Source organism: Ixodes scapularis, unplaced genomic scaffold (genome assembly GCF_016920785.2).
Source record: "Ixodes scapularis isolate PalLabHiFi unplaced genomic scaffold, ASM1692078v2 ptg001568l_1__unscaffolded, whole genome shotgun sequence".
NCBI lineage: Eukaryota > Metazoa > Arthropoda > Arachnida > Ixodida > Ixodidae > Ixodes > Ixodes scapularis.
In genome coordinates, this window is record NW_024610167.1 from 1,806,401 (window position 1) to 1,867,348 (window position 60,948).

General features: G+C 44.5%; 1 pseudogene; it reads right to left on the minus strand.

Moving 5' to 3' along the window:
• Positions 1 to 37,810: 37,810 nt before the first annotated feature.
• LOC120844775 lies at positions 37,811 to 46,074 on the minus strand (annotated as a pseudogene).
• Positions 46,075 to 60,948: the final 14,874 nt, after the last annotated feature.

The following is a 60,948-nucleotide window of genomic DNA, read 5'->3' on the forward strand; positions in this document are numbered from 1 at the left end:
GGCGGTGTCGCCGAGGTAGAACACGACGTTAGCGAGTTTAAACGAGTCGTCCCAGGCATTATGGAGGCTTGCCCTTTCGAATGTGCGAAGCCACTCCACGCCGTCGTCTGTCCCGAAGCCGGCAAAGCTGGGGGGGTCTCTGTGACGACATAGGATGGATCCCGTGCGAAGTGGAGCGGCTTGCTGCTCACCTTGGGCCATTCCGGCCGGTGGTAGTCCGCGGTTGCTGCGAAGTAACGTTATGGCAGCAGAGGTGCCAGGAAGGACCGACCTCCACCAAGTATGTTGCGTTGTTCTGGGACCAAGCGAGGAGACGACCGTGTGCGGTTCGGCTTTTTAATTCCAAACTGACCGCCACCGGCGCGAGCCCCTCGCTCGTGTCCGTGGCGCCGAGACAGCACTTCGTCTTCTTCCAAGTAGCAAGATATATATATATATATATATATATATATATATATATATATATATATATAACGTAAGGACAGAACGAGCGGGTTGGTAGGGATAATTAAACTTAAGGAACAAAACGAGAAGGGACGGAGAAACACATACTTCTAACTGGCAACACCATTTATTGAGACCAGGAATTCGCTTATATAGAGGAAAAGGAAAAGGGGTGAAAAATGTTGGAAAGGAGGAGCACTATGCAGTCAAGGGTATGTCGCTGTCGGGAACGGGAAGGGGGGGGGGAGAGAAAGCTCTGAACTAAGAAATCTTATCTCTTTCCCCGAAAGGGCAATGGAGGTGGAAGCGATGTTGTCCTTGGATCGACACATGGCGAAGGCTTCTAGTATCTCCCGACCATACCTCGAGGTGTAACCCCCGATTCTTGTAGTAGAGGGAAGGATGGTTGAGCAGGAAGTACGTTCCGACGCGTGTTTGGCGATAGTGTGGTGAATAAAGCGCGAAACGCATGTACGACGAAACCGTCCGATCCGACGTGCGGACTGCCAGAATGACCTTGGGGGGCGAGGGTTTTCGTAGCACCGGAGAGCGTTGAAAACCCTCGCCTCCGACCGTCGTATTGCCTGACCGGACGTCGGATCGGATGGTTTCGTCGTACACGTGTTTCTCGCTTAACCTCTGAACCGTTGGAGACTGGTTTTTTAACGTCGTTCGCGTGCTCTCTCAGGAGGTCGTTTAAGCAGCGCCCCGTTTGGCCGATGTATAGGGCACCACAGGACATAGGAATTAAGTAAAAGCACTCCGTTTGCGGCAAGGTAGGTAACAGGTTTTGTGGTTCTTTTGGCAAAGGGGCGCCGGTCCGGGGCTGTGGACTTTTTTGAAAATAGATGCCAATTTAAACTTACACAAGAAAACCACGTTGGTGTTGAAGCCCTGCGATATTGATTTCAGTCGATGCTAATGTTATAAATATGGGGGGTGCACGCGAAGCGGGACTTTGGAGGCGGCTTTTTGTATTGAGGCCCTGTGACAAGTCTTTGATGGTAAGCTCGATCAAGTATTCTGGGTAACCTGCCTTGTGAAGGAGGCCCATCTGATTGGACAGACCATTTGCGGAAAGGTAATTACACGACTTGGATGTGGCAGCAGCAACAAGGTTTTGGACAATACCAGTTTTTACGTTTTTTGAGTGCGAGCTGCGGAACAGAACAGGCTTCGCAGACCTCTGCTGCATGGACCAGCAGATCTCGGCACTGGTGGGGACCAATCTCAGATCAAGAAACTGTAATCCCTCAGATGGGGGGTCTCTTTTGTGAACGTGAGTCCGAGGGAGTTCTTCTGGAAAACGGTCTCATTCCCTGCGGTATCTCAATTAGTGGAACGAAGGATACGATAATCATCTACGTAGCGATAAACCCTGGTTCGGGAAATTCCTGCCCAAGGTTTGATTGAGCATTGGTGTCAACGTGAAACATAAAGGTTTCGCTTAGGATGGGCGATAGTCACGACCCTTTGTGCACACCGTTTTTCTGAAGGAACACTTCGCCTTCGTTTTCGACTAGGGTGGATTGAAGATACAGGCGAATCAAGTCAAGAATTGCTGAGAGTGAGATGCCACAGAAATTTTGAACATGCGTAACGCCTCTTAAGTGCACAGCTTGAAAAACGAACCCGGGAAGGGTTTTCACATTGAGACTATAACACAACTCTATTACATCAAGAGAGAATACTCTAAGAGTTCCCGTACAGGCATTCAAATTATCTAACGTTGGTATAAGGTCCTCGGAATTCTTTAGTCGGAAAGGTTGAGGAAGGTACAAGGCTTCGAGATGTTTTTGTAAGAACATCGCTAAAGACCTATGCCAGCAAACTGATTCCGAAATAATGCTAAGGAAAGACACTCCAGGCTTATGTAACCCCTCATCTGAGAGATTACAGTTCCTTGATCTGAGATTGGTCCCCACCAGTGCCGGGATCTTCTAGTCCAATCAGCAGAGGTCTGCGAAGTCTGTTCTGCCGTTCAGCAGCTCGCACTCAAAAAACGTAAAATCTGGTATTGTCCGAAGCCTTCTTACTGCTGCCAAATCCAATTCACGCCATCACCTTCACGCAACTAGTCTGTTCAATCAGATAGGCGGCCTTCTCAAGGCAGGTTACCCAAACGACTTGATCGAGCTTGCCATCAAAAGATTGTCAAAAGAGCTTACCATCAGAAGGAGTCACACCTCGAGGTATGGTCGGCAGATACTAGAAGCCTTCGCCATGTGTCAATTTAAGGACAACATCGGTTCCTTCCCCATTGCTTTTTCGGGGAAATATAGAAGATTTCTTAATTCAGGGCTTTTTTCCCCCAATGTTCCCGACTGCGACGCACCCTTGACGGCAAGATACTCCTCCTTTCCATCTTTTTTCACCCCCCTTCCTTTTTTTTGTATATAAGAAAATTCTTGGTGTCCATAAATGTTGTTGCCAGTTGGAAGTTTGTGTTTCTCCGTCCCTTCTCGTTTTCTTCCTCGAGTTTAAATTTATATTGTGTTTCACGAAAGGTGGACGAATTCGATATTTCGAAAACCACGCGTTGCACCGACATATGGCTTATACCGTTTGATCCTAGGCCATAGGTCATAGGCCAATTAGGAAAATAATTAAAGGTCGGGATAATTAAGTTTTTGATAATTTTCGCGTAATTGCTTTTTTGAATTTTGAGTTGAAGGGCATAGTTTAAATTAGAATCTTGAGGGGATTCATCGAAAGACAGTAAAGGAACAAATAATAAAACGATAGAAGGCACGCGCGGTATTTTACGGCTTTCTGAAAAACCGCAGAACTTCAACGAATTTCTAAGTTTCGGTTTGTAATGGGAGCGCTTCTCGGCATCGACGTTATCACACCCCGTGGAGAAATAGTGCAACCAACCTCTGCTGCGCTGTCCTCGCGCAACGCAGCAGAGACTTGCCGTTGGTGCCGAGAAGCGCTCCGATTGCAAACCGAAACTTAAAAACCGGTCGAAGTTGTGTGGTTTTCAGAAAGCCGCAAATTACCGCACGTACTTTGCATCATGAGACTTTTTCTATCATGCACCGCGCGGTTACGCTGACGGCGACGCCGACGCCGAAGCAGACACTGCTCAAGTCAGAAACGGGCGCCTAAACGCTGCGCTTTTAAAAAAAAGTAAAGAATTTACATAAGTAATGTCAACAAAATGTTACCTCCGATAGTGCAACACATACATCACAGAAACATTTTACAGATACCTTTATTGTTTGATAGACGTAAATGAAGGAAAAACACGAGCAATGTACCTTGAGCAATGCTCGCACGCTAAAACTTCCGGGTAAAAAAATGTCTATCTCTGGCGTGTCCAGTTTATTTCTCGTTTTAAACGCGAACTGAATAATTTCTAAGGTCTCCAGGCATCTTGGCTCATATATAGTCTTGTATCAGTGATGAAATTCAGCGTGTGACGTGTGACGACGCAGTTCTTTCTAGAATGACCTCAATTTAGTGTTTAGAAAAATTTGACGGGCGCACCTCTGTGTCCCATTCAGAGTTCCCTTTTCGCTTCTCTACGGCTGTAACTCTTTTAAATACAAGAAAAAAAGACATAATGCCTATAACGTCTTTTCCCTGATTAGGCGAGGTGAAATTTATTCTTTGGGAGCGCTCCTTTTGTCGATTACACGATGCATTAAGATTTGGCTTTAGGGTCACTGCTGTAAAACCGAATCTCACCACTCGTCACAATTTCGTTTCAAGCAGCTGGCTTTCTTTTTGTCTTGAACATCTGGAGGTACGGGTCGCAAAAGAACACACAGTGTGGGGTCTCGTGCTCTGGTGCCGGCTGGTGAGGGAACCATTTAACTTTTTCTTTTGTTGTTTGCAAACTTTTTTGTCAATTGTTTTCAAGTTATTTTGCATTCATGTTAAGTAAATCCTTAAAATTTCACAACGTAAGTCGGCCATTTTACTCAACCGTCGTTTTCATAGCATGCACTTTTTGATTGGTTGTGTTTTTGAGGACCCTTCATACCAGGCGCCTCCAGAGAAAAGTCTTCACTTATATACATATTAAACCGCCTGAAAATTATCGAGAGGGTTGGGACGTCATTGCCCGTTCCTCGGCACTTTCTGAAGTCCTCTGCAGGTTTATAAGAGACAGGAATTTGCAAACAATGAACGACACCACAAGATCCTTTTTGAATGCCGGTTTAGTTTTATCCAGCCGCATGTTATCGCATTTTACTTTCTCTTCCCTATAACTTCTACTAGTAATACAAAACAACTTATATTAGTTTAATAGGAATGATCGAAATAATACATTTTTTTTTACAAATTTTTATTTGCCTCGAAGCTCGTCTAGAAATCATAAGTGCTCGAGTGAAGGGACTCTTTAAAACTACATCGTATAACCTCCGAGACTAATATCGTCCCCTATTTAAGTCCACAGAGTTCTAATGTTATTTAAAATATAGTTTAAATAGCTATTCCTCCACTTTTTGGTACTAGGTAGCATTAAACTCTAACGTATGAATATTCAATGCCGGATTTCGTAATATATTCCCTATATTTTTACCTTATACTAAACTACACCTTTCGTATACCTACCTCACATTTGTTTACTGCTTCACAACATGCCTTGCGAAAACATTTTTTTAAAAATGTAATTTAAATGCCTGCATGGGAATAATTAACTGATAATTATATTTGATTCATTCTCCGAAAAACCTGAGCGGATACTACACCGCGATGGTCTGACGCCACCAATCATACTCGTCTCCCTGTAATCATTTCTATCACTCAAGAGGTTCGCATCATCTTGATAACTATCTGGTGTCGGAATTTTATTTCCGGGAGCACGGTCGAGAAGATATTTGCTGGCTATGCGAAGTGCACGGGTGAAAAGAATTGAGGCAGAATCATGCAAGTAATGCAGTGGAAACTAATAAACCGGCAACGCATGACTATGAGTAAGGGAGTTTCTAAGTTACAAAAATATACAAAGGATTTTATATATTAGTTTTGGGTGGTAGTCGAACCATTCAGCCGCCGTCACTACCAGCTGGTTGAGCAACAGTCAAAGATTGGTGGATGTCGATCCGTCACAGGTCACTGAGTTATAAATCTTCGCAAACAAGAACATATCATAACTATCCGCGAATTTGAAATGCTATATTCTCTGACTGCCATGCGGGTCGTCTTATAATTTAAGTGTCTCATAGTGATGGTCCTACAAATAGGCAAGTATTTCGTACTCAATTTTACACCTGAAGCAGGAATGTAAATTTTAAAACGCATGATGCAAAACGCTAAACTTTGAGGGTCCAGTATGGTTCTTTGTTCTCAAATGTATCATAGCAGATTTTTTTTTTGTGGGAATTGTTTTGTTTTTAAGTAACATAACGTTTAGTAATAGTTCAAAGATATAAAGTTGAACTAGACCTGTTTCAAAATTTAGCGCTATCGTAACTGCTGCGTTAATTATCCGAGTTCTCCCGTTTCTCATAACATGCTCATAACATTATTCGGCAAGAGGGCTATTATCAGCATACAGTGTGAAGGCGGATGAGGAGGCATTAAGACAGAGTGCTGCGTTCGCGTTAAACGAGACTCGAATCGAAATAAAATTTACGGGCCCTAAAAATAGCGACCATCAATGTCGCTATTTAAGTCTATTAGAAAAACCTATAAGCTTTTTTTATTTAGTAATAAATAATACAAATACGATTTCGTTCTGACGTGAATCTGCGGCATGTAGTGGAAGCTTAACCTTCACTTGGTGCACTCTATTTTGTCTTTACCAGTTCAACACGAAACGTTTTGTGTGATTAACGTGTCCTAACTTCTAAGACACTTTTACGAAGTTTGTGTTGCTTTATTAGTCATACACATGTGAGCAAACCTCAGTTAAAATGAATATAAAATGTCTAATTTTATGTAAAAAAATTATGTACATTATTTATGCGTATTTGGAAACATCAAGGAGCCATCAGTAACTGATAAATTATACGTTTTGTTTTGCATATTGGCGAGGGTCAACTAAAACTAAAGGCTGACTTTTTCGTACCGTCTATCCTGCGCACAGCAAAAGCAGGTAATAGTAAACATACTAAAAAAAAAAAACCCGGACACAGGAGACACAAGAAAGATACGAACAAAACACCGACTCAATTATTGTTTTTAACGATGTTGGGTTTGCCCTGCTTTTTTTTTTTTTTTTCTCCATCGTTTCCGGAGGTTTTACAGTATGATCAACCATCAAATGGCCGGCGCAATAACCATGATTTCGATAAAAAAAATATTGAATAAATATCGTGTACAGTTTGATGACCTAATAATATTTAACAATATTTGATTCCAACGAAACATTTACATCATGAAAAATAGAATGCGTATTAAGGTCAAACATGTAATTGCATGGCGTCCCCCGGTAGCAACGGCGAAGATTACGAATGCGTTAACTTGATGCATAAACGTTCATTGACCCAAATTAGTTCTTCCAAACAAGAATGTAATCTTCTCATTTGCTTCGCGAGTTGAGGCCAAGCGTATCATCAGGATGCCAAATAAAATGGCAGGAATACGATGAAGTCTCATTAGATCGATATCACTACGCGTTCAGCGCATTTGTGACGCCACCTTAACTTAAGTTCATGAGATTCAGACGGCTGAATATGCCAGGACTTCTGCCGTCTCTTGCTCTGCAAGCGCAGAGGTCCAGCGAGGCTGTCGCACGTGCAGAAGTTGAGTTTCCCCGATGTATTGCGGCAAAGGTGGCATCGTCAAACAGGCTGGTATGATCGGTAAATTATGAGTGGTCGTGGATTAAAATGAGTAACTCGAATATTCGCCAACCTTAATTTCATGAATTAATTAATTGACTAATCCTTCTCGCTCACTTCCTTGCGTACTCGTTTTAAACAAATGAAAATTACAATTTTTGCCTGTGCTGAACGTGTGATAAACGCCAAAATGTCGAATGTAGTTGAGAACAGTGAAAAGACACACACATTGACAAGGCAATACTTCAGCCGCAGAGGTCAAGAAGTTCGTCAATATCCTCTGGCAACAGCGAACGTTCTTATCGTTTGCGCTAAACGGACACTCGTACGGCGTTGAATTAACTGGGGCAAATTGTTACGGATGAAGGCAAAGGTACGATACATCATCAACTGAAATAAACGTTCAGTGGGGCGAACTTGTGCCCAAAATAAGGGAACAACTAGAAGGGTGGATGAAGGTAACTACAGATTATCGCTTGCGTCGGAGTCGGCGGAAACGCGGAGTGGAGCGCTGGAAAAAATTGGGTCGTCGTCGGGAGAGTCTGAATATGTATGCCGCGAAACCCACGCTCATCTCCTTACATACTCTACTCGGTATCTCGAATATTTCGACATGGAATGTTCTGAAGTTAGCTAGGGCCAGACTAACCAGGCAGGTTCATTCTGATTTCCTTCTCTCTTACACCCGGGGTAGGCGTAAACAGGATCTATCTAGATGTACAAAGAGGTGGCCCTTCTCAACCATGAATGCGGCGTACTCTCACCTTTAAAACTGCATCGTCCCAATGCAACCTGCAAAAGATTAACAAAAAATTAAATCAAATAGCGGCAAAGCAAAAATGGGGGGATTGACCGAACCATAAATGGTCCTCCGTCCTATATAGCATATTAGGGCTTCAGAAGAACGACGCGCGCTACGTCGGGTCCCGGCTGGCGTCGTCCAAACGGTTGAGCTCCGGCGGGGAGCACCTCTTCGTTCAAGACTCCAATGCGGTTAACAACCTTGTAGGCCCATCCCATGGCGTCATCAACTTTAGAAGGTGGCGAAAGAGCTTCCCACTCAAAACGGAATAGCCTTCTGCGGTGTGGATGAGAGCCGTCGCGACGGTGGCCGTCGATGGTAACGTCGAGGTTATTTCACACAGTCGCAGAAGCGTCGTTTCGACGGATTTCGTCGATAGTGTGTTTCCCTCTTGCGTTTTGCAGAATGTTCGCCTGGGTCGTCTGCGTGAATTCCATCTCTAGGAATAGCTGCGCTTAGTTTTCTTGGCGAGGAAAAGGGAAAGGCTTTCTCGACGGCACCTACTTCGAGGAGATGACGGGGGTCGTGGGGACGGCGAGCTGGATTCGTGGCATGGAACTGGCACCGAAGACGAAAAACAACAAAGGTACTCTTCAATGGCTTGTGGGCGAGGTAGCATTATGGGCTTTTGTCAGACGTCCTCCACACGTCGGTCTTCCTGGGTGCAAGTTCTTCCGGACCGAAGTACAGGAACTGCTCTTGGTGACGTTAGAATTACCGCGGTGCAGGGGCCACCGCGGTACACCCCAGGCGAGCAGACGGCTTTTATCGGCGGGCCGATGCGGCAGGAAAGAATCGGTTTCTCGGGTGATGGAACATCACCCGAGAAACGGATTCTTATTCCTCACCCTCTGGCCACCTTGCGGTACATTGTAGTAGGTGCGGCTGCGTTCCCCTGTTCAATGAGTTGACGATCTTGGCGCGCAACAAAAACAAGACTGCCCGGGAGATTGATGAGGCCTTTTATATTTATCAAGGGGGGAGGAAGAATGCGTCAGTGCTCCGTCGGTTAACTTGGGGGCTGACGAAGTGTTTTTTTATCAAGAACTGTGGCAGACGTGTGTGAAAGTGATATGGCGTGGTAGTGTCTTGTTTTATCGGGTTCCCTCCTTTTTTTGGCTTCTGTGTTTTTTCCTCTCCACACCCAGTGTTTACTTTCTGGTTCGCTTGAAAATAAACATTCAGTTGTTAGTCAGCGCTGTGTCTGTGCACTTCTTCTACTCGTCCTTCGTCGGTTTTTCCTGCGCTGTTCCCACCTATTATGATGGAACATCAACAGGAGCTGGCGTTTTGAATGCTCGATGTACTTATTCTCAAACGACTTCGGCGATCGCGATTCTAGCAGGGCGTTCGGCAGTAGGAAACAGTTTCGTGACCCCCTCCCGGACGGCGTCGCGGAAAATCTCTTGGTTAATGGGGACACTTGTGTTGATATCGCAGATGCACGGTGTGGTTTAGGGAAGCCGGGAAGCCGATGGCTGTGGCTGGCCCTCGCAAAAAGGGCCCGTTTGATGTTCGACGCCTCCGTCAGGAAAGACTCGAAAGCCGCGCATAAGAACCTTCAGCCTTTTTTCTTCCGTCGCCTGAGGGTCGGCACGCGCACTCAGAAGTAGGACGTCTTCAGCGTAGCTGGCGACGCCCTCGTTATGGCCTTGCATCCTCGCTTGAAGGAAGTAATTGGCTCTTTCCCGTCGGTGTTGACTGGGGCAAATGGTCTTCGAAACTCTCCTTTCAGCTTGTCCAACGACGTAATCAGGGTCTCATGTTTCTCCATCCAATGTAGCACCGTCCCCACGAGGGAAAAGTAGACATTCTGAAGGATCTGTTCAGGCGCCGGCTTATTGTGCCGGGCCACTCGCTCGTACTCTTTGGTCTAGTCATCGATATCTTCAGATACATTGCCGTGAAAGGAAGCAGGCGTCTGGGGTGCAACCGGCGTAACGATCGCAGAGGAGGCGGTTGAAGCCGTCTTCGTCGTAGTCTATTTCTTGGGCTTGGAATGAGGTACCGCACACCTCCTCCAGAAATATCACTGATGAATGCGAAGACACAATAAATAATGAACGGAAATAGACGTTTAATTGGAGCATTTCTTCCACAATAAAGTGCTGCAGAAACCACTATAGTTCGTTTTCTACGAACTGCGATAGGATTAGTCATTAAACTCAGGGGGCAGCGCACTGTAAATTCAACTCACGAATTATGAGTAAACATCTTATTTTATGAAGGGCTCACGACGGAATGTTTGGGGTCAGCGCGACTGCACCTAGCCACTTCGAAATTGAGTGACTGCATCGTTTCTCTATAATCGTTGACTCTACTGTCTCTATGCAATCCTTTCATGTTCAAGCTCTTTCCACACCTTCATTGTAACTTCGTGTGCGCTTTGTGTCGTGACCCCACGTAATCGTTTAACGTTCAAGTTGTTTCGCCACCATCATTGACCATGTACAAACTACTTCAACTCTAACCGATAATTGTCTCGTACCTTGTGCGTATATGTGGCCGTGTGCGAACTGCCGCTCAATGTGTGCGGGGCGTAGGTTTATCTGCTTGCGCCGCAGGCATGATTGATTGCTTCGTAGCTTGGGCGCAAATGTGAATGTGCGCGTACTGCCGCTCCGTGGTTTCGCGAAGTAAATTTATCTGCTTGTGCCGCATAGGCACAAGCCGATGAGCTATAATCGGTTACTTTGTAGCATGGGCGAAAATGTGAATCTATGCGTACCACCGCACCGTTTGTGCGCAGCATGGGTTTATCTGCTTGCGCCGCAGACATGAGTGATTGATTTATAGCTTGGGGGGAAACGTGAATGCGCTCGTACTGGCTGTCCATGCATGCGAGGCTCGGGTTGATTTAGCTGCTAGGACGACGTCGAGGACGACGTCTTATATGCGGTGTCAAAGACGACATCTAGGACAACCTCTTGGACGACATCTATGGACACCTCAAGGACGACCTCTAGGGCAACCTCTAGGACGACCGGAAGGATGACGTCGAGGACAACGTCTTAGAGGACGACGTCAGAAACGAAGTATGGAACGACCTCTAGAACGACTTTGATGACGACGCCAAGGACGATGTCGAGGGCGATGTTATAAAGGCTTCCTCAAGGACGACTTCCAGGATGACATCTAGGACGACCTCAAGAACGACCTCTAGAACGACGTCGCGGACTAAGTTAAGGACGTTGGGTTCTTCAAAGAGGATGCGAATGCGAAGGAGTACGTACGGCTGCTCTGCGTACAACGCAGCACCTGCGAACGCGTGGCGGATACGCGCGCCGTGCATACACAGAGCCCATTCAAGATCACATATAATAGAGTTTTAGAATAGGGGGCCCCAAAGCTTGGGAGCCCCAAAGAAATAGGGGCTCACCACTGCGCATGCGCAGAACCCAAACTTCGTTTGGGGCTTTGGGTTGGCGCTTGGAGCCGGGTTGCGTCGGCCAACATGGCGGCGGCCTTTACGCTCGCTTCGGAGCAAATTCTTCATGGTCGCTGCAGTATTAGCCAATTTCATTGCCAATGAATAGTGCAACCGACTTTCGCTTCGCTTTGTCTCGCTTGAATCACAAAGAATGAGCGGTGGGCTCGCCCCATTCTAAAGATCGACCCCGATTCTGGCCGTTTCTAAGCCTTAAACATACGCGGTAACCGTTGACATGGCAACGTATTGCTACTCCGTGGCTCCAAGTAGATTTTGTTCGTGGCACGATACCTGCATCTTCAAAACAAGTATTTCAAGGCTTCAAAGTTGCTCCAGCTCAGCTCTAAATAGTGCAGCTGTTCGCAAAATATGCGCGCTCGCGTTCGTCTCAGTCTCGGCATAGTTGAAGGCCTAAATCTTCGGCTGCAGATGGCCAATGCCCCAAAAATTCGAGAACGAAACATACCCCAACAAATTCGAGAACGAGCACAGGAGGAAGGAAATAGAACACAGGAAAGAGTGCTGAGTCCGAACTTATGCATTGTGAAAGAAAGAGAAAGAGGAAGCTTCAAACATGAAGCCCACGCGCACCCACAAGGTAAAAAGAAGAAAGAATAAAAATGGATACATTACTAAGTTACAGTAGAAAAGGAGAAAACTGACATTATAAGGTCACGATAAAAAATAAAAAAAAGATGAGAAAAAGAAGACACAACAACAACGTGGGCTTCATATCTGAAGGTTCCTCTTTTTCTTTCTTTCATAATACATAAGTTAGGATTCACCGTCCCTTCCTGGTGTTTTGTTATCTTCCTCCTGTGCTTGTCCCCGCAGGGGGCACCTGTGAAAGCAGGTGTTTGGAGAGTGGCGTCTCCACGGACCCCGAGCCATGCGGGTTCGCCCGCCCACGTCTGACTGTGCGTTGCTTTCCCGTGTCTGGGGAAAAGGGCATCCTGGTGATTGAGCCGAGCCCGGGGCAGGGTTGGACCCTTCGGGGCCCCCCGGGTGAGGCAATACACCACTTCGGCCCCCGCTTCTCATAGACGGGAGTCCTGGTAAGGCCCGGCCAGGATGATTCAGTCTAGTCGCCTTTTCTTCTACTATCCCCTCCAATCTTTCACCTTTACCTTTCCTGTTTCTTTTACTTCACTCTCATTTCTCTTACTCCTTTTTCGCCCCTCTTTGGCGGCAAGGGCTAACCATGGGTGGCAATAGTCCTCTGTCTTGACCCACACTTGGGTATAGTTTCCCGGCAGCACTGTTAGTGTAACGTCTCCAGCCAAGCCCTTCTTGTTATGGTGCGTTACCTAACCCCTTGTTGGGCTCGGTGGTGGGCGGTGCACCGCGGATTCCGAACACTCTTTGCCCTTTTATGGCGCCCCACCCCTCCAAACCCCGTTCAGGGCACGCCCTTAAAAGGCGCTGCCCCGAACAAAAAACCATTGATAAAGAATGTGAAGTAGAAACATTTACTAAGTTTTTCATCGTTCATTCGCTGGATGAACAGAAACCTGTTTCAAAGCTCACACCTTTTATTGTAGCAAAGGTGCTAGAAAACCTTGTAGGGTTTTCCTACAAGGCTAAAAAACAGCACACTGGAGACCTTCTTGTGGAAGCGAACACAAAAAAACAAAGTGACGCACTCCTTAAACTGACTACCATCGTTGACGTGAAGGTGTCGGTGAGCCCTCATCGCACACTAAATACTGTCCGTGGAGTCCTCTCCGAGGACGACTTCCTGCACACTAGTGAGGAAGAACTCCTCGAGGGACTCCAAGGTGCCGGTGTCGTTGCCGTAAAACGCATTATGTTTAGGAAAGACGGCGAACAAATCCCTTCGAGACATGTTATTCTGACTTTTGAAAGGCATACTCTTCCTGAGACAATCAAGGCAGACTATTTGAACTGCCGCATTCGCCCGTACGTCCCCAACCGCCAGCGGTGCTTCCGATGCCAGCGTTATGGTCATGGAACACGCAGCTGTCGAGGGAAGGAGACGTGTGCGAAGTGCGGTAGTCAAGGTCACGTTTCCGATACCTGCGAGGCGGCTCTGGCCCACTGCGCTAATTGCGGTGGACCACATCCTGCTTATTATCGTGCATGTCCCTCTTGGAAGCTAGAAAAGGACATCCTTTCCATCAAAGTAAAAGAAAATATATCGTACCCAGAAGCGAAGAAGCGGTTCTCCTTTTTATCAAAGGGGAGTTTTGTCGAGGTGGTGCGCAGGGGCCCTGCACCACGCTCGGAGTCGAGGGCCACCCAGGTCTCTCCCGAGATCTTGGCGGCTGACTTCAGGGCCCCAGCTGCCCGACAGGGGCAGCAGCTGCTTCCTCCAGTCCCTGGTGGTGGCACGCGTGCTGCCCCTCTTTCCAGGGATAGGTCGGCAGCAGCCGCGCCTGCCCCCTCTCCTAGGTCCACCTCTGGGGAGACGGAGGGAACTTCTCGCTCTTGCTCGCTGGAGAGGACCCCCCTACCAAAGGAGCAGCATGGTGCTCATGCAGCTCCTGTGAAGGGAGGGGACCGGACGAACTCGGACGACCCGTCGCCCAGTTCGTCTGCAACCCCTCCAGCCGGTTGTGGTCGGGGTTTGCCCCCCCGCACACCTGGCCGGAGAAGTACTGCGCTAAAATCAACGGATACCTCTCAGGAGGTGGAGATGTCGACAGATGCTGACGATCTGTCCACTCCTGGGTCCGACCAGGACAATATGGAGTAGGAAACGCCCTCCAGTAAACATAAAAAGAATAAGAAGCCTGTAGTCCCACCCAAGTGATGATCCCAATGACTTCCATCTAGTTCCTGTCGACTCTACAGTCTTACTTATTTTACTAGGTTTATTTTTCAGCTGCATATTTACATACCTTTTATAGATGACTAAGTTACATTTTATGCAATGAAACTGTCGCGGTATTTTAAGAAATATTGATGATGCCAACTATTTTATGAATCAGCTTCGACCCATCGCTCTCGCCTTGCAAGAAACCCATCTTAACACTAATTCTTTTAACATTTTAAGACGTCATCAGGTTTTTAGAAAAGATCGCCCCTCAACCACCCCTTCTGGTGGTGTTGCAGTGGTCGTTCAGAGGGAAGTTGCTTGCTCTCAAGTTCCCCTCTGCACGCAACTAGAAGCTGTTGCAGTACGTCTCCTTCTAGACCGCCTTGTAACAATTGTTTCTTTATACTCACCACCAAACATTCCTTTAAACCTTCAAGAGCTGCAGGGACTTATAGGACAGCTCCCGCAACCTTTTTTAATTTTGGGAGATTTTAACGCTCATCATCCTATGTGGGGTAGTACCCGTCAAGACTCCCGTGGTGGTGTGATTGAACGTCTTTTATTGTCTTCGGGGCTATGCCTTCTTAATGGGAGAGAGCCAACGTTTTTTAGTGCAGCACACAACTCATTTACATCCATCGATCTTTCTATTGCTTCACCTTCATTGCTTCCTTGCTTTTCCTGGAAGGTTCTTCATAACCCTTTTGGAAGTGATCACTATCCAGTTGTTTTAGAAAGTACCGTTCCATTGCCTAATCTTTTAAAGAGGGTCCCTAGGTGGAAATTAGACAAGGCAGACTGGGCGCTTTTTAATCTTCACTCCACTTTAGATCCTTCGCTTCTTTCGTCTATGTCCCCTGAGAACGCTACACTTTATGTTACTGAGCAGATACTAAAGGCTGCTCAGCAGTCCATTCCACAAACATCTGGTAATATACCCAAGAAATGTAAACCTTGGTGGAATATGGAATGTGCGACAACCCGGGCGGACCAAAATAGGGCGTGGGGCCGATTTCGCAGATACCCCACTCCAAGCAACCTTGTTGAGTTCAAGCGACGAAAAGCCAAGGCTCGTTGGACTAGGAAGCAAGCAAAGCGGAAGTCATGGAAGAAGTATCTCTCTTCTTTAACCAGCTTTGTCCCAGCTAAAGAGGCCTGGGACCGATACCGGAAAGTAAATGGGGATTACAGGTGCTTTGCCATTCCAACATTTAATGCTCCTTCTTCATCACTAAAAGATATTGGTAACATACTCGGGGAACATTTTTATAATTCGTCTAGTTCGGCCAACTACAGTGTCACCTTCGGACAGTTAAAAGCTCGTGCGGAACGACAAAAGGTTCTCATGTCAGGAGAAAATTCAGCATCCTTTAACCAACCATTTACGCGATCCGAGCTTGAGATGGCTCTTAATGTGACAAAGCTCTCGGCCCCTGGTCCCGATGGAATTCATTATGAAATGCTGCGCCGCCTTTCTCCGAAGTCCCTTGAAAATCTTCTCCTGTTTTTTAATCTTTTGTGGGAAAAGGCATGTTTCCCTCAGGCTTGGAAACATGCACACATCATCCCTCTCCTAAAGCCTAACAAAGACCCCTCACAACCATCAAGCTACCGCCCAATCACACTGACAAGCTGCCTTGGGAAAACATATGAAAGGCTTATAAACAGGCGACTGGTCTACATGTTAGAAAGCCAGAGGGTCTTTGATAAAAATCAATGTGGATTCCGCCAAGTTCGATCTACCCTTGACCACTTAGTTCGCTTAGAAACTGATACGTGAAGCATTTGTAAAGAGGCAGCACTGTGTTGCAGTTTTTTTCGACTTACAAAGGGCATATGACACAGCATGGAGGTATGGGATTCTCCGAAACCTGTATGCCTGTAATATTCGTGGCCGTATGATGCGAAGCATAAAGGAATATCTGACAGACAGGACTTTCCAAGTTCGTCTCGGCTCAGCCCTATCTGATTCCTTTGTTCAAGAAAATGGAGCCCCCAAGGGGGTGTTTTAAGTGTGACTTTGTTTTTGCTAACAATGAATTCACTCGCACAACTGCTGCCACCCTCTATTTCATATTCTCTTTATGCTGATGATATACAGATTTCATCATCGTCCTGTAACCTTTCTAGTTGTGAGCGCCAGTTGCAGTTAGCCATAAACAAATTGTCCAAGTGGGCCGACGAAAATGGGTTCAAGTTCTCTGCCTCAAAAACAGTCTGTGTCCCTTTTTCTCTGCGACGCGGGCTGTCTTTGGATCCATCCCTGGAATTGAATGGAACTCCTATACCTGTTAGACAGGAGCACAAATTTCTTGGTGTAATATTTGATAGAAAGCTTAATTTTATTTCCCACCTTAAAGCGCTGAAGCAAAAATGCCTTCAGTCAACAAACCTTCTGAAAGTTTTATCTCACAAGTCTTGGTGGTCTGATAGAAAATGTATCCTGCAGCTATACAATGCCCTTGTACGATCCCGTCTTGACTATGGTGCAGTAGTGTATGGATCGGCTCGGCCCTCTGCCCTTAAGATGTTGGACTCGGTTCATCATCTCGGCTTGCGACTGGCAACAGGAGCTTTCCGGACATCCCCCGTCCTTAGTTTGTATGCAGAATCCAATGAGCTGTCCCTGAACAAACGACGTACATATCTTAGTCTAATATATGCTTACAAGATTCTGGCCGATCCTCAGCATCCGACTTACTCTTGACTCACACGGTCAAGGTTCTTTCGCCTTTTTGAAAGTAAATCAAGCATTGTAACACCGTTGAGCTTCCGCATTGAACATCTTCGCTCCTCGCTGCATCTTTCTCTGGACCAGGTCAGCCTCGTTCGGAAAGTGAACGGTATTCCACCTTGGAAAACACAGCGAGTTGAATCCGACTGGTCTCTCGCAAAGTTCAACAAGCACGGCATTTCCCATGATGTAATTAAGCAAGAGTTTAGAGATCGGCAAAATAAGTATGATGGTTATCTTCATGTTTATACAGATGGTGCCAAGACTTCATCTTTCGTCGGTTGCGCCGTATACTCTGAAAGCTTCTCGAAGGTTCAACGACTTGATTGTATCGCCAGCATTTTTACTGCGGAGCTCTACGCGGTATCAATGGCGATTGAATTTATTATCAATAGTAAAATACTGAGGGCAGTCCTGTTTGTTGACTCTCAAAGTGTGATTCTTGCAGTTTGCTCTCTTAAAGATACTAAAAATATGCTTGTACAACAAATTTGATATAAACTTAACTCTGCTTTGCATGGGGGTCAATATATAAAATTTTGTTGGGTGCCCAGCCACATTGGCATTCATGGCAATGAAGAAGCCGACAAACTTGCAGGGTCTGCCGGGAACCTTCCACAATCGCTCTCCTGTCTACCCTATCAAGATATTAAACCCTTGGAGAAGTCCTCAATTCTTCATTCTTGGCAATTGGAATGGGACATGGAGTGCGATAACAAGCTTCATGTTACCAAACCTTCATTGGGAGTCTGGGAAGGCTCTTCATGCAAGAGCCGACTTCATGAAACGTTGTTGTGCCGCCTGAGAATTGGACACTCATTTATAACTCATAGGTATCTGCTTTCGGGAGAAGATCCACCTGTGTGTGATCAGTGTGGTGACAGGCTCACTGTTTTGCATATCTTGTGGCTGTGTCCTGGCCTTCAGCCCAAGCGCCGCATTCATTTCCCTGAATTTTTCCAATATCATATCCCATTTCATCCTGCTCTCCTTGTGGGAGAGAATCCTTTAGTCTATTTTGAACGGGTAATGGAATTTCTTAGCAGTATTGGCCTTTTACACCGACTCTAGCCTTTTGCTCAATCTTTTGTAAAACTTTTCCGTTAATACAATGATCCTTACAATTAGTTTGGCGCAGATGGCCTCGTAGCTTTTGCGCCATTAACCCCCCAAAATCTCTCTCCTGTGCTTGTGCGCTGTTTTAGGTATGTCTTAAGTACCAGCTAGCTCAACTCTCTATGCTACTACGAGAACAAGTTAAACAACAAATTAAAGCACTACGGATTGGATTGTTTAAGCTGCACCCGAAGCGGGGTGGCCGAACGAGTCGAGGCCGATCCAAGGCCAGAAGAAAATGGCGGAAGAGAAGGCCCCCGCGCGCGTTCGCTTCTCGATCGACGATGACATTTATGTGCTACGCGAGGTGTACGCCACTAACCCATTCGAGGATTCCAAGAGATGGACTTCAATTGCCGAAAGGGTTTCCGTCTCCGAAGCAATCGGAAGAATTACTCCACGCGGGCCATCCGCGACCGGGTTGGCCTGCTGCTGGCAGAGTTTAATACGAAGCACAGATTTCCCGGTGACTTTTCGTAACGTAAGGTAAAAAAAGAAAAAAAAAAAAAAAGGGTCTGTGTGAACGACTTTTTAGCCACGCAGTAGCAATACGTTACCATGTCAACATTTACGACGTATGTTTAGGCTTAGGAACGGCCAGAATCAGGTACGATATTTAAAACGGGGCGAGCCCACCGCTCATTCTTTGTGACTTCAGCGAGATAAACCAAAGCGAAAGCCGGTTGCACTATTCATTGGCAATGAAATTGGCTAATACTGCAGCGACCATGACGAATTTGCTCCGAAGCGAGCGGAAAGGGCGCCGCCATGTTTGCCGACAGAACCCGGCCCCAAGCAATTGGGGGCCCCACGCTATTTCTTGCATTTCACGTTGGGGGCACGCGCCAACCAAAAACCCCAAACAGAGTTTGGGTTCTGCGCATGCGGAGTGCTGGGCCCATTTTTCTTTGGGGCCCCAAAGCTTTAGGACCCTTATAATAAAACTCTCTATAACTGTCGTGCTGAATCAGCTACAGGATGGGCTAAAAGCAAGCTAAACCAACCAGCGTCGTACCTGTGACCGGGGAATGGCCCGTCGAGTTCGCAGATAATTCTATTGGCGCACATGATAGCCTGGTATTTGGGGACGTGCACTCTCTTGTGACCAGAGAAGTTAATCTTCTGATTCAAAGATGGTCGGCAGATGCGTCTTACTGTGCCGTTCCAACTGGTGTTACCCCCCCCCCCCCCCTATTATTTGAACCGCAAGCCACGATAAAGTGTCGGTTTAGCGCAAATGTTTTGCGTTTTAATAATTTTTCACCGTTAAGATGTTCGTTCGTTGTCCACAATGGCGCTGCATGCGAAAAAGGCGAGCGTGCCGCGTTGCGTCGTCACAAACCCTATTCCATAAGCACGCTGCGTGAGGTGTTGCGTTGGGTACCCCAAAGCGTTGGGTTCCCCAAAGCGTTGGGGCCCCCTATTCTAAAACTCTCTAATATCGGAAAAACTGGGTGGTGTAGCTGAAGATTGCTATCGCATTATGATGAACGAACAGCGAAAATTGCTAGATAAAGATAACTACATATCGTTGCGGGCGTCGCCGCCCAAAGACTGTTAATAATTCCTTAAAACCCACGCTCAGCTTCTTATTTATTAAACTCGGTATCTCGAATATACCATATAGATTGTTCCGGAGTGAGCTAGCCAAGCAATGCTATCCTGGCCTCCTTATTTTATTATACTGGGAGTAACAGCAAAGTGAATCTTCTAGATGTACGGAGAAGCGTCTCTTTTTGGTTATGGACGCGACCTTCCTCGCTCAGTTGGAGTTATGGATCTCGCCCCTACAGTTTACTTTCCATAAACAGTTCACGTAATGTTTCCCTCGACACATGCACTCGCAACGTCTGCATGATGAAAGCATGGAATTTTCTTGTTTTTGTCAAAATCTGTACAATTAGCAAGTGAGAAATATGAATTGCGATTAAATAATAATGTCTAACGTATCGATTAAGTGCTGAGCCCCCGTGTTAATGATTTACCGTGATGCGTGCTCAACCTCGGCATGACACAACGTGCAATGTGCCTTAAAAATTGGCGTGTGTATGCTTATACATTCGCCATTCAGTCTGCATTAGTGGGTGTCTGCTGTAACAGCTGTGGTTGATCAATTTAGCTAGCGCGGTACAGTCGCTGGGCTGAAATACTTGACATACTTCACGATGTGGTGATACGCGACCACAGAACGGTACAATGCTCATTCATATTGAAACGGCGGGGGTACGGATTGAAACCAGGATCCCTGCGTTCCGTAGTGCGAGCTTTCGCTCCACGTGTTCCGAGATTGTGGGCTCTAGACCACTCGGCCCCTGAATTCCCCGCTTTCAAAGCACATTTTCGCAGTGGTAATTGAAGACCCAGTCGACAACGGCCAGGGGGCGCCAGCAAGTTGAAAACACACGAATATATCCTGCCTAGTTGTAACTTGGCAAAGGGTGACAATACACCGTACATTATGTTGCGAGGGCTTCGATAAGCGCTACATTTACGAGCGAAACGTACATATATTGGGGCATGACGCAGCGAAAAGCCTGAAACTTTTTGGCCGAAAAAGAGCACTTTGACTATACGTAGTGACATGCTTCGCTTCGTAGATTCGAATGGCCTCGGAGGCCTTGGTTTGCGCCGTACTGGCATGTTTTACGTCCATGCCCTTCTAGCATTCCCAGCATTTTTGCTTCTGACACTAGGCTAAGCGACGCCATTAAAGTAATAGCTCACGAATGAAAAATCAGCGGCCAGTTCCAGGCATACCAAATGTTTCTTGATTCAGCCGCTAGACAGCTCCAAACAAAACGGCATTGCGGGGTGCTTACAGTTGTTATGTCAAAAATATTTTTATAGAAATTATTTGTGTTTGATAAAATATCAAATGAAGGCGAACTGGCATATGTAAATGAACTATTCGAATCTTTCGTTCTAAGCCCATGAAGAAAACTTACAATATAAAAATGGGTGTTACAAGTAGAGCAACAATTCTTACAAACAAAATTCTTATCATAAAACACAGTAGCCCAGTGCTTGGGCAATCGACATTCCATGAAAAATGTGGCAATTAAAACGGAAAACGGATGGAAGCAACATTAGGCAGAGGGCCATAAATGGAACATGATAACGCACAAGTGTGCGTTGACCGCACGTTTAAGTCTTAATTTTACTTTCCTCTATTAAAGTATTTTTAGTTTTCCTGGAAGTTTTGTTAAACAGAGGAGAAGCCAGCATTTCAGAAGTGGGACACACCAAAACCTTCGTGGTGAAGCGATCGTGGAATCCGATGTCATCGGATGGCGGCAACGAGGATTCTCGCTGACTTTTGAACTGACTCTACGTGTAGTGCCGACCACGTACCATCTTTGTGAGGTACCGGCCGTGGAAGCAGCGCTCTTTGTGTTACCTCCAGGCTGCGTGCATCCGGCCACTTTGTCCAACATAGGCAAAACGCAACGATGCGAATTTTTAAATTGTAGGCAGACTTGCGAAGGGTAAGACTAAGTCTAAACACCTTTGAAGAATAAGTGAATGGAGGATCAATACGTCGCCCAGGGACATGTCACTCAGCTGTGATCCAGGTTCCACGACACCTCGCGACTGGCCATCAACCTCATGATTATGGGCTACTCTGCGTCCAACAGAGCAAACAACCACTGTTACGCGCCTTGTAGGTGAGAAGAACGTGGCCAGTGGCTCATTCCTCAGGTACCGACGGAGATAACGTGAATCTTTGAGCTGCCTCGGGCCGGCGGGGGAGAGGGGGGGGGGGGGGGGGGGGTTAACCGTGCGTGCGGACGCTTTGTATAACATTTTCAGGACTAGACGCTTCGTCGACGGTGTAAAACTCTATGTACGAGCAGCTAGACTTCTAGGCAACCAAATCCCAAAGATGGCAGCCAGCGACAGACACCGTAAGATAATGCAAGCGCTACTGAAAGAACAACCGACAAAAATTACTTGTTTTTGTAAAGAGAAAACCAGAAACGTTCCATGTAATTCTGAACTTCAATGAGGCTATTCACGATTTTTACGGCGAAGGCTCGTCCCACAAGGCTGGGGCGTGGCTGAAGAGTATCAACTCCATGGAAGTCCTGCACGGTTGGCCGAACAACTTCAGGCTAGAGAACACCAGGCTACATATGCAGGGACCTCCTTGATTGTGTCTTTAGGCGCGTGTCGAAGACCTTACTCTACATGGCAATACTTCAAGGTCGCCTTTAGAAACACCTTTGTGAGCCAAACAAGCCCAGCTGAAAAAGGAAGCAGATACGGGAGAGAAGCCAGGTGAGGAGAGAGTCCTTAACAGCATATTTCCTCGACAATACTTAAATACTGGAAAATCAGCGATCGCAAAAAGTTGTTCAGTGTGGAAGACGAGTGGTATCGTAACCGAAACAGCGTCGCCATATGCTAGATCAATGCTACTCGTTATAAAACCGGAGAAAATCGTCTTGTCTTGGACAGATTGACGGTTTAACAGCCAGGTTCTTCCAGAACAGTCCCCATTACCGAACATTGCGACCAGTGGCAACGACTGCCCGGAGCACGAATATGCTCTGTGTTGCATTCTGCCAACGGGTAACTCCAGCTTCCACTGATAGAGGAGTGGAAATCTAACACTGCATTTATCACGCCTGATGAGTCTGGGCAGTTTGAATGTATGATGTTTGGGCTGCGTTCATTAGACGTGCTTCAACGTCTAATGAACAAGGTCAATGGACCTCTGCGCAACAAGGTAGCATCGTGCTACATGGACGACTTGTTGATTCCAGCCAAAGAATGTGATGACTTGATCGTTCAGCTCAACCAAATTCTGAATGTTCTGCGAGCTCCCTATCTAACCCTGAAATTATACAAGGGGGTGTTTGGAAGGGAATAACTTGATTACTACGGAATCACGATTGTGAAGGGCTACCTTCAGCCAGGTAAAGTGAAGCGGCTTGTCGCTTCACTTTACCTGGCTGCAGGTACCTGGAAGCTAGCCCGCCAACTGATATTAACGGCGTGAGGAGATTTTTGGGCCTGACAGGAATTTTCAGAAGGCTAATTCCAGACTATGCCCTGAAGGCAGAACCTTTTACTTGTCTGACCAATAAAGACACAAAGTTCACATGGGAAGTAGAGGAAGAGGAGAATCTCGACTAGCTAAGAAAGGAACTAACAGAACCGCCAATATTAAAGTTGTGCGACCATTTGGCCCCAACAAAACTCCACAGGGACGCAAGTAAGCATGAACGTTACGGAATGATTCTCTAGCAAGACGAGTCAGGGCGCTTTCGACTGGTGTTTTCTGTCAGTAAGCACACTGCTGATGCCGAGGAGATCTACCATGCAGAGAAACTGGAGCTGATAGCTGTAGTCCGGAGTATGGAAATATTTCGTCCATTTCTCCTAGGGATTCTGTTTACGCTGGTAATAATTTTTCGAGCAATTGCGTGCCTAAATGCACACAAGACTTTAAACCACAGAGAGCAAGGTGGTTCCTCCAGGAGTACGACTTTCAGGCGAAGCACAAAGCAGCTGAGAAAATGGCACATATTGAATACATGAGTCGTGAACCCGTAGGAGCGTGGGAACACACTCTTGGTGAGGTTGTTAAATTCAGGGTTGAAAAGTGCCTCAACTTTAATTTAGTAGACTAAGTTGTCATCACCCAGAAATTTGACGCGGACTTGGCTAACCTCGCACAAATCTTTAAGAGGCCTATCAATCATAGGACCAAAGATGTGGGTATCAAGGTCAAGATCATAAGACTCATGTAGGAAAAGCTGTTTTACGTAGAAGTCGGACGACTACGTTTCGCAATGTCTAAGAGCACGCTTAAAATACTGTTTACAATTTCATGACTAACGGGGACATTTTAGCACATACCCAAATGTTACGTAAATCAAAGAACTCTATTGGTTTCCCCGGATGCAAACCTATGTGTTCCAGCACATCCGTATGTGTTTCGAGTGTCAGATCATGAAGGCACCAGGAGGGAAGGAGCCTGGATTACTGCGATTAATGCCACCTGGGAAGAGACTATTTCAATTTGCATACGTGTATCATGTTGGCCTGTTTATGAGAAATCCAAGAAAAACCAGTGGATCTTGGTGCTAGTGGAGAGTCTGACCAAGTTTATACGCCCCTATCCTGTGGGAGACATTTGGGCAAGCAATTTACTCTGGTGCATGGAGAGTGTTCATAAATGAGTTTGGACTACCGGGCGGTTCATTTCGGACCGTCGTTCCTGTTTCCCATCCCACGGCTTCGAAGCCTTCTGCAAGGAAATTTATGTGGCTCACACATTGAATCATCACAACATCCAAGGGCTACTGGCCAGGTAGAGCGAATGACCCGAACCCTGGTACCGTGCATTATTGCTGCAATCAAGGGCCCGGCTAACAAGGACAGAGATCAGAACGTCAGAGAGGTAGAGAGCTACCTGAACACAGCATATTATGCCTCAACAGGCACTAGGCCCTTCAGGATTATCATGAATATTAATCTAGGATGCATGACGGTGTTCGCAGATGGCTAAACACAGAAAATTATGAGTGGTTGAGTCCAGAGCAGGCTTCAGGAGACGGCTGAATATGACATAATCAGCCAGCAGGGAAAGTCGAAGCAGAACTCCGAGAGGCATCACTTCGCTTCGGAAAGGTTGAGCTTTAGAGACGTGGGGGTCATGCGCTACATTCCACAGCACACGGGCGCCCCATCAAAACCCAGAGTTGAGTGTACCACTCACTGTGAGGGAAGCACTCCAAGTGGACACCTACAGAGTGACCGAGATGAGTGGGAAGAAGAGGGTCTACTGGACAACCACCCACATCAGCCAACTGAAGAGATGGGGTGTTAGCGCCATGAACGCTCCGTCCAATCAAGTACCGACGAATACAGCATGCTGATACGTAGCACACGTCTCCCCAAAATCGTTCCTACCTTAGGGACTACAACACATGAACTTAGGATAGTTCGGAGCCTGGACTGGCCGAGTGTTAGCTGAATTCGAAAACTAGGGAGGCAGCATTCGCCAGAAAGGCATCCACAGAACATGGTGACACGCAAGTTTGCGTTCGCCACACATGTAAGCCTTAATTAATGGGAGGAAAAGCCATCAAGTGGTAACTAAGTTTTCAAACTTTACTAAAAAGGACGGTATCTATTCAACACAGTATTTTGAGCGTTGTCTGGTAGGTACTCGATTAAAAATATTAAGCCTAGTTGTACGTCCCGACGCGTATAAAGAGCCGTTCCTTAAAGCGGCTCTCCTCCAAATGCGTTTTGAAACACAATAACGTTGCAAAGCATTTTTTTTTACGGAATATAGGCACAATGTGGCCATTCTAGAGACATTACGTCTCAGAAGTAATAAAAGTGCTTCATATCATATTTTAAAGTTTGAAATGTGATGTCCCTCATATCCTTATCATCCAAGTTTTTTTTTGTACACATCTAAAGAGGTCCAATCGCATAATCTGTGACCACAGAATACTACGGAATACACCATCCTCCTTTGAAAGTTTTATGGTTCATTCTTGATAATTTTTGTTTTATCACACCCGAATTTTACAGCCTGAAAAAAAAATTATTTGGGCAAGCCTTCTGTAGCTACATTTTGACATTTGGCATTTTTGCCACCAAAAAAATTACCCAATTCAATAATTGGAAGCGCTAGCTATGCCATTCCCTCTGTTCTTTGCCAATGTAAGCTATATATCGACTAATTCATTTGGGAACTTTTGCCAAGCCAGTTGATTACATAATCCTTATCTTTTAAAACACAATATATTAATTTGCTAATTTATTTTATTTTATCTTTCATATGTTCTCCATGGCTTCTGAGATGTCTCCCCAGATGTTTGCTCAATATGTTGGAAAATTGTAATCAAAGTCATTTTGTAATATACAAAGTTGATACCTTTATTGATACCTTTTTCATTGATACCTTTTTATTGATCATCAAATTAGTTGCAACGCACAATGTCCTACTTCGATTCCAAGAAACGTAGGTTACAAAACCTTTAAATTATCTGAACTTCGCGTAGCGTCACTGTATCGGCGAGCTTCATACTACAAAATGGTACAAGCTTCACGCAGAGCACAAACAAGGTTTCAAACCAAATTGCAAGTATAAATTTTTGTCTATATTACATTTTTGTGTCCAATGTTTATTTCGAGACTTACTAAATACGAGGTCGGCAAAAGCAGAAAAAATTTTGATATCTGACATCGAGCAATGTCAGTGATGATATCTGATATCTTACATTCAATAATGATATCTGACGCTGATTAACGAACATGTATGGTCCACACAACGTGCACCATATATGTTCGATGATTAAGATTATTAGTATCGCCTTTCAGCGAGTTCAGAAATATGACGGAGATAAAAATTTAACTCTTCTTACTGTAGTAGGGTCAAGCTTGAGATAAGGCATAATTAAAATAACCGACACAAAACGAACAGTCAGAATAAAACGTAGTGTGCAAAAGTTTGTTATCTTATTTTTGTCTCGTCCCGGTTCAAAGTAAAGAAGCCACTCACCTGCGTGCCAACATGTTTACTATTTTATAGTGTAGGATCGTCCTTTCTTAATCTTCGATGTTAGAAATTTTGAGATATGGAAATAATGGTTGGCGAGAATGTTGGTCATTTTGTATATACACCTCGTACGTACGTGAATTGTGCGGTATCCACGAACGTTCAAGACTAGAAGCAATAGATCATCATACTTTTTATTGAAAAGGGAATACATTTTAGTTTTTATACAATATTTTCTGAGAGCCGCTCTGATCCTCGTTTCCTTGTGTAAAAGCAACACATACGTCAGACGCAGATGAGCAAAACACAAAGTTGCAACTTTCTATCCTGCAAAGGTAGAATTCACCGATCACATTCTTCCGGAAACCAATCGTAATACTGCTGCCAGTCACAAAATGCTTTTCGCTCTAAATACAAGAGCAGCGCTAAGTCATTCGTACCAAAATCTATTTATACTTCGTCTCAGCCTAGTATGGAGTAAAGGCAAAACCTACGAACCGCCAGATTCAATGACGAACCACTTAGAAAGTGTTTGCTATTTCGCTTCAATGTACAGCGGTGGTTCGAATGGAATAACAGTGAGTGATTCAACAATTTACATAGAAAAACAAAGACACGAGGTGCAGGCTTTTTGCCCTGTCGAATCTATAGCAATGATGGAGTGCTTTTGGGTTCAGAGAATTATTCGTCCACCCCTAATCAATGCTAAGCATGTCATAGTTTAGCGTGGAACGTGATTGGACCTAGCGGCCTGTGGCTTTGACCTTTAATCCATCGTAGGATGAGACGAAGTATAGACCGACACGCTGTTTACAAACAAGCCCGCATTTGCCCACACCAGGTGTGGGCACTGCGCAAGCGCAGAAACCAGATTCGCATGAGGTGAAGCTTCTGCGCATGGTCTATGGACAAAACGAATGTTCTCTTTCACCCATTCGTGTTCCCTTTCACCTCAACGAGTACTGGTGACACTTACGTAAACATAGGACCAATAATCATTTCAGCCTGTTTCCTTATTTCTGCTTACTTAACCCACGCTTCACGTCCTGCTTACTAGGTCGGTGCGAGGTTGGCCTGCAGCGATGCTCAGACTCTCCTCCAGTTCTATCGACGTCATGGGTAAACATAAAATTCCCAGCTTTGCACCTAGGTATGAGTAGCATTTTTTCCAGCTCCCTCTTTCTCACGGGCTCCGTCTGCACACCCGCAATGGAAGGAGAGAAGCCGTTGCGGGCGAAGTGTTAACGGACGAACATATATGTCAGCGTGGGACCAAACTTAATAACGCGACCCTTCCCCCTCTTCGCCGACACGTTGTTTACGTAGCCTCTTCCGCGTCCCAGCGACAACTTCGAATCCTCGCAGCACAAGCTCACGCTGTTTTGATTGTTTCAGGGAGCCGGCATATGTTTTCAGAACGGGGGGATCTGCGGATTTATGTGTACTCGCTCGAGGACATTATACGCGCGATAAAAAGGTGTGTGGAAGGCGTGCGAGGGGTGGGAAAACTTTGCGAGTTGGAGTGCAATGATAATCTTGTTGAAAGTTATCGAAACAAGGCCAGCCACATGATTGAGAATACTGCCACAGACTTTACCGCTGTCACAACCACCGTTTCGGCACGGATTTCGGGAACCCAAGGTTTACTGCGATATCACGGAGTGAAGTTATGTAGACCTTATTAGTATATTTTCGGACGAGCAAGCCGCATTAGTCATGTAAGCTCGCCCGTTCAATGTCGTCTAAATTCTTTAGCTGAAGCCATTGACACGGCCCACGCCCTCTAGTGCTGAACTACTGAGGTTTGCTTTTTTTCAGTCTAAACAATATTCCAGCGCATAGTTTTTCTTTTTTTTTTTTTTCAGAGCGCAGCTCTTAGGCACTTGTCTCCGGCTTGAACGGCGTCGGCGTCGCCGTCGGCGTAACCGCGCGGCGCTTTCTGGGAAACGTCACATAATGAAACGCGCGGGTCACACTCGTGACTCGCGCGTTCCATTATGAGACGTTTCCTGTAATGACGTCACACGTTACGTCACGAGTGACACCACGAGGGCCACGAGTGACGTCACAAGTGCCTCGCGCGTTGCAGGTTGAGGAGGAGGAGGAGGAGGGAGAATGGGGAGGAGGAGGAGGGAGGAGATGGGGTAGGAGGGTCATACTTTCCCCTCCGTACCCTCCCCTCCTCCTCCTCAAGATCTGCGGTGTACTTCGGCATTACAGGGAGTTGTCAAGGTCTCATCTTCTTTTCCTCCAAAACATTAGGTAGACAATTACTGCATGCAGCGTTCTAAAGGTCACAGCACACTTTGAACTACAAAGTTCAAAGTCACACTACGTATTACCGAGGGACCTCGGCCAATTACATAGTCTATATCTGTTTGCACCTGAACATATAGTGTCCAATATGACACTGATAATTGTCAAGCGTGCAGAGGGTTGCGTCGGTAACAATAGTTCTAGATGGAACCATATTTTCGGCCACGCAATTTGCCGAGCTTCCTCCGCTGATCGTAGGCACTGCCTCCCTAAGTACTTCGGAAGAAGGAAGGCTCTCGAGCCTTCTAAGGCGGTTTGTTTACTTTGCTTACATTCTGCAGAATCTGGCCTTTTGATAAATCTAAAATTCAACTTATCAGTGGTATGAAGCGTTACAACGGAAGTATGATATTAGGAACGCCTCACTATTTTGAAAACGCCACCTACCTCTGCCAAAAACATTTAGCGTGCAATACTTTGAGTTTAAATTCATCTTCTTTCTATCGAAATTTAAGCATTTCCGTTCTACAAACTTAGCGGTAAGTACGTCCATCTCTGCTTGGCAGGCATATGGCGATTCTCGTGACGTTTGTTTCGAAGACGCCAACCCTTAACGACGTTATGTGCTAGGCGTAAAAATCAGAGAACAAACATAAGAACATGCAATTCGCTTTTGTATATCTAAAATGCGTGTTTTTATCGAGCTTCCGAGTTTATAATAACGAAAAAACTCAGCAGATATATGCATAGACGTAAGATTGCTGCGTACCACGGGCGTATCTACACAGAAACCCGTATAAAAAGCTAGTTGCCAAAGTAAACCAGCAAAGCACTCTCGCCGAATCGACCCAATCCCCAGACAATATTTTTTTTTTCTGGCAGCCTTCGCAAAGCACTTTTCCTCGCCTTATCACATAACTCCCGACAAAGTCTGCATTGCCGTGTCGTATAAAGCTTTTTTTTTTATTTATGATAATATTTCATTTCTTGGTATCTTCACTTGAGCCGTCCCTCCGAGACGCGATTTTGTTAAGTGGAGCGTAACGCTGATAGATGGATGTGGTTTGGTACGCTGTTGGCGGCCTTCGGGATACGGTGAAAATCGATATTTGGAATGTTGTTTCTTTTTTGCGACAAACTTAGTGAGGTACTTAAGATAGTATTGGAATATGGTTTAAGTGATTATGTGGGATTTTTGTATTCCTTCTTTCTTGCATAATCTTCTACGTGCGTAGCACATTTGTCTCCTAGTCTGAATAGTTTTTGGACATAGCGGAATTGAGAGAACGTTCACTAAACATCCCTGCTTACGCATACATTTGTATTGCACAACAGTATCACTTGGGTTTAACAGCAACAAACATATATAAGGTTTCATTTGAAATAAAACTTTTGAAAGTAGCTTTTCATTTTTGCTTTTTAGAGCGCAGCTTTAGGCGCCCGTTTTACAGTAGGAGCGGCATCGGCGTCGTTTTAAACATGCGCTGCATTATTGGACGTTTCACATAATTACTTCGCACGTGACGTCACGTGTGACGTCTCGAGGGTAAAACTTTTCCGCTAAATTAGGCGGGAAAAAGTTTGGCTAAATTTGGGTGGAAAGTTTCTGCCAAATTTAGCGGGAAAATGTTTCTGCCAAAAAATAGCGGGAAACAATTTCCACTAAATTTAGCTAGGAAATTTCCCGCTAAATTTAGCAGGAAAATTGACATCACGTGACCTCAACACCAATTCACTGTTTCCGCTATATTTAGCGGGAAAACATTCGCTAAATGTTTTGATATATAATAGCGGGAGTATTTACCTCTAAAATGTAGCGGGGAAATTTTGGCCTGGAAAGCGTACAAAAGGGAGCAGGGGCGCGCTCTTCACTCCGTACCCTCCCCTCCTCCTCCTCATGAGGTGCGCTCTAGTCCGGCGTTATAGAGAATTACAAACGTCTTTTTTTTTTCTCGTCTGTTAAAACAGCAAGAACAAAGAAATGGAAGTCGTTTCCAAATCTCTGTAATACGAAATTACAGCTTAGTTCTTGAAAAGGAGGAGGGGAGGGTACGGAGGGGAGTGTATGGCCTCCTCCTGTTTCGTGCCCTCTACTCCTCCTTTTCTCCTTCTCCTCCTCAATGCCGTCCTCTCCCTTACTCCTCCAATTCAGTTTCCCCGCTGAATTCAGCGGGGGAAATTATCCTCACATTACGTGGTGTCACGACACCTATGAACAAATTTAGTTCCTCCGCTAGATGTACCGGGAAAATTGACGTCACGCGACCCCAACACCAATTCCGTTCCCCGCAGCGGGGAATTGGATTGGTGTTGAGGTCATGTGACGTCAATTTTTACGCTGAATGCAGCAGAGAAACTGAATCCTTCCGCCAAATCTAGCGGAGAAAGTGAATTTCCCCGCTGAATTTAGGTAATAATTGAAGTCGTGTTGAGGTCACGTAGCAGGGATTGGATTGGTGTTGAGGTCACGCGATGTCAATTTTTCCCTGTAAATTAAGCGCGGTTTCGTCAACGCCGACGGTGACGGCGACGGTGACGTCACTCAACAAGGATATGGGCACCCAAGAGCTTCCCTCTAAAAACAATTTACTTCCCAATAGACACCAGGGACATTTTGGGGATCCGATCTATGACGTTGCAGTTCACTGAAGAACACATAATATTGGTTGTGGGCGCTCGGCCGGCCGCTCGGCGGACGTGCACGGCAACTTTGGTAGAACCACATTTGATAGAACAGACAGAACAGTCCGACGCGACCACCAGGTAGGCGCGCACAACGAGGCAACCATTCAAGAGGATTGTAATAAATCCCCCCTCTGTGAGCTGAAGTGCTGTCTGGCCCTTCTCGCTGATGGCGGCGGCGAAAATTAAGGAGCCCACAAGGTATGTTTCCGCGGTCTGGAGCTAGCGCATGTGTTCTTACCCACCCTTTGCATTGTATACAAAATTTTGGAAAAAAAAGTAATTAAAAAGAATCGTGGAATTCACATTTTTAATTCGTAAAAAACGGCTTTAACCGGATCAAGAAAAAACGCGTTCAGATTGTAAATATTCGGAAATTTTGGTGTTTCAATGTACAAGACTAAATTGAAGGCGAAACCAAAAACATAACGGAGTTGAAAAGAAAACAATGTGTTACGTTATATGAATATAACGTATTAGGCAAAACCAGTGTTGACAGAAATAGGTACAGTGACAGTGACATTAGGAGTAAGTATATTAAGAGCGGGAGCAAAGTTTCTATATACTGGTTTAGCACTGTTTAGTATAGACAACGTTTAGACCACTCTTTTTAAGGTATTCTCGCGGACAGCTTCAACACCTTACACGAACATAAAATAAACATTTTGTTTGTTCTTTAGTCTTATTGCGTGGTTGTGTTTAGAGGCTAAGCGCCAAAAATTAAAACGATATCAAAACATAAAACTCCAGCTTGGTAATACACTTAACACTTAGTTCGTAAGTCGAGTATCAAGAAGGCTGACATCGCTCTTCATGAAAAACAACAAAAGTATTTAGTCATATGTTACAACTTATGCGTGCGCCCATGCTCCACAATATAATGCCCAATTAGAAAAGCAGCAACCTCATTGTTGTTAGGAAAACAAAAAGTTCTGTCAGGTCTTCTGGGCACGCGTCAACAGTCCATCCACTGCCCTTCACGCCTGTCTTGCCTCGCGACAACACGAGGCCGAAGAACCCTAGACATAGTTGGCTCTTACTCCCTGTGCGTCGTCTGAAACTCCAACAAAAGCGTGCGTCTTGAGGCTTTCTCCCGGGAACTGTTTAATTAGGATCTGCGAAGTACGCCTGGTCGCCTTTGGGTCCTTTTTTTTCTATGTTAGTGTACCTGCGCTGTTATTTTTCTTTTCTCCTTTGCTTTTGGCGTGTTTGACGCTGTGTCTTTGCGGGCGGCAGACTCCCCGACTCTTGAGTAAATGCCGTCCCGGTTTGTGTTCTTTGAGGAAGATTCTTTTGTCTTCGTTCACACGTTTCGCGTCGTTCACTGGAAAGAACACTTTCCTTGTCGGCATGCGTAAAGAGCACAGGGGAAAGTTTTTTGACAAGCGTTAATGAGCTTACTTTTCCCCGGAAGCGTTTATGCATCCTGACTCACGAATGGGCAGAACGAGGTAGTACTGTTGTGAATGTTTTCGCTCCCCTCCTTCCACTTCGCTTTAAGCCAGCAGCCGGCTTTGGGTGAGATATGGCATTGAGAATTCACGAGCCGATCTATAAAAAAAAATAAAGTGTGTATTTATATTGCCTCCAGAAACTTTGTCCCATGCCACTGATAGGACATTAATGCAGGTTTACTTTTCACCCGGGATGTTCCCAATAGTTATTCTGTCAAGGCGTAATAGTTGTAAACCTTGAAAACAAGAATAACCCACTCCACAATGTGAGTAACCGAAAGTGTTTATCAATTAAATGAGCAAAGACCTCGACACAGTTAACGCTTAATATTGTGAATATTTTCATCTCGAAGAGGCTGTGCAAGAGCGATTCGCATTCGTTCAAAATTGTCATATTCGAGGAGACTGGTACGAAGTTCTGACCTTTCTGACTTTGCCCTTGGCCTTCAAGACAGAGGACCTACGACAGCTATTCGCCTTGCCGGCCGGCTCTTGGGGAAAGTACGCATCCAGGGATGGCACAGGGAGTTTTGAGCTATCGTGCTTGACAATGTATGAGGACAACCTTGTTGAGTTGTCAATCCCCGTCTTTAAGTTGGCAATGTTGTGTATTAAGCTTTCGGTGGCAGGTGTCATGCAGAAACATCTACCGGATAAATGAAATGGCTGAAAGAAGGATTGCGTGTTTTCTCTAAAAATTGCTTTCAGAAACTTTGAATAATATGATATGTAGTATAATCAAAAGAAAATAGGATGTTATCTTTATTCCAGTCAAACTTTATTTGAGGTTATTTGCTGCCGATTCCAAGCCACGACTTCAAAGCGCACCAAACGTTACCCAGAATATGGACATCACCACATTTCTAAGCCATTTACAAACAAATAACGCAATTTTTCTATTATTAGCCCAATTGACTAAACCTTTTCACTACATCAGTAAAGGGAGGGAAAAGAAACATCCAGGTAAAAATCCTCCGGCACAAAAGTGTCCTGGACAAAACTGGGCACCGAGATGCATCTTGGACGCTATGTTTGGATTCGGGCATCTTCCTAAGGCGTCACACCATTTCCCTCTGTACATGGCCGCTGTTGCCAGTTATAGAAAAAAGACAGCAGAATGAAACGTTCGTTCCGATACCACAACTTATCCATCGGTCCTGATAGCACTTACGTAACGCGCGCTTAACTGGTTGTGCGCTCTCGTGTTTCGAGTTCTAATTGCACACGCTACCGTGTCGCTGCGATCTCGTGCAGCGCGCTATCCCGTTGGCGCCCCCGTATCGTGGGCTCTCGAGGCGCTCTTCTATAGGGAACACAATACACGCACTTGGACTAATTTTTCTTCAAAAACTCCTTACTGATCACTCACACAAAATGTTTTGAAACAACTCTACATGTGACTTCGATGGGGATGAGAGTGCACCTGATTTTTCGTAATCAAAAATATCTTAGTAATGAGTTTCAGTCAAGTGTATGTACTACTCAAAGAAGAATAGGCTATGAATAGCTTGACATTTGTTGCTTCGCAGTACGTCGCTAACCTTTTTATATTCCCGATATGAGGGAGTTTGATATTTCTTTTGTGTCGGTTACAATTGCTTTCCTTTCCAATAAAAATAAAGTGCGTCTACAATTCTCTGTAGTGCGAAATTAGAGCGCAGCTTTTGAGGAGGAGGAGGGAAGGGTAAGGAGGGGAGGGCATGGCCCTAATCCTCCTCCACTGCTCCTCCCTTCCTCCTCCTCCACCTTGCCTCTTCCTCTCCTCCACCTGTTAAATTTACCCGCTAAATTTTCCCGCTTAATTCATCGGGAAATATTAAGGAAAATTTTGCTTCTAAATTTAGCCGGAAATTTAAGGAAAATTTTTGTTAAATTTCGCGGTAAATTAAATGGCGTAACTGCGCGCCTTGCATATGGCCGCCCCAGTTTCCCAGCTAAGTTTAGCGGGAAATAGAATTGGTGCTCCCACTAAATTTAGCTAGGAAGCTTAATTGGTCTGTAGGTCATGTGACGTCAATTTTCTCGCTAAATTTAGTGGGAAACTTAACCCGCTTCATTTAGCGGGGATTTTTTTCCGCTAAAGCTGGCGGGAAAAATTGCCCGGTTAAATTTAGCTGGAAAATAGTCGCTAAATTTCAAGGTAAACTTAGCGGATTTTTTTTATTTTCCGCTAAATTTAGGAAAACATTTCCCTGCTAATTTTAGAAGGAAATTTTCTGTTAAATTTAGAGCAAATATTAGCGAGGATGTTTAACGGGAGGAAGAGAAGGTGGAGGGCAGGAGGAGAAGGAGAAGGGGGCACAGAGGGCGGAGGAAGGGCATACCCTCTGAGTAAATGATAGTGCTTTAAGACTGAGACGAGAGTAGGCACGAGACAACACAATGGCGCTATGTGTTAGGGCACTGTGTTGTCTCGTTCCTACTCTCGTCCCTGTTTTGAAGCACTACCATGTTCTCAAAGTTTCAGTATCAACTCGCCCAGGAATCCACATGGCATACCTTCCTCTCGGTATCCTTCCACCACCTCCTCAAAAGCTGAGCTCTGATTTCGCGTTCCAGAGAATTGTAAACAACGTCTTTCCTTTTTTTTTATTGCAACAAAAGACTAAGAGTTTCTGTCTAAGAGGCAGCAGCCAGCACTGCTTATCCATTCGTTTTTTCCTCTACTCCCTATTCTCCATATGCGAATCAAAAAAAAAATGGAAGACATTTACAAATCTCTGTAATGCGATACTAGCTCATGAGGCGAAGGAGAGGAGGGCACAGTGGGAACGGTGTGCCTCTCCACTTCTCTGTATCATCGTGCCTCCTCTCGTCCTACTCCTCCTCCTCTTCCCTCCTCCGCCTGTCCGCGTCCTTTCCTCCTCCTCTCCTCGTGCCGCTAAATGTGTTCATGGGTGACGTGACACGAAGTCGTGGCTTCATGTTCTCCGCTATATTTAGTCGGTAAACTGAATCGGTGTTGAGGTCACGTAAGATCGATTTCCCCGCTAAATTTCGCAGGCAAACTTAACCCTCTTAAGGTAAAGGGGAAATATTTCCACTAAATTGAGCGGGGAAACGTCCCATAATCCAACGCGCACGGTTGCGCCGACGCCGACGACACTCAACCCGGAAAGGGGGGCTAAGAGCTGCTCTCTAAAACAAGAATTCGTGGAGGTCATTAGGTTGAAGGCGTTTCCTCAATTCAAGCTACCATTACGTTTTAACGACTTGCTGAAAAAAGTAACAAGAACAGCTTATCGTCGGTTTCTCTCTGGCAAAAAGAGAGTTAAGATAAAAATGACTTTTACTGCCAAGGCTACTATTAATTCTAATGAATGCCTTCTTTAGTGTCCTTTTTGTCTTTTGTCAATCTGACGAAAACAAAAGCTTACGGCACTCGCTAGCGCAAGGTAAGGAGGTTGTTTTCGGTTTTTTTTTTTTTTGTTCCGGGATTACTTGTGACGCGCTATTACTGGCTGTACATTGTCGCAAATTGACGCTTAAAATTCTACCTTACCGAGCTGTTAACACACCACGGTTTTTTGTATATTTTAGTAACGCAACTGCCTCTAAGAATTAGAAATGGGCTTTAGCAACGCGAGAAACTTCTAGTAATGCAATTTTCTCACATGCCCTTTCGATTGTCAGTGTTAAGTCACACTCTATTTATAAAATTAATTCCCATCAACGTATTTAAAAAGCATCAAACAAAATGGTGCTTATTATCCGGATTTCAAACAAGGTTTACAAGGTTGGGTTAGAGCGAGGTGTGTGCTCACGGAGATCAAATAGAACTGAACATAGGTAAAATAAAATACATCATCTTCAAGCCCAGAAATAAGATGACCAGCACTGTGACTATAACATTTCTAAATTTATTAATAGAACAAGTACCTTCGCACAAGTTCCTGGAAGTTTGGTTTGACGAAACATTAAATTGAACACGCCATGTAAACCATGTGCGCTCTAAAATATCTAGTTCAGTTGGTATTCTGAATAGGGTCAAGTTTCTTTTTCCTAACTGGCTTACGTGCCAACTTTATTACAGCCTTATAAACTCACATCTCAATTACTGTCTATTAGTATGGGGTTCAATCCCAAAAAACAACCTTGACAAAATCATTGCCATTAAAAAAAAAAATCTGTACGCACCATTGAAAGCGTATCATCCAAAGAGCATGCAGCCCCTTATTTTTCGAATATCGTACACCACGTATTGATCTACTTTTCAATGTTAAACTTGCGCTAGAAATATATAAAAAATTAGTAGTGACCAGGCGGCATTCTATGAGCTCTACCAACGTAAAAGCACACCTTATAATCTCAGGGTTCAAAATTATATGACACCAAAATCTGGAACTAATTACGGTTTACAAAGATTAGCACATCGAGTTACAGACTTTTTAAATAAGTATTTGGAAATTGAAAACATATTTAAAAATGCTGTATCGACTTATAGATTTAAAAAGTGTGTCAAAGCATTCTTTTTGTTGAATTTCGGCTAGTGTTTTTTCTACTATTGTTGATTGTACAGTTGTGGCGTAGACGGTATGATGTGTGTTCGTATGAATATTATTGACTTGGAGCGTACCCGAGTGTTATGTGTATTTATATTACTACTAGCGATAAAATTTTACGTTTTGTCTTATCATTGTCTGAATGATGTTGAAAATTATTTTTTTTATTTTTTTTATTATATTTTTTTTTCTTCCTCTCTTCTGCTGAACGATGTACACGGCTGGTGGAGCCTCGTCAGGCGGTGTTAGATTGCCTTTTGGCCCACCAGCCAGGACTACTGAGTGCGAATAAAGTTCATTATTATTATTATTATTATTAAACATAAGCACTTACAAACGTTCCATCCTTAGTCAACTTCTTGATCGAAGGCTTGCTTACGGATGATAGCCGGTATGCCATGGACCTACAAAAAAATAACAAAAAAAGTCAAGATTATCCGATATGGTCCACGTTTTCCTTGTTTATTTTACTTTTTGCAAGGGCAAATCTAAGGTGGCCACGGCTGCTAGAAACATCAGCCGGTCGTTGGTATGCCGTCATGGTAATATCTCGTTAATATGAGCACCTCCGATCCATAAAATGCGTCCACAATTTTTGGTTGCTTCTAACTACAAGTCAGGGCTGCTCGTATTTGCAAAGTTTATTGCTGACAACTTTTTATATATAGTTTATATCCATACGAATAAGATTTGTATTAACAAGAATTCACTATACACGACATTGGTTAGGCTAGGCGTCACCGTAGATAATTTTATACAATATAGAGCCCGCCGTTGGCTAAGATAGATAATTCGTACAAAATAAGTTTAGGCAGCCCAGCCGCATCTTGTTTGCATATTAATTATGAAGACAGTGATTGTGGAGGCGCGGTGGTGATAGAGATAATGTGTAACACCCAATGATGTGAAGAGGAAAAAGCAAGAAACTTTGAAGTCCGACAAAATAACACAAAAGGATTACGCCCCGAACTAAAGGAAATCATTTATTTATCTCCATCCTTATGTACGCATGATGATCAGTATATAAAGAGCGGGAGAAATTATTGAGTTAGCTGAGCTTGAGACGTTCCCCTCCTATGTCTTTTTCTGGAAATATAAGCTTGCATATTTTTATAGTTTTTTTTATTTATAATTAATAAATAACGTGTTTTTATATACAATTCGACAGTGTTGAGGCCGACTCAGAATAAATTAAAATTGCCGAAATGCCTACATTTACAGACATTGAATCATGGTGAGCGCAGTATGTGGTAGATAGACATATGCCCAGTATTTTTTGACACATATAAAGAAGTATGCTAAAAACCATTTATGGGTTCTGACATAGAACTTGCGACAAATATAATACAGTTTTAAGTAAACTGCAAATCATCATGAATCCGCTTTCAAGTGGCTTTTTCCGCATATTTGCAAATATTTACTGACGTGTAAGCAAATATCTTAGGCAAATGCTATTGCAATTGGCAAAAATTTATTAAATTACATTTTTGACATATGTGACTCAGTCATGGAGTTTGAGACATCATTTTATTATAGTTTATCACGTAAACATTCTTATCTAAACTATCGTTTTACAATTTGTAAAGTACGGTAAGTACCACTCACCCGCACTCTTGGGCGCCAGGCGGTGAGCGCGAGTTCTTTGGCGCCCTTATGAGCCGCAAATCCCACAACTTGTAAATATTAGGTGTGTTTAAATCGGTCGGGGGCTAGTTGAAGTGTCTTCGACAGCTCACTAAGACACCACGCGGTTGTCATTGGAATAGATTGGAATTTCGAGTCGATTATACACATCCGTTTTTTTTTTTTTTTTTTTAATTTAGTTTCACTGAAACATTGCGCACAATCCTGACTCTTTTGTCATTGGCAGTATTATCGTTTTCCGGATTTCATTTCTTTCCCCAGAGCCACATTGTTGGAACAAGCTCACCGAATAGGTCGCGCTCATAAAACATTGAGGTGCCAACACTTGCTCAACAAGTTGAATATACAATTACCAACTAAACAGTTATGACCACACCTGCACTAATGAAATATCTGCGCCTAGGTGACGCGTCATCTGCGTTCTTTACCATCTACTGATGAGGATGGTAGCCAGTGGTGGCAGCGTAGGTCGTTCACATTGGCATTCCTGGGGCCGGTGGTTATTGTATTGCGCACTATTGAAGTTTCGTCCTACGTCAACATCACCGCTGACCAGTTTTCAACCATTCATGACTTCTTTGCCAGAATGAAATTTTTAAACTGCACAACACTATCTGTAACAAAACCAGAATTGTGATAATCTGTTTTAAGAGAATGATGATGGATTTTGGTTGATATCCTTCCTCCTTATCTCCGAAGATCAATCCCACTGAGCGAGAACATCTTCGATGTGAAGGGTGCTAGTTCATAGCTCACAAGCAACGTCCTTTCGATATAAAGAAATTGCGCTACCGGTCATATAATTATGGTGCGTTCTTTCTCAGGCCAATTAGGACGGATTGGAGAATCTTCGCCACTTTTTTGTGAACCAGGTAAATCAACGTGTTATTAAGTGGGTGGCTATAATGTGTTAGCTGATCAGGGTGTGATAGGAACGGTTCGCTATTACATGTTAGATGGGTCGGGCTGCACTTTTTTTCAACATCGCAAATTCTATAAGGTTGTGTTTAGCTTCTCTTTTTTTGAATTTTTGTGTTACGCGCTTACTGTGGACGCACAACAAACAAGCAAAAAGTAAAGAAAGAAGAAGGTGACTTGCCAGGCGACTTCAGTTTTCGACAGTTGAGCGGAGAGCCCATAGACAACCCGATATAATCAAAATTGAGGAAATGAATATCCTTTGCTTTGCTTTGCAGAGCAAAATTTATAAAAAAATATACATTGAATAACTTAAATATTAAAATTCCAAAAATAAAACCCTTCATATCGTGAGTTCAATCGCGTTTTACTTGGCGACCGAGAAGAACGTTAATAGAACTAAAGAAAGCGGATTTAAACTATTACGTGCTAGCGTATTCTTTTTACATGTTAATCTTCAACTAAATCCAGGAGCGGATCAGATGCTTCACTTCGGTGTATATTTATGGTCCCCTTTCCTTTGTTTATCACATAAACTCCTAATTAGAAAAATCTTCCTGAACACTTGACGCTTTTTGCTAATAATGATTAGCCTAGGAAAGAAAACCCACTTTTTATCACTTTTTTCACTAAATCAGGCCTAAGTGCAGATTGTCCATAGCATGACAACTTAATTCAATTGCTGATGCGTTGACAGTGATTTGCTACTGCGCCCTCCTAAATAGCTGAACACGAGGAAATTTCGCGCGATACAGAAGATCAAAATAAAATAAGTGACTCAGCAGTAGCTCTATGTCACATTTCAACGCGTGATGAATTGTAAATGTGAACCGCAGCAATGAGAATCGAAGGTGCGAAGTGCAGAATCAATAGCGCCATATATATTTCTCGCATCTATTTGCTTGTGGCTCTTACTCTCTGCGCCGTTCATCAATCCCATTTGCTCCATGGCCTGTGCTATCACCGCGGTGCATATTCTTTTCAGTTTTGTGTTTTAAGTGATGTTTTCCTTTATTGTTTGTTCGCTTCTTGCTTCTTGATGGCTCGCTGAATAGTGAGGTCATTAGAGGCTACGTTGCATTTCTCCAAGAGGTTGATAATTAATCACTGCTGTTACACGCTCCTGGTCCTTTGTTAGAGCGTCGCTTCAATTCGCAAAGCCTAGACGTTTGTTATACTTTGAAGAAGAGGAATACGAAGGGCCGACTAAGCCTGAGCATGAAAACCATCTTTGAGCAAATGTCTGCACAAAGGCTTTAATATATGCACGCCTTGCAGTGCAATCTGCTTAGCCCAATTTACTTATCTTGAGCCTATACACACTCTTTTGAGCCTATATATACTCTTTTGAGCCTTCGTTGGGATCCTAGAACATTCTACTCTTTCGTTCTGAAAATATTTATTCTGAGCAAATGCAGAGCTTTGTGCCAACATGCAGGAAAAGAGGTGGCACATTTTTACCACAGACACTGCATGACCAAAGCTCCTGTCGCTGACCGGTATGATTAGTGTAGTCATTGCTCTTCGTGCGTTAGTTTGTATTACAAAGTAGGAAGCATATGTGCATCACTGGAAGTGTAAGAGTTTAATGATGACCAAAATCTTGAGTCGTGCCTGAACATCCTGAAACTCGCAATGTTGTAAGTGTATCGCTTTGTACTTAGCTTGCTTGGGCGAGAATTAAAATAGCTCCGTACCGGTTGCTAGGGTCGTCATTAAATTTAAAACATGCCCGTGTTTTTGTAAGTGGACCTCTTAGTGCGGAGCTGAAGATACTCGAACAAAGCAATATTCATCTTTTGCATCTCACTATCCGCAAATCAATGCTGTTAAAGAAGGCAATGAAGGAAACACATTTTACGTGGAAGGGGTACTGCACCCGAAGCAAAGCTATCCGCCAAGGCTCACTCCACCTACGGCCCGCATTACTTAAAATATCGCCAAGCGTATAAAAAAAACACGCAATCAGATATTATCACGTTACAAAAAAAAAAAAACGGAAAAATTTATAAAGCTTTCTTTTCTTTGCTCGCTCAAAAATAACTGAGTACTTTAATCCTTACTGAGATTTAAAAGAAACACACACATTGAGGTTAAAGGAAGGCGTTACTTGGTCGTTACCCCGAATGTGTCATTTTGTGTAGGCATAACCGTTTTCGAGTGTCTAGACGTGGACGTACCAAATTTCCCTATCATGCAAATGTTCAAACTAATATACACATTGAGATCAGTGTTGACGAGGTTATAAGCGTATGGTATATTTGTGTGTAGAAACACTAGACGTGACAAGAAATGTATGTACTCGCTTCGATGAACTATCTGGTTGCTGACGCAGTGATCTCATTAGGATTTCGCACAGTAATATCCTTAGATAGAAAGTACATCAATAGATAAAAACCAAATAGACTAACTTGTGGTCTACGCGTTCCCCTTCGAAGGTACCTAAATAAAGTTCCTCGTTACAACGTCAAAAAGTAACGAGAGTACATTTCTTGTTTCTTCTCTCAGAAATTAACCAAGTCGTTACTTCGCTACCAAAAAAAAAACGTTGCTAGATACAAGTAACGTGTTAGTGGTAACACATTACGTACGTGTCTGAAGGAAATTTTTGTTTTCTTTTTTTTCAGTCTTTTTTTCAGTTTTTTTTTTTTTGTATAATATAACTCTAAAAATACGGACTTGTCGAATTAGAAAACAACACAACAACACCGAAACGCGCCAACGCTAATTGCTAAAACGTATGTAGCCTTTATAGTGCTCCCGAAAAGAAAAATATTACATTATATTAAATTGAATCATATTTTTCTACATTATGCTACAGTACAGTACATTACATTATAGTATGAATGTTATATTATGATATGTTATAATAAACTATATTATATTTCATTACAGAATAATATAGCACCGACCTCCAACCTGATGTTTTAAAAAAATATTACTTTACCGTCCCTCCATATGGGCTAGTCAGAAAGCACCACTTTTTTACCGCATGACGCTCAAACGGATGACTAATGTGCGAGACTCGGAAGCGAGCAAGACCGCGCAAAAAATCCAGACACAAAGGGCCCAAATATGCGTTGGGAAAGACTGATCTGTTATGGCGACAGTATAACAGAAGATGATGCAGATGATGGCGGAAAACGCGTGAAAGAGTCTGTCTATTTCACGGATCCAACAGAAATCACTCAAGCTGCAGAAAATTTCACTCTGGTCGTAATGAAAAGGTTTGTTTTTCGTGAGGCACTATCTTTCCGGGCAAAATGCTGGGGCAATGCACGCAAAAGAGTGGCGCGCGTGGAAATGTCGGAGGTACGTTGTTCTTCCGCGAGGCTGAAAGCCTTTAGAGGCGTCTAGCGAAACTTCCTGTGACAGGCTGACGCAGCGCTGTGTTTTTCTTTCCATCTCCGACTGCTTTCAAATCTGGTAGTTTTTTAATTGCTTCGTGAAAGTCCGCTATTGAAGCGAGGTGAATGGTCGAAAACACAACTTATACAGGGAAGAAGGCGTGCGTTCATTAAAATAAACTAAATTGTGAACTTCTTTTTTTTAGCTTAGACGTTTTTTTTTGTTTTTTTTTTGCTTTGTTTTTTGTTTTGCAAGTAAGTTCGAATTGTTTAGGAGCTCTATAAATCAGGGGACACTTGTGCTGTTAAAGGAGCGCCGCGCGATAAACAACACGGCGTACGCCCGGGCGTTACGGGGTGGTATTTGTTGACCCAAGACTGGCGCGCCAACGCCCGTTGCACGGCGCACATAGTTTCTAAGCCACCATTGGCAACAAGCGTAGAACAAACGGTAGTGCTTTGTTCCAGAACACACTAGTAACGCATACGTTCTTGTTTTTTAATCATTTTACTATATAGGCAATCAGGTTGAAGTAAGAGTTTCCGCAAAAATGTATGTTAACAACACAAGAAACTGTTTTTATTAGTTTTTCTACTCAATCAAGCTATCAAGCCGCCATAAAACTGAAAATATTAACGTCATTGCAAGAAATTGATAGCTGTATGGATTCCATAAACGTTACTTCTAAAATTCAAATGCAACGTGTTCACACTTGCTAAGACGACTGAAATCAAAAAAAAACAAAAAAAACACACCATAACTTATTAACCATTGACGCAACTACACAGATTGTAACATTAAAACCCAAACTCAACATAAAAGCCTAGCGTTAATTGATTGTATGATACGCGACTAGTGTTTATTACAGTCACATAGCGCTTTCGTTCGAAAGTACGCGGATGCATTATATTTGTTTTGCGCCAATGAACTAGGTCACGGTATCAAACAATTGTTAGGCTAAATGCATGTGACATTCATAGCATCGTCGATCACCCGCACCGCTGCTCACCGCAGCACCGAGGCGCGCTCCGTCGTCTTCGATCAAGTGCACTGGTGCGCACCCGACGTCATCGCTAACGGAGCGCACCCCATCGGTGCACCTTTCCGTTGCCCCCATGAGCACCAAGAAAATCGACGGTGCGCAGGGGTGCAGTTTCATCAGGCATTGCGGCCTGGAGCGGGAACCGAGGAGATGGCGGTAATCGCAGACGCGTCGTATATCGAGAGGGCGACCTTGCGCAAACAAACAGTCCCCGCAGCGACGCTTGATTGATTGTAAATCGTTTATTTGTCGAAAAGAGCTTGGTGCTAAGAGATCGCGTTAAGTGGTCGGGAGTACATAGCCCTCGACGACTTTGTCAGCCCACCAAGTTCTGGCGGCGGAGTGGCCAGCACGGTCTCCCACCACTCGAGAGAAAGATTTGTAGGTAGGTCACCCAGGGGTGGCTCTATTTTGCAATCCCATAGGATATGGTCGTAGTTCGCTCGTTGGCCGCAGTGTTTATAGTTTGGGTTGTATTGGTCAGGATAAATGTGCGCGAGGAGTCAAGGGGTGCGTAACGATCGCGTCTGGAGACGACGCCACGTAACCTCCTGTTCTTTAGTCACACTTTTGTGCGGAGGGGGGAAAATTCTTCTCTTTAACTTTAAAATGATTGGTTAGATCACGATATGTGATCATGGAGTCCTTCGTGGGATTCAGGAAGCCATACTCATCCACTGCCCGGTCGACGAAACCTCGGGCTTTATAATGGGCTCTCTCGTTTCCCGGATTCCCCGAATGGGCTGGGACCCACATCTGTTCGGAGTAATTAGGTGAGAATTTGGTGGCATTTAGGAGTTTGAGTTATTTGTTTGTAATTCGACCCTTTGCGAAATTATTAATAGCCTTTTTAGAGCCACTAAGAATGGTACTGCCTTTGGAGTGAGCTAGGGCGAGGGTTATAGCTACCTTTTCTGCCGTTTCGGAAGATTTGGTTTTGATGGTTGCCGAGACAATGTGGTCAACGTTCTCGTTCATGGCCACATTTGCAAAGGCATTTGCATGTTTGTATTCTGCTGCATCCACATAAATTATTTCGTTGCGCTGTCCATATTCAGCATGTAAGGCTTTGGCTCGTGCTTGTCTTCTGCGTTCATGGGGTATGGGGTGCATGTTTTTCGGAAGTGGTTTGACTAGTAGGGCTGCCCTATAGTCGCGAGGCAAGTCTACTTTAGCGTCATTATTAGTAGGTTTATATTTAATGCCAAGCGTGGTTAGAATACTCCTGCCAGTTTTGGAAATGGCTAATCTCGCAGTTTGAGCCATTAAATGGGCTTCTTTCAGTTCATTGCAGGTGTTGTGTATTCCTAACCTCAGAAGCCTTTCGGTTGAGGTATTTATCGGGAGTCCTAAGGCGGCTTTGTAGGCCTGCCGTATCATGCTATCCAATTTGTCCTCCTCTGCTTTCGCAAATTTGAGATAAGGGGTGGCATAGGGTATCCTGCTCAGCGCAAGGGCCTGCACTAGTCGGCATAGATCTCGTTCCCTCACCCCTTGCTTTCGATTAGCTATGCGACGGATTAATCGCGCCGTCGCTTCTACCGTGCATTTGAGCTTAGTGAGTGTAGCATTGTTCTTTCCATACGTTTGAAGATACAACACTAGTATTCTCATAGTTTGTACCTCTTTGACGGATCGTCCGTTGACATAGATGTTCATTTGGGGAAGTGAAGCTAAAGCTCTGCTGCCTCTTGGCTTGGGTCTGATCATAAAGAGTTCAGATTTTTGCTCTGAACAAATTAGGCCGGCTTCCCATGCGCATGGGAAGCCGGCCTAATTTGTTCAGAGCAAAAATAATGTCCACCGCTTTTTGGAGTGTGTCTTCTATGTAGCCGTCACATCCTTTGGTTACCCAAAGCTTGATGTCGTCTGCATAGAATGTGCGATGAAGGTCTTGTATTTCCGACAATTTGGGGGGAATTTTGATGAGGGACAGGTTAAAAAAGGAAGGGGAACAGGACGGAACCCTGCGGTGTTCCTTTGCTTCTTAGTGTGTAATGCGGCAGACTCTATTGTTCCGACCGTTATCACTGCTGCTCTGTTAGTAAGGGAGGGTCAGATGTAGTTGTAATCTTTTCCCCGGGGTTTATTTCTGACAAGTTTGTCAAAATGGCTTTGTGGGAGATGTTGTCGAAATTTTTATGAAGGTCTATCCCCAATATTGCTTTGGTTCCTGCTCCTTCATCAGCTTCGATTATATCCTTGTTTAGCTGCAAGACTATGTCCTGGGTACATCGATGAGCCCTGAACCTAGCATTTTTTCAGGTAGGAGTTTTATGTTCTCCGCATAGTGTTGGAGTCTGGTGAGGATGACATGCTCCATTAGTTTGCCTAGGCATGATGTAAGTGAAATAGGGCTGAGGGTCTCAGTGTTGAGTTTTTTGTCTACTTTTGAAATAAAGGTGATTTTCGCATGTTTCTACTCTTGGGGTACGCTGGCTTCCTGCCAGTGTTTGTTCACGAGGTCCGTAATTGCCGCAATTGACGTTGCGTCTAAATTCCTGAGAGCCGCGTTTGTTACTTTGTCTGGTCCCGCCGCAGAGGTTGTCCGCAGTTGTCTAATTGCGTACCAAACCTCTGCGGCTGTTATGTCGGCGTCTAAATTTGGATTAGGGGCTCCGCGTTAGTCGGACTGTAGGAAACCCCCATCCGTATTTAGATAGCGGTCTGTTAGCTCTTTTATTGGGTCTTCTGTTGTACCCTCATATTTATGTGTGAGCCTGTAAAGCTGATTTTGTAGCACGAGACGTGTTTGTTCTGGGTCAAGGAGATGTCGTACAAGGTGCCATGTCTTCTTATTTCCTAGTTGTCCATTCATGTTTTCACATATTTGGTTCCATTGTTGTGTTCGGAGTGTAAGTGTATGTTCTTCGATTCGTCGTTCGATTTCCGTAATCTTTTTGCGGAGTCGTTTGCTGTGTTTTTGCTTCTTCCAGCGTTTTTTTGAGACCTTTGTGTGCCTCCCATAAATGTAAGAGTTTTGAGTCTGCAATCTGCTCCTCTTTGTCAACTGACACCACAACGCTAGAGGAGCTGACATCCACTTTCAGAGAGCTTACACAGTCACTAAGGTTATTGATCTCCTTTGGGGCTGTTTTGTTACGAAATTCCCTGAGCTTGTTCTAATCCGTGGTTCGTATTTCTTTAGCTTTGGTTTTGAGTTTTTTCGTGGGGAAGGTAATGCTAAGGATGTAGTTATCACTACCAAGGATTTGCCCGGTGTTGATCCCCTTTGCGTCCGTGACATTTTTAGAGAGGAATAAGTCTGTGGATGTGTCTACACATACACTGTTACCCATGCGTATGTGATTGCTCGGGTTGTTCAGCGTTGTGAGCCCTAGGGATTGTATAGTTTGCCAGAGCAGGTTCCCCTTCGAAGTTGCGTTGGTATATCCCCATCCTGAGCGTGGAGAGTTGAAATCCCCCACAATTATTAGCTGAAGCTCTAGCAGCCAGCTTCACTGTGTTTATCAACAAGTGTGGTCGTCCCTTGCCTCTGTATATGGGAGGGTTGTATACATTAAGAATAAAAAGGTTTGAGCCTCCGTTTTGCCTTGGTACTATCTCAAGTAGGGTGTAGTCTTCTTCCGGTTCGTTTATGAAATGTTGAATCGCGGTGATGTTTCTGTGCACGAGCCTGGCTGTGAAAGAGCTAGCTGTTGTACTAGTGTCATATTTGGTTGGCAGGTATGCTCTGTAGCCTGGCAGTGTAGCCCTGCCGCTAGCTTCTTGCAATGCAGTGACGTCTGGTGTTGCACCAGAGAGTGTATGTTGGATTTGGAACTGCACGGTGGGCCCGCTTACAGCGGAAGCCTCTGCAGTTCCATTGCCAAATTTCAATTTTTTGGCGTGGAGCCATGCTGCGTTATACAGGGTTGTGGCGTCGTGGACAGATCCGAGATCGGGGGTAGGCGGGCCTCGATGGTTGCAAGTCTATTCATTATTTGTTGCATGCAGGTGGCTATTTGGGGTACTTGTCCCTCTAGTGTTGTAAAACGGTTATCCAACGCTGCAAATTTGTCAGTAACAAGGCCTTAGAAAGCTGCTTGTTCCGCTGAAATTATGCTAGCTCTCTCGGAGAGAGTGTTTACGTCTGTCCTGAGTTGAGTAGGCGCTTTTGACGGCTGTGGGGTGTCGGCTTCCGACGCCTCGGCCTTTCTTTCGGATTCCTTGCATTCCTTTAGAGAAAGCGGTCTCTTAGGTGCTATCCTGGCGACTGGTTCCGTCGCGTTATTGGCCGCAACATGGGACGCGGTGGGGGGAGTGGGGGGAACGGCGTCAGTGTCCATCGCATTAATGGCCGAAGCATGGGACGCCAAAGGGGGAGGGTAGCGCGCAGTGGCTGCTGTTACCTGAGGCGCTTGTAAGAGGCGTTTAATTTCAGCCAACTCTTTCTTAAGTTTGGCTATTTCCTGGTCTCGCGATTGCAGTAGGAGTTTTAACTTCTTCTCTTGAGCATTCATTGACTGGGAGGCCTCTGCCGAACAGCTTCCCCTTTTGTTGGAGCGGCTTTCGCTGCGTCCGCGGCTCGAGATTCTCTTCTCCTTGCTTGCTGAGCTCCCCAGTGGCGGGAAGGAGCTGGAGGAGTCCCGGCTCTGGCTGCCTTCATTTCCGGTAGCACCCTGCCCCGGAGTTGGGACCGTGACTGGTGACCAGAGAGTGCTGAGTGGTTGTCCCCTTGGTTGGGTGTCAGGTTGGCCTCCGACGCTGCTTGTTGGTGCTTTTTAATCAGCCGGAACTCGCAATTCCGGCTGCCTGTGTTGTGGCCCCCGTTGCAGACGGTGCAGGGGGGTTGACAGGTGGGCTGTTCTCCTTGCGCCGGGGGTGGGTGATTTTCTCCGCACCGGCGGTAGAGGAGCGTTTTGGGTTTGTAGCAGACATCCGCCCGGTGTCCTACTCTCCTGCAGTTGAAGCGAACTTCATGCTGCTCCCTGAAGAGGTGGACCCGAAAGACGCCGCACTGGTAGATGATTTGGTTGGGTAGCTTTTTTCCAAAACGCTCGATGCATTCCTCAGGTTTTCTCACAGCGAGGCTACGTACCATTGCCGTGATTACCGCTGATTGCTGTGGTGGCAAGGAGCTCCCGAACCCGAAAGTTATGTACTTTGTGGAAAATGTTCTGACTCGTTGGGATGACACCGAAGTGCGGCTATTATCTTGTAGTACTTTTTCTTGAACCAACAATAATTGGCAACATATGTACGTGGAATTGTGACGCGCTTCGTGACCCTATCGACTATCATGTACACGGCGTTCATTTGTGTAGAAACTCTAAATCTCTAAGTAGAAAGGATGAAATATTGACAGCAGACGGGCACTGCGCGCGGAAGAAAGCAAGAAAAAACAAACAACACGCGAGTTGTCATGTCGTCGCACTCGCCGCGGAGCAGTGACACGGGAGATGTTTGTCCTTTATGTTGCACAAACTTCGCACTCCACCACCGAGAGCGCTTTCCACTCTCCTTATTTCAGGGCAGTTCCGGTGCGAGTTGATGAAAGATGCTATGAAATGAGCACTGTGACAAACTGGTACCACTTCGCTTAGATGCTAATTTCAAGACACCTACATTGCCATTCCATGGGGGCTCCAGATAACTTTGCAGACAACTAGAATATTCTAGCGAGAGCGTTCAAGCTATACAATGCATGCAACCCAGGCCGAACAAATCAAACAAACAGTCGCCATCTTGTTTGCCGCCGTTCGAGTTGATGCTCACGCACAGCGTTTTGTAAAATGACCAGATCCGAGCGACACGGCGCAGCGAGAAGGGCAAACGCCACATTGATATCGGGACGCCAATGAAAGTTGCCATGGAAACTGCCACGCTTCCCCCATTTTATTCGCTCATGTATCACCTCCCTAGCTTGGCACACCGGTTATTTTTTGTTTCTCTTGGCTAGTACGAAACTGGGTGAACACACTGTCCAAGTATAAAACACAGGGTCGGTAACGTTCAATGGTCTTAACTCGTAGAAAAAAAACCTAACATTCAGAAGTCGCGAATCCGTAATTTACGTGGCCGATGGTGTTTTAGAATTCATTACATATATATTTCTACCAGCGTGCGGACTAATAGCGGTAGAGCAAATCAATCTAGAATAAGCTGTATCTGACACCAATATATCATATCATCTAGTAAACGCGCATTGAACAGATCTGGCATCGGTAATCCGAACGGTTTTGATAGAAAATAGTGTAATGCCACTGAAACAGAAATCACGCAAAGTGGTATCACGGATAAAACTACGCACTTAACGTTCCATATTTAATACCTTTATTTGCTGGGCTAATGACAAACTTTCGCAAGATTTCCATTTATTTTAATGATTCTTTCGCCTTTAATTTTCATAAAAAACGCCAGTAGTTTTTCGGTGATGTTCTGTAAAGGCAGAGTAGTTTTTATGTACGCAAATGTAACCACAAACTAGAACGAGTAAAATACCTGATTTATATTTAGAAGTGGAAACTTAAAATGAATGAAAATCTGGATAATTGTTAAGGAAAATATTACCGTGACACAGTAGTTTAGGGATATATCAACATTTTCTTTGGAACTTCTAACCTTTTCAAGTAACACCCGGGAGCGGGAACCCCAAGGTTCACAAGACATACGAAGAAAAATAGTGCACATACGCCTATTAGGGTGCTTCAGTATATCATTCGAATATTTCCACATATGACAACGCTTATTTTGCGGACACCGTTGTGCATGGATTGCATTTTTATCCTTTAATGTTATCAGAGGTACAAAAACAACGTACAAAAAACTTCCTATTACCGTGGGATTCACCTAAAACAGGTACACGAAAAAGTAAAAAGAAAAACCATTATTCTTCGGTATGAGACGAAAAACGCCTAAGAATTTTCTCTTTCGGGTTATTGTCATTATTTTAAACTTACATCAAGCGGCCCGCACACAAACGGTATTTTCATACGCTTCTTATTTGTTAATATTGCCCTCATTTATTATCTTTAATACGAGATGTGTTGCTATTTTTCGCCCCTGTGGGGACGGCACTATAGAGCAGGCTTCGCTAAACCGCGTCTTCAAAACCTTATGCGGCTCTTCGTGAGCCAAAGTGCGTTCGGCGGCTCCCTGGCAACACGACCCCCTCACCCACGAACACACATAGTAGAAATATTGGAAGGTTGTGTTTTTTCAGCTTCGTACCATCATATCATCGGGCGATGTAATTGTTCTACAAATAGGACTTCACGATGAAAAAAAACAAAAAAAAACATACTTAGTAATCCTTTATGAGTGGAATTAGCCGCGGCCGTCAACTGAGACCACACAAAAATGTTTTCAATATGCCACGTCCCTTTGTTACGGCGGCTCCACTTAAAACTGTTCCGTTTTATGGCTCTTCGCATATGACCGTCTAGCGATCCCTGCAGTAGAGCGACCCGCTCTTTATGAATCCCCGTTTTACCACACAAACACAAAACACCGCAGGTTAAAAAAAAACTAAAAAAAAACGAGCGAAGTGAATTTTTTTGCATGCACCGCGCACTCAGTGGTGCCTCCGCAGCGGAAAAAAGTCAGAGCCACGCGTCGATGTTTATATTTAGAAGAGCTCAAAATATGCAGGAGAGCCGCAGTGTTCAAGCGACCGGCTCCGCCAGCACACTCGGAAACACTAAGGGGTATGCTAGAATCAACGAGATCCTACCATGAGACATAATTCGATTGCGCAGCGGACTCTAACCGTGCCAGACTCGCTTTGCGTTGAAGGGCCTCCGCTTAGCGTAAAATATTCAATAGCCGGTGGTCAGGTTTAGCCCGGAAACAACCGCGATCTCTTATGCACGCAAATGGTTCAGGTGTGCGAGATATCGTTCCTCGCTCGGAGGAACCGCTATGGCTACGACTAGCCGCCTCTGAGCAGCCTTCGAGGCTTTTGTTCTCCGTTCACGTATGCATCATATACGGGCAGATGCTTCTGAATTTAGGAGAATAATTCTGGTCTGTACCCTTGCATACCTTTCGGTAAATATCTGAATCTGTGACTACCACCATTTTTACTGCAGCCTTTTGATGCGGAGCATTTTCGCTGCAACTTTTTACTTAGTGTACGCCACTGTGACTATAGATAATTTGACTGTAGCCGTTTGGTGCTGACTTACAAAGGCATTTATTCCGAAAGTTAAAAAAAGAAGAAAGTTGTTAAGCAAATTTAACACGGAGTTTGCTGTACTCAGGGAGTTCGCTCAAACGCTTTCGCGTAAAGCTAATGTTTTCATTTATAAGAACTATTTTTTTTTCTGGATGAGTACAGGTATTTTGAGTATTATAGATTTTTTTTTTTTTTTATGTGAGACGTGAGTTCAATTTTTGCGCTTTGTTCAAGTATTTTTAGGTGGCGGTGTGCGCCTGACAAGATGAGTACATCCACAGGCTCTTTTACTTTAATTAGCTAGAGCAGCGCACAGGCATAGCCGCGGAGCCACTTAGTAGCCGTGATGCAAAAAAATACGCGAGCCAAATTCTATATCTTTACATCTACGCCTGAAACTTTGTGCCATGGGTTCACAACATCAAACAGGTGTAAACAAAACAACAAGGAAACATCTTTGCTAGGGTTGACTGCATTATAAGCCATTGTGGCATATTTTTGTCGTAAGTCTTGTTTTTGATGCTTGCAAGCAACAGTCGCAAACCTGTAACTTATTTGAAATCAGGGGTCAGAAATAATAATATTAATAGTGCTAATAAAAGTAAAATTCTTTATTTGTATCATGCCCCACAACAACCTATTGGTTGTAGTGTGGTGGGACATAAAAGTGAAAAAAATGATTGAAAAAAGCGCACGCACAGAAAACACAGGAAGCCGTACACACTCTCAAAAGACATGTTTTCAGAATTAAGATTTTGCAAGTAAGATACCAAGCATATTCATATCAAGTATGCATTTGAACGCCGCAAAATTATATGTATATATATGAGTCGGGGCGTCATTTAAACAAGTAATCATGTTTACCGAACATTCTAACGCGGTACCAATTCTGGGGCAACACTCGCTGTTCCGGAATTGATTTGAAAGAACGGTTGCATGTACACAACTTTTTATTGAAATGTTATATATACTTTCTTAAGTCGTGGAAGTTACACTACTGCTACCTGTTTACTTGAGTTGAAAGGTAAGAGGATCCTTAGATATAAAAATAATCGTCACGATAATTAGCAATATTACTGAATTATGTTCATTAGCATGTTTTTGTGTTGTTTTTTTTTGTAAATAGAACAAATGGAATTATGCAGAAACTTGCTGAACTTCGTTAAAACCATTAATAAGGTAAATTTTGAGAAGACTGAAGAGCGCGTGTAAGGTTGTGCGGAGGCTAAAGTTACCACTCGTGCTAATTCCCCAGGACTGGAGGTACTAACACCCGGATAATGAGAGCACGGTACCGTTACCATCCGGGTGGTAGAGCTGCCGGCCTCGTGCCTATTTGAACGATGTTTTATTTTAGGGCACCACCGCGCCCTCCACGCGCTCCAACTCTTTGTATATTTACTAGTATCTTACAAAAAAAAGAAAAAAGGAACAGCCTTTTGTTGAATCTGCCAACAAGTTCCGTTACGTTTAAAGGAAAAATAACATACTTAAAATACTTTTTCAAACTCATTCTATGTATATGATGTGATCTGTTTATTGAACTAATCAAAAAGAAATGTTGGCTTTTGAATAGAGGATGTACCGATTTTCGCGCATTAATGTAGACATGGCTGCATGCTAAAGGTTAGGACGCAGTCCAAAATTACATACTAGTAAGTCAACTTATTGCGTATGAAACAAGCTTCTTTGTTAGAAACGGAAGGTATTTTGAGTACAAAGTAGCACCTAAAAAATCTGCGCTCGTGCAGTGGTAGAAAATCAATAACTACATTTGGTATATGGTGATGGAGCGTATCTCAGACGTCTCTTATGGCAGCGGCTCATTTTTTCTTTTCGAAACTAAGTGCACTTATTAATAAGCCATAGGACCCGACACGGAGCGCTACGGACAGTCACCATTCTAGTGGTTGGTAAAAGAAGCATCGGCAAACACGGCAAGCAGATGAGGAGATGGGTGGCATGACGGCGTCCCAGTTTTAGTCTTCTCAATTGCCCACTGACTGCCTGAGAGCAGAGAACTAAAATATTAAAACAGTTAATACAAATTTAAAAAAAAAAAAACAATATACTGAAAACTTTAAAACAAAAGGACTGGGTGTAATGAAAGTTTAGAAAATAAAAAGGTATCGTATTTCCTGGCGTGACAACTTCACTGATGACGCACAACTGCTGGATTCGCTTCTTCTGGCGATGGCCTGGGCTTCGTGGATTTCTTTAGCTTATTTTTTGCCATGGAACTGCTTCAAAGTGCCAGCGCTGGCGAAAAATGGTGCGTACCGACAGTCCCTCACATGTTAGGCTAGGGTACTTGACCGCGAGGATTTCAGTGAAAGTTTATGCTCACTGATCCTGATAATAACACTTCGTCCGGTCTGGCCGACATAAATTTGTCCACATTAGATCAATATCGCCTACACAACACTGCAGTCGCAGCTTACGAACTTGTGGGCATGTGTCACGCTGCATTTGTCCGCCTTAGCGCGTTGCGCTTTACTTTGGGGTCTGGGGCAGATAGCACCACGACACCGACCTGTCGCCGTCCCATATATACATCGTATCTCACGCAGCTTCAAGAGAGTCGCATCCAAATTAATGTCCGGGTGGTCCGATCTACTCCAGATATGCTAACGAGGCTCTGCCCGAAAATAAACTCGCAGCTCGACAAGGCGGACAGATGCAGCGTGAGACATGCTTACAAGTACATAAAGTGTGACTGCAATGTTTTGTAGAAGATACCGTTCTCTTGTGGACAAGTTTATGTGGGCGAGCCCGAACGATGCGTCAGCAACAGGCTCAGGGAGCATGAGCTCTCTCTGAAATCCTAGCCGTCAGGTCACCTAGCTTTACATGTAAGGAACTGCGGGTGCGCCCCGTTGTTCGCAAGCGCAGGGATTCTTAGGCGGCTCGACGAGAAAAGAACTAGATGAATCTACCAAGCCCAGGCCATCGCAGCAAGAACCGAATCTTGCATAAGCGCCTCATCAGGGAACTTGTCACCCAAGGAACTACTATAACTCCTTATATCTTAAACTGGGTTTACTCTCGACCTTTTGTTTTCAATTTCCTGTACTTTTTATATATTTTTTTATTATTTCAGTTCTCCGTCTAAGTGCTTTTCTTTTTTCCAATTATATTTTTATATTCCATATAAATTTTCTTCGTCCTTTTCTTCCTCTGTTTTGCCATTAAAACGTCAGTTGAAAGTGCCGGTCCTGTCTTCCCTTTTCTTGTGCTTTGTCTTTGGCGCAAATATCTTTACGATGTTCAAGAAACTAGGCCACCAGCTTATTTTGTTACAATTTCTTTCTTCCACTATAGGCCCCTTTCCGTGTTCTGCGGAGCCGGGCCTTGTTTCTTTTAAATCAAATTGATCGCCATCTCAACGTGCAAGGCCAGGCTCTATTCTTTCGCCATTCTAGACTACAGGGCGATTTAACGGGAGACCAGGCTCTTTAAATCGACCTCAAAATTCGGTTTCTTAACCTATCGCGCTACGACTTTGTGCAGTGTTGCCCACAGATGGTGCGCTTTTTTTTGTGAAATTTGCAAAGAGGAAACTTACCTGAGGAAAAAGTAAAGAAAGAAAAAGGCTTAGCTCCTATGTAAACGCAGCGAAGCCACAGGTCTTCAACCAACACGGCGCCGTTTCGCACGGGAGACAAGAGATGGCGCAAGCGGTCGCGACGCCAACTACCGCCAACGAACGAGCATACGACGCCGTGAGCCGGCGTCTTTAGCAGGCAGAGAACTGCAGTTCCTTGTTGTTACCTCGCCTGTTTTTGTTTCTGCGACTGTCGCTGCCTGCGGAACGCGCGCTGCTTTTGAGTCGGAAAGATCGTCTGCTAAGGACGCCGGCTCTCGGCGCCGTATGCTCGTTCGTTGGCGGCAGTTGGCGTCGCGACCGCTTCCGCCATCTCTTGTCTCCCTTGCGAAACGACGCCGTGTTGTTCGAAGACCGGTGGCTTCGTTGCGTTTTCATAGAAGCTAAGATTTTTTTCTTTTTTTACTTTTTCCTCAGGTAAGTTCGCTCTTTGCAAATTTTACAAAAAAAAAAAAATGCACCATCTGGGGCAACGCTGCACAAAGTCGTAGCGCTATAGGTTAAGAAACCGAATTTCGCGGTCGTTTTAAAGAGCCTGGTCTCTCTTGAATCACCCTGTGTATTTACCCCCAGACATCAATGGACTGTTTGGCTCAGTAAGTCCTTCCACACATCACGCAAGGAGGTTACGCAAGATCCTTCGATCTGAGACAAGGAGGCCATTGAGATTTTTCGAATGTATGTCAAGGTGATTGTTGTTGCTGGAGAAGACAACAGCCTCTCTGGGTTTAGACGCAAGGAATTCTTGCTCACGGCGAGCAAGTTTACCATGTTCCTTCGACGGATCTACGTCCCAAAAATAAAACATTTTGGCATACGAACCAGGACCCACAAGGCAAATACCGTATGTCATTCTGTTTTGGGGTGCCTATATTCTTGTTGAAATAAGCGAGGTGCTTTACAAAGGTCCTAAGCTCTGCACAATGCCCAAACGACAGCGCCCCGATATGTTATCCACGAGATCGAAAACTGAGCCTCAATGTAATACTGAGGCTCGGTTTGTAGTGTGAAAATACTTTTGTCTGATTGTCTTTCATTTTGTCCAGGTTAACCTTCCTAAAGTTTTACCAACTGTTTGGTGCACAATAAAACAAAAATCGATTGATGCATTGATTAACTGCACAAGCATGCAGAAATTAAAAGTATTTTAGGCAATTTTCATCGAAGTAAATTGAATCCCCTAATCTGTTATAAAAATAATGATTTAATGTCGCACCCCCAGATATCAAGCTTGAAAAGGCTTTGGTTGACATTGGGGAAAACGTCAGCGGACTATAAGATTTTAAACATAAACCTGCCAAGGCCATTGCTGTTCAATAATGCCATAGGCCTAATTTAATCCACGTAAGAAAGTAGATCACAGCATAAAAAACAGTCAGTTAAAAATATTTTGCCCGTCGAAGACACCCAAGGAAGGTTGCACTTTTCGTGTAATAGTAACTGAAAGGGAATCGTGGCAGGAAACCTTTTGTCGCGATTCCTTTTGTGTCATTTGTATAATCTTTGTCTGAACGATCCATTCTTAGTACGAAAATCTGCAGTTGTAGTACAATACCTAAAAGAGCATTAATCGCAAGTGCTCATGAATTTTTCGCTTGACGTTGAATAATTTTTTACTCAATCATGCCCGCAGGATTGTTTCAATCAGTTCGTAAAAGTATTGAGTCCCATGAAGGTGTAAGTTTGAAGAACAGCTGTGGATTATCGGTCAATTTGTTTCAATTCTGTCATTTTACCAGTGCTCCACGACTGCTACTTACTTAGAAGACAGCAAAATTCAAACGAAAGGTATATGTATAGGTTCGTGCGTAGCCCTTGTTGTGTATAACATTTTTTTTTCTCAAAATATGACCTGGCCATTTTGCATTAACTGTCTTCCCACCATGTCGCACACATATTTATATATGTCGACAATCAACTTGTGCTAGTAACTAAAACATCTCAAGCAAACCACACTACTCTCAGTGACACCCCCATCACAAACATATTCATTGAAAACGCTGAATGGCTCAAGCTCATGCACCAGGCTCCAAAAAAAAAAAAAAAAAAAAAAAACCACACACCCTTCAATTTGTAGACCGTCGGCTCACCTTAAAAAGAAACCATCTATGCTAAATGTACTCACAAAGATCGCAAAAAAAAAAAAAAACTACTCCGGTATGATTCGGCTTACACAACACTTGTAAAAAGAGGAATTGTTTCCAGTTGTATTAACGTGGCCTTATAGAGGTCCTGTTCTCGTTCAGCAGCGGATAGCTTTGATGCGCAGATATTAAAACTCAAAGCTTCCGGATTCCTTACACCAATATCATCAGGTATGACAGACTGCTTGATCAAACCTAGCTGACCAAGAGGGAGTAGAAAGAAACGACATCCGACTTGCGGTCGTCTCATACATGAATCGCATCTCACACACCTTCGAGGAATTCGAATTCATGTATGATGTTTGTCTGGTGCTACCTGCCGTAGGTAAGCTAACAAGGCACTGTCAAAAATAAACTGGCAGTGCGACAAGGCGGGCAAATGCAGCGTGACACATGCCCAGAAGTACATAAACCGTGACTGCACACGGGAAAACGCCGTATAGAGGCGACATGACGGAACGAGTCAGTAAATGTACGGCTTCAGATATTTCTTAGTTCAGGCCTGTGTTCCCTTTTCTTTCAAGTAAAAACACATAGCAGACGTCACGTTTGCTCTAGGGATAGCTTTCTTGTTGGCAGATGTCTCATGTTACGTGCCATTCGTGCGAATGCGAAGATCTCTTTGAGCGGCGGAGGGAGATCCACCCGGAAGCCTGCGCACTCAGCTCGGGGAGAAAGAGAAGCGAGAGTAGCGACCAGTGATCTCTATTGTAGTAGGCTGGATCACGGATCTGGAGCGCGTCGCTGTCGCCACCGGCGGCCACTGCTTGACACCAGGCAATACACGCAAGTCTATCGGAAAAACGCACAAAAGTAAGAATATTGAAGCATGTACGCTGTGATCGGAGGCCAGTATTTGATGGTGTGCTACGATCCTTATGTTGGGTGTTTGGAAATTGAATCAGTATTTGTCAAGCGTTCGAGCGCCAATTAAAAAAATTAAACGTACCGGAGCACCTGCGGCTGAGCTGGCAAGCTTGCTCGCGTAGTGGAGTAAACAAAGGAACTTGCCGTCAATGAGACCGCCTTTGGGGAGGCCCAAAAGTTGATGAATAACGAAGAAGTTCGATCTCGACCGCAGCTTTCCGGGAGAGATTGAATTTCGCGTAGCAAAGCCTTTGAGCTTGTCGTCTGCTAAACCCAACTCAACGAAACCGCCACCGACTCCATGGTGACTCTAGGTAACTCTCGCCCCATTAAGCTGCACTACAGCGGAATCACTCTGGACGATAAAATACTTATTTATAAGAGCTGTGAGGGCTGTCAGTTTTAATCTTTGTACGCAAGCTATTTGACGGGCTTATCGAAAAGCATCCAAAATGTTTCAGTGCCAACAACAGCTTAAAAACGGGGGAAACGGCACTTCTCGTTCTTGCCAGAGTCCCATGCATTGGCCGGTGTCAATCAATGGCTGCCGGTGTCGACGCTTGGCCCCAGCTGCCGAGGGCACGGTTCGCGATCCAGCCTACTACAATAGAGATCAGTGGGAGCGACCGTCCGTCACGTGATGTTGACTTGCTGCGCCATCAGCTCCGTTCCGCTTGCTCGCGCGGGAACCACCACAAGCGGTGAGGGCGGAAGCTCTTCGTTGTCGCCGCTATCATTTGTCACCATTCAACCGCAATAAAACGTTAAGCTAGCTCATTTTCGCATGCGCCTTGCGAGATAATCGAAGTGCAGATGGAATGAAAGACGCATAACTTAACGGAATAGCGTGGGCTGAGTCAGAAATCGCGCTAAATTTTTTGCTTTAGCTTCCCAACTTAGTTGCTCAAGGGAAACGTATCCACGCATCAGATTCGACTCGATGGACCTGTGCCGGCGAAAGGCTCATCGCCATTGGAGTTTGGCTTGCTCTGGGTTCTCCCGAACTCTTCCTGTTCGTACCTTTTCGCCTTTCGGGCGCAGTCACCTTGTCGCCTTCGGGCGCTACAAGAACCGCAGAAATCAATTTTTAACACGAAACACTGAACCGCGCTCGTTGAATAATTATAACGAGCGCTCTCGCGTACTGAATTTAAGAGAGCATGTCTTCTTTTTTCTAGTTTATACACTGATGTTTAGGACAATTGCTGGATCGCGCATCCCCGCTTGATCGCTCCAGCCCGAGTGCGGCCACCGGACGGCCATCTTGCATGTTGAGAAATCGCGTTTTTGTAGCGTTGCGGAGGCTGGCGGCAGCGTGCTGAAGACGCGGTTTCTACTCGTTCGTCGTCATTCACCGAAGAAGTTCTTTGAAACCCTTTGTAAGACGTAAGACTTGCCATTGAGAACACGTGAAAATTTTTACGGAAGCGCAGTGCCGCGGGAAAAAGTCACAACTCGTCAAAGGCATGTTTCGCCGGTCTCACGGCGTGGTCAAAGCTTCCTTGGCACGCCGACAATCTGCGTCTCTGTGCCTTCGCACGCTTGAATACCTATCAAGAATCAACACCATGTGGATTTGTTTTGCCAGTGCAATGTGTGTGAAGCCGTATCTGCCTTTGGAGCACCATTTTACTTTAAGGCCCGCTCACACAGTTCCGTTCGGAGCGACCACTACGCTAAAGAACGAATGCAACCGGTTGGAACGACGAGTTACCATAGCAACGAAGCGCCAAACGGTCGTTTCTTTCGTATACATTTGGAACGCAAGGAGTTGAGCCGGGCTGAACTTTTTCGTTGCG